This window comes from Cyprinus carpio, chromosome B15, assembly GCF_018340385.1.
Source record: "Cyprinus carpio isolate SPL01 chromosome B15, ASM1834038v1, whole genome shotgun sequence".
In the NCBI taxonomy this organism is placed as follows: Eukaryota; Metazoa; Chordata; class Actinopteri; order Cypriniformes; family Cyprinidae; genus Cyprinus; species Cyprinus carpio.
The window spans coordinates 18957948-19030036 of NC_056611.1; the positions used below are offsets into that span (position 1 = coordinate 18957948).

At 37.8% G+C, this 72089-nt stretch overlaps 1 protein-coding gene and 1 long non-coding RNA gene across 5 annotated transcripts; one reads left to right on the forward strand and one right to left on the reverse strand.

Annotated features, from left to right (window-relative positions):
* Positions 1-16787: 16787 nt before the first annotated feature.
* LOC109069332 (LIM/homeobox protein Lhx1-like) lies at positions 16788-25075 on the reverse strand. Of its 3 annotated transcripts, none has more exons than XM_019085968.2 (5): positions 24148-25075; positions 22542-22765; positions 21649-21893; positions 19639-19804; positions 16788-18574 (listed from the first exon to the last, which is right to left on the reverse strand). In XM_019085968.2, the coding sequence occupies exons 1-5, from the start codon at positions 24315-24317 to the stop codon at positions 18195-18197; spliced, it is 1185 nt and encodes a 394-aa protein (XP_018941513.1). In that variant the 5' UTR covers positions 24318-25075; the 3' UTR covers positions 16788-18194. The 3 variants fall into 3 exon arrangements, with proteins under 3 accessions (XP_018941513.1, XP_042595569.1, XP_018941512.1); XM_042739635.1 differs by having other exon boundaries at positions 21649-22013; XM_019085967.2 differs by having other exon boundaries at positions 21649-21926; positions 24148-25072.
* Positions 25076-25166: 91 nt separating this feature from the next.
* On the forward strand, positions 25167-35725 carry LOC122139826. 2 transcript variants are annotated; one of them, XR_006156579.1, is made up of 3 exons: positions 25167-25374; positions 29175-31637; positions 35082-35725. It is a non-coding gene; the product is annotated as an uncharacterized LOC122139826 (long non-coding RNA). The 2 variants fall into 2 exon arrangements; XR_006156580.1 differs by lacking the exon at positions 25167-25374 and having other exon boundaries at positions 28821-31637.
* Positions 35726-72089: the final 36364 nt, after the last annotated feature.

The window sequence follows — 72089 nt, forward strand, 5'->3', positions numbered from 1 at the left end:
TTAGCTGACTATGGCAATGGAAATGTATTTATTACGGTGTTGTTATTTTTAAAACGATTGCAATAAAAATAATCTACAGCCTAAATAATAAAGAGTTTAGTTGTTAAATGTTTGTTTATTAGTTATTGTGAGCTTATATTGATTACCCATGTGGTCCACGATCATTTTTGGAATTACCCCTGGTGAATTGTATATACTTGTGAATGTAAGATCAAAATTTTGATTAAGTTAACAGAAGTAGAGGGTTAAAAAGTAAACATATTCTCAAGTCTTAGTTTTAATATTTGCCGTTTGGGAGTTGCAGTGCCAAATAAAAATCATAATGTGAAATTGCCCGCGAGCTTTTTCATGTGGCTTGGCCGCGACCCCTTCCCGCCCATTTTGAAGGTGAGAGAGTTTCTCAAACATATCTTCACTATACAGTGGACAACAGCTAATGATTTTTGTAAGCCAACGGATCTGAAATTTCCCATCAGTCTGCGCGGGCTACACCCTTTAAAACCTAGTGTTGGCAGCCCGCTGTAATTTCAAGAAGAGATGCTATTCCATTCTCTCTCTCTTTCTCCATCTCGCCCTCTCGCTTTTCAACGGCTACTGTTTTTTCTTCCTGTCTCTCGGCTTCTACCTCTCTCTTTTTCCTGTAATTTTTCCTGTAATTTCTTTAAGTCTAGAATCTATTGAACGAGTAGTTTATTATAGTTTGTTATCAGAGAGAACATAGCGTTTTCCTCTTCTATCTTGTCTTTTCTGAAAATTTCAGTGGCAAGCCAATCTATCAGTTCATTTCACCGCTAAACTTGCATCACCGTCACTCCTGGCAGCTAAATACAAGCTCCAAATCCGCTGCTACACACATCTGTGCCATTGTAAAGCTGACGTGTGGCAGGCTCAGTAAACAGGATTGCCTGGGGCCAAGCACAATAAAGCTATGGTTTCTCACGGAGCCCGGCTCTCTGCTCTCTGCAGGGACCACAGCTCAGCCGCTACACATGAGCGCGGGGACCTGGAAGTACACCTGCACACATGTACGCACGCATGGCAGCTACTCGCAGTTAATGTGTCAGCTTGAAATCATGCCGCATATCTCTTTTGGTGATCTTTTTGCTAATTGCATTTGCCAACTGACTTGTATCAGGCTATGGGGCCTCTGAAGTGGCAGAAAAAAATCCAAGAAAACATTAGCACGACCACATGTTAACATTTGCATATATCTAGTTTTCTCTGAAAGCTTTCTATAAAGCATCCAGGTTAATGACAAAGAGTGACAATGAGTTTCTGCATGTTGGTTGGATGACATGATTTTGTTGGTCACACATGAAGCACGGAAGCAGTTTTATGCCAAACTACTTCATAAAGCTATCTTTTTAAAACTTTTATTCCTTTAATGAGGAAACATGACATTAGAACAGTCGCATTGCCCTGAAATATTTTTGAAAAATAGTCAAAAATAATTGTAATATAGAAATTTAAAACATGTTTAAATTAATGAATGTATATTTGATTAAAAGTATATATATATAGATATATATATATATATATATATTAATATATATATATATAGATATTATATATAGATGATCTCATTGATCTCATTGATCTCAAGCTGTTTTATAAAAGACTATTCAAATAACAGCATAAAGAAGACACATAATTGATCTAATTTTATCTCTACTTGTGTAATAACAACCAAACTTTGAGCACAAGACACCTTACCTATCCCAGGCAAACGTGCAAGTGTACAGAACGAAGACGCAGTAAAAGAGAGTGAGAGAATGGCTGGCGGCGCCACAGATGTCTGTAGTTGAGTAAGAAGCAGTGGTGGCAAAGCTGCCAGACAGTGGCTAAGTGATTAGGGAGCTCTGCGTTAACCCCGCGCCATATTTAGCGTCGGCGGGATGCCGGGCCGGGTGCACACCTCCAGGGCCCTGCCAGATGTTAGGAGCTGCTGTGGCACGCATGGAGAAGCATGGCAGCAGCAGTCAGCACAGCAAGCCTACGATCAGATAGGGATGAGAGCGTGTCCCCCCTGCAAACTCTTGTATTCTTTTTTATTCATCTCATTGTTTCTCTATTTCTTATCTTCATTTAGCACATACCCCCCCTCTCCTTCGGAGTTGCTACCAGCAGATGCTACGCTAACAAGTGCCCCCCCGTTCATTCGACATTAGTCATCTCTTCCTCCTGCATCCACCTTGCTGGGACGCTCCGCCAGGGGGTGACCAAGATAAAGTTTTGACTGGCAGGACCATTTGTTTTAATCAGGTGTTTGCAGACACTTGTCTGACCTCCATTAGTTGAAATTTTAATTGAAATTAACCCCCACTACTACCCCAATTAACCCACTCCCCCAGCACATGCACATGCCACACTCCTGGCATCTGTTCCCGGGGAACGGGGCGGGGGCAAAGGGGGGGGAAGTGATGTGTGGTTTGTGGGTGCAGTGCAGTGAGCGTAGTTGTTTGTTGAGTAATTATTATCGTACACACTCAAACACATGCATAGACCTTCCTGTGCCCCTCTGAACCCAGTTTAGAAGCTGAGGGACAGGAAGTGTCACAGAGGGAACATAACAACTCCATGATTTTTTGGTTAAAGCTCATTAAATACTAGCTTTATATATTATATATTATAAAACAATAACTGTTGTATTTTTTTACTTTTAATAAATTATGCTATTTTTATATATATATAGATTATATATATATATATTATAATATATATATATATATTATATATATTATATATATATTATATATAATAATACAATTTATTAAAAATTTTATATTATATAAAACATTTCTGGTGTGATGTTATACATGGAATAATCCATCCATCCATCCAACCATCCGTTAATATAATGAATTATTATTAATATGATACTATTATGGTGTATTATGTGTATTATGGTTAATATATTACTTATAATAAACTGTACATAACTATACATTAACTATATATAAATACACACACATGAATGTTTATGTTTGAGAAAAATATGTTATGTTTTAATTTGGATGCAATTAATTCTTGCCAAGCACTAACACACACACACACACACACACACACACAGTGAAAACATGAAAGATTATTGGAATATGATTTATAAGAACATACTATTTCAGTCTTTCTATTTAAAAATCCAATGTGTTACTTTACATTTATTTGTAATTATCTGTGAAATTTACAAATAATTTCTAAGTGTAAATTGTTTCTCCACCATTTTTTTTTTCAGTACATATATCAAAATTTCACTTGCACAATATAAAAACTAAAGAAATCAATGGTGCATATGTGAATGTGTGTGTTTGTGACACACACACAGTGTGTCCTTGGCTGCTGAGGTATGATTTATGACACACATGAGGACTTGCTGACTGAAATGTTCTCAAGACTGGTGGCACAGCAGGTAGATCTGCGTATACACACACACACACACACACACACACACACACACACACACACACACACACACACACACACACACACACACACACACACACACAGTAGCATATTTAGTTCAATCCCTAATACATGACTAGCCTTTCAACCAATAGGACATAAGCACCTCCCTCCACAAGATATCTTGAGTGAGGGTATGTCACCCCGTGAAGGACAAAATTGCAGTGCCCTGAGCCTGTGCACACAGCCACTACAAAGCCATCTTTCATGCAGACCCCCTTCCCATCTTGAATAGCACCTGAACATTCACCCCGGTCCAGCTTCAGCTCAAAGGTCCAGTTTGAGGGGTGATAGGTGCAGATCCTGGGAGGCTGTGCCCTTGAGCAAGGTGCTTACATCCAGATTTAAGCAACATTTCCTGTACACAAAGACATTATAGCAATTGTAAATTGCTTACATTATTAAGTGTGTTTATGTTCAGAATAGATCACCAGCACCAGATATTTAGCACCTTTTCTGTTTGTGTGAAGAAAATGATCTGAAAATAAAAAAAACACTCCTTGTAATATATTAACCTATCTGCAAATGCTTCTGTACTGAAACGAATCGGCAGCTTATGCTGAGCTGATACATCCAGCGGGAGCAAATTATAGTTGGGATTAGGATTGGAACGAATAACCCAGTGTTTTATCAGTGGGCCCATGTTGCAGTGCCGAGCTGCTTATATTTCAGGTAAACATAATCCAGATGCTGTGCAGCAGGGATAGATTCAATTAAGATACCGGACAACTTTGTTAATACAGCCATATCTTAATACCCCTGCTGCAAGTGGTAATGAATCTGGCTCAGAGAGCAGACTGAAACAGGACCCGGGACGGCAGCCACAGCTTGCTGAACAGTGAGGCTGCTCTGTCTCAGGTGTGCCTCGGTTGAGAGCGATACTAACCGGTTGCACTTGCTTACTGGCCAGCTGCTTATTTGCTGTGTAATGTGTCATCTGTGCTTGCTTTGTGTGTTTGTATTATAGCTGATGCTTTTCTTTGCCCTGCACCACGTGTGCATGTTTTCTTATGTTTTGGGCACCATTCCAGCTAGCTGTCTCTGAGGAAAATATGTATGTGCTAGCCTCCCATTTAGCCATGATCCTTTTTCAAATCTTTCGATAGTTGTTTTTGTAGTACTTTTAGTAATTTTTAGTCCTCCAGTAACAGTACTCAGTATCATCATCAAAAATATCATGTAAAGAGTTGCATTATATTTTTGAGCAATGTGATGTCTCACTGGTGAATATTATGATTGGTTCTTCTAAATAGATATGAACCTGTTTTTAGATTGGACTGAATCAAAGTTTTTGGGTAAAATTTAACTGAATCAGTTAAACTAAAATACGGTGTAAATCAACTGAATCAAGGTTATCATTTTCAGTCATGTGCTATTTGAAACATGGTAAAAAAAAAATAGATAACGCCTAATAATAGCTGACTTATGGCAATGGAAATGTATTTATTACTGTGTTATTTTTTATCAAAAGATTGCAAATAAAAATAACATCTACAGCTAAATAATAAAGATGTTTAGTTGTTTAAATGTTTGTTTATTAGTTATTGTTGAGCTTTTTATTATACCCATGTGGTCCGATCATTTTTTGGAATTAACTGTGAATTGTATATACTTGTGAATGTAAGATCAAAATTTTGATGTAGTTAACATGAAGTAGAGGTAAAAAGTAAACATATTTCTCACAGTCTTAGTTTTTAATATTTGCCGTTGTGTGATGTTGCAGTGCCAAATCAAATCAGAATGTGAATTTACACATTTAATAAAGCCCCTGTTTTAATAAAACCCCATTGCATGCTTCTTGCAATAAATAAATAAATAAATATATTTTTTTGTGACTGGGACTAGTTTAATTTAAATATAGAATGTGCATGCTTCTTGCAATAAATAAATAAATATATATATTTTTTAGTGACTGTTGAATCCTTTCCTTGCTATTTGTAAGAACTGATTAATCATTTTAAGATTATGTCTTTGTTGTATATCAATTTAATGTTGTCAGCAACTTTAAATATACTGTATATGCATGTCTACATGCTGGGAATGTTGCTGTCACTGCCACAAAATGACATTGCCATGCCGCTGCCTTTTCCCACAGTCACAGCGAGAAAGGAGCTCAATGGATGTGGCTGCAGGACTGGATGTACTTGGTTCCAATGTTAATATTTATTTACAAAAGTAGCCTGGTGTTAAAACAGGCCTCAGGGGCGTTTGGCTGGACTTAAGCCCCAGGAGGGCATGCTGACTCAAAGTCTTATTCAGATGATGTGCAGTAGATGCTTGTCCTTGAAGAAAAGGCATTAAAGCCCGCTGGAGTCAAAGAGTGAGAAAGTGAGAGGCACAAAAGTGAGTGAAAGAGAGCAACAGAGGGAGGAAAGAGAGTGACTAGAAAGAGGCAAAGCCTGGGATTCTTCATAGGGTGGATGATGTACAGCACACTGACTCACACAAAAGTGTTTCCACGCAATAGAGCAGACAATCCCCTCTTCAGGAAATGGAGATCAAAGCAGAATTAAGTAGTCAGAGATGTTCCATGCAAATTTGCACTGGCCTCCAGCTGTATATCTTGCCGTGTTGATTTGGGCATCAAGCAGCGGGGTGTCAAATGCTTGGGCAGTGGAGTTCCACAGTGTTGTTTAGTGGGGGAGAAAATGGGTATATTTTGTCTAACACTGGAGCACATTGTAGCTATTTTTTATTTTTTTAATCCAGGAGGAGCCCAGGTTTTTTTGATGTTAGAATCAGAGCTGCTACATAAAACAACATAAATTCCGAAATTTTCCCAAGGAAAAAGGAGCTGTCCAAATTCCTTTAGTTTTTTTTTCTCTCTCCAGTATTCCTTAATAATAAAGGTGTCCTTTGAGGATGTGAAATAAGCCCACAAAGAATATTGCCAACAGGATATGATGTGCTTTTAAGCTGTCTTTTTAAATGTATAATACTTAATAAATTACTAATAATATGTTTAAAATATTATAATTATTAAAATTAACTTATTTAAAAAAAACTGATATTATATTATATTATATTATATTATATTATATTATATTATATTATATTATATTATATATATTATATTATATTATATTATATTATATTATATTATATTATACAATTTACATAAGTTTCTTGCTATGCTACAAAAAAAAAAGGTATTTGTTTTATTTAAATGATCAATGTGATGTTTACATCTGTTGGTCAGACATCTTTTTGCTATGTGAATTTGTAGGTCATACGTAGCATGTGACCTTGTGATTCCTCAAAGTCTAGTGTGACTGCACTTTAATATGCTGTTTTGGATTCAGTAGAACCATTTCCTGTTACTAATGTGTGAACAACAACCCAGCGTTTGGCTAGAGAAAATGAGAATTTGGTAACATCATATTCTAATGAGTGGCTCAACGGCAGACAGCAAGATAGGCCACTGTTCCCACATTCGCATCTCTCTGGCTAGTGCCTAATTCATTTTGGCCGTACAGTGACAGAGCGGGACAGCGGTTAGGGAGGGGGAGGAGGGATGAAGCAGGGCAGGCTTGCAGCACAGATAGCGGCAGACAGCGACAGAGACTACAGCAAACTGTGACAGCGTGCAGATAGAGAGGCACAGTATGAGGAGAGAGATAGAGAGATACCTAGATGGATGGAGAAAGCAAGGAGACTGGCAACGAACAGAAATGGAGTGCAGATATGCACAGGCGCATCTGAAGGGAAGGGGGTGAAGAGTCCGCTGTAACAATAATTCATTATTTGTCTTGTTTTACAAATGGTGCTCCTCTAGACATTCAATTTATTGTGGTACGGAGGATTGTCGTCTATGTGTGAGGAGGTGTCAGCACCATGGAGTGCTCCGCCGTCTCCCTGTGTGACAGCACTCCAGATGCTGAGAGGGGGCCAACAGTGGGGGGCACTCACGCAGATGCAGGCGGACACATGTGTGAGCACACTCACGCATACACGCATGCGATTGAGGGAAGGATGAGGAACCAACCTGTGTCCAACCGGGGCCCCCTTCCTTCTCAAACTCCACCCCCCTCTAGTTAAGCCAGGAAAGGAATTCATTAAAATATAAGTCCTCCCCTCTGCACCCATAATCCGACAGATTAATGGCAGAGCATGAAATCTGCAGTTTACGTTGACAAAAGTTACAAGTTGGGGGAGGGGCGGCAGGGCCCTGCAGTGGATTACGGCGAGCGGGGTTTAATGCGGGACGGAATAATTTGATGTAGCTGCCAATTTGCTGCGCACGCACTCACCGGCACAAATCCGACTTTGCTGTGCACTTCTGAGGAAGTTTTATGGGTGAAGAGAGCTCCTCCAGCACGTGGACGGCAGACCTGATTCTCTGAATGTACACAATGGACTTTCATCAGAACTTTACACAAATGTGACTTGCGCTATCATTGAGTCGGAAGTCACAATGAACCATTTGAGGAGAAACACACTGGGCAATTATAACAGAAAAAGGTGAACTTTTGAGTGTTTTGTGTTTGTCATTTTTAAAGTATTTCAATCTCTTAATACAAAAATCAATAGTAAATGTTGTTTTGTGGTGTGACCGATCACTGTAGCCATTTCGGTGAACGTGCACATGAAACCAGAGTCTGTTTAATTTTACTACTAGTTCAAGGTTGCCAGGTTTGCAAAACAAAACCAGCCCAATTGCTATTCAAAACTAGCCCAATCTTGTTTTTTACACGATTTTCCTCTCCATAGTGGTTCCCTTCTGTTGAAATCATGGGGTCAGAAGTGCAAAAGTAGCCTAGTTCTGCAATAAAACCACGTACAGACTTGGCAACACTATACAAGTTATAGCAAAAATACACATGAATGAACATCTGAAGGCAAGTTAAATACACAATACAACCTGCTGTATAATGTATAATCTCTCATGAAATTGCATTATTAGTGTTTCAACTGGGAAAGATGTCAGTAAAACAGCTTGTCATCCAATGTTTACCTCAGTAAACGTGGTATGTTAAGTATACTACAAATACATATTCATATTTATGTACTTAATAAAATGCCCTGCAGTTGTAGTTTTAGTAAACTAAACTGGTATACTTAAAGTCTGCTAAACTGGAACAAATAATTTTGTACTTAATGCACTTTTATTGTGCTGAAGTAGTGCTGAAGTCCAAATAAATATATGCTTACTTAGTATGTTTTATTGTGCTGAAGTGGAGCTATTGCAAGTATACTTTAGGTACACTTTAAATATTTAGCATTTAAAGACCGATATTATTCAAAGAGCATACAATCCTCATTAAAAGTGACATTAAAACACATTTTAGACTTTAGAAGATATGTGCATTGTGCACAAATAGTTCAACAAATAAGTCTTGATTTATCTGTCAGTAAATATGTTAATAGATTTGAATTATACTCAGTATGAAATAAATGTATTTTAAATATTTTTTTTTTCTAGGGTTCAGTGTCTATAACTCATTCCTTTGCTAGACATTAGAACTTTAGAGAAGAGAATATAGGTGGAAACCTAAATATATAGTTACTTAAAGGCCATTTTATGTTTTTACCACAGGCACCATTTAATTTACATGATTTATATCAACAACAGTTTGGAGTTGAAACATAACAATTATATCCTTAGAAAGCAGAGACGAGACTTGCATTCACGGTATAGACCTCAGAATGTATTTTAGTGTCAAAATGATGGAACAGGTCACAAATTATCATATCCAAGGAAACCTTTTACAACAGCCCTGGTTGTATGATTCCATTTAGATGGTGTCATCCAATTAGAATAGTAAGGGTCCGTTTTAACTCTAGTCACCATTCACCTCCACACAATCAGAACTCTATCAATAGAATGGGGTTTGAGAAAGGGGGTGGTGCCTCGAAGAGGTTTAGCTCTTTAGCTACAATCATAGGACATTTCCAAATTATCACTCAAAATGACAGAGGGAATCGGCGCAGGTGACCCCAGAAACAATCAGCCTCATTCAAGCCCACCATCTCCCGCCTCCACCCACAATTAATCCCAGCAAACATGTTTGATTGAATCTTTTCAAGCAAATCCTTTGCTTGGGCTTTTGTTAGTTCACTTCTTGTCAACATCCATTAAAATATGCTTTTAATTCTTACGCCCGCCATCTCAAAGATATAACAAAACAGGAGAGGAAACAAAAAGGAGGGGAAAAAAAGTAGCGGCAAGCAATCCCACCGTCTTCAACTTTAATCAACTGTACGCTGGCATTCCCCCCTCCCCATAATAATATGCTGTTTGGGATTCAGTAGGCAGGCTCCACATCAATCATTCCACGGAATTTTTTTTTCCCGCGCTGCAATAAATATGCAAATGAGGAGAAGCCAGTCACTGGTAATTTCAAGCTCAGCTCGCTAGTGTTAAAAAAGGACATGAATTTATTAATTGCCATCGGCCAAAGGAATCCTATTTCTGTGGGCATTGATTACAAAGAGGCATGAGTGATTATCGGAAATGCTGTGGGCTCCATGCCGCACCACAAGGGGGGCGCTTTGGAGAAAAAAGAGCAGATTATCACATCCACTGCCACAATAGACATCCTGACATTACGCTCCTCGGCATGAGGCGAAAGGCCCGTGTGAATGCTACGGTTAGGGTAGAGATTTAATTGTAAACTAGTCTTGTGATAAATGACATAAAGATGTGGAAATGTGGGTATACATGTGCTGTGCCCATTGATTCTATGCCCATTGACTGGCTGTCATTCAAGCAGGGCTCAATGAATCCACAACAGGCTCAACTAATGTAAAATGATGCCATCTGGAAATGAAATATTTCCTATTGATGCCTACTATAGCAGAATATTGCTAAATGTGCTAAAAATGTGGAGTTTATATATGACATACAAGGTTAATGTGCTTCAATGATAGGGAAAATAGGTGGGAAATGAAATTGTGTGTAGAGTAGAGAGAAAAATAAAGCTCCCATAAAGAACCTTTAACCTTTCCATTGCAAGAAAAAAAATCTTCATAGTAGAAAAAAGGTATCTAGATTATTAAAATGTTCCTCATTCTTTAGATGATTAAAATGTTCTGCAGACTGAGAAAAAAGAATTTAAATTAAAAGAGAATTAAAAGAGGTTCTTTTAAGAATTGTTTACTGAAAAGTTTTTTGGGGAAACCAAAATGGTTCTTTGATTGCATTGCTGTGAAAGCCCCCTTTTTGAACCTTTTTAAGAGTATATTTAATGTGAGTCCAGCTGAACAGGCGGCCGCCTGTGTGTTTACAACATACTGCATTACATTACCGGTGTACGTCAATATTTTAAGTCACCGTGCAGCAGTAATCACTGAGTCACTTTTATGGACACACCAGCATGAACCTGTCAGAGAAAACCTACAGCTGACAAAATCTAAATTGATGTCGCAAGACAAAAGTTTAAAAACCACCACAACACAGGAAAAAAATAAAAAATAAAAATAGAGGGCCAGAAAGAGGCTTCTGTCCAAGACATTTCATCTCCCATAAATAATGGCTGTAAACTTTTCCGGCAGCACCAGCTAATTAATTCCTGTGCTATACACAAAAGGAAATGCTGGGTGACAAATGGGAGCAGGGCTTGAAAGCTGCCAGGTCTGCAAAACAGTTTCTTCTTCAATTTACAAGCAATTTTGCTGTAAATCATCAACCAGAACTGGCTGCTTTAGGACACTGCCCCTGCTGCCACAACATACTAAAACAGTGTTTCAGTAATGTGAACGTGAGATAGCGAGAGAGTGTGGTAAAATCTGCCAGAATCCAGATGTGAATCAATCATGATTTATCTCATAGACCCAGAGGTGAAAGAGACCATGTGCTGGCTGTGTTGTCATAGACATAACCTGTCCTGTGTAAAGGAGTTTTTTTTTTTAATTCATAATATACAAGAATTACATTAGGATGTTGTTTGTGGTGTGTTTTCTGTTTACAGTATTTTGTTGTACTGTGATATACTCATACTATAATGATAAATATACAATTATGCGCTATAATACACAATTCTGCGCTATAATATATATATTTTTGTCTCCTTTTTAACTGTAATTTTAATTTTGTTTTTATTTTATTGATACAGATAATTGAGAACAAATAGGAAATTATAAAGAGTAGTTTGGGGAAATGACTAAATAATTGTGACTGCACAATGTCTGCATTTATTTGATTACAAAAAAATACAATTAAAACAGATATTTTTGAAATATTATTGCAATTTAAAATAACAGTTTTCTATTTTATTGTAATTTAAAATGTAATTTATTCCTGTGATGGCAAAGCTGACTTTTCAGCAGTCATTACTCTAGTCTTCAATGTCATTTGATCTTTCAGAAATCTTTCTAAAATTCTGATTTCTTATAATCAGTGTTGTGATACTTAATATTTTTGAGGAAACTGCACTACATGCTACATTTTTTTTCAGGATTCTTTGATGAATTGAAAATTCACAAGAACAGCATTTATTTTGAATAGAATTTTTTTGTTCTTCATAGTAGAAGTTTATAGTTTACTGTCCCTTTTGATCAATTTAATGCATCTTTGCTGAATAAAAGTATTAATTTCTTTCAAATAAATGAATATACACCTTTCTACAACGAGGCTGGTGACAAACTGTTGATTCTCAGCTGCACTTTGATTAATGCTTTGTTTAGTGCAAAATAATGTGTTTTATTGCTCTGCACCAAAACATGTATAGAAATCATTAGACAGTAAGTCTCTTCACTCATTGCCATGAAAGCCCATTAATGTTATCACACAGAACATAGTTACAGTTCAAATGTGTTTGTCTGATGTGTTTGTCTTGATGTGGCCTCTAAGCTCCTAGCATTTCATTTCATTTTTCCTCTAGTTGAAACATTGACGAAGTGAAGACACCTACGAAGAACGTCTGATTGAGGACAATAATGCAACAGACGTAGCATTTAAACCCATAATGCAAAGTTGCTCTCGTGTCAAGGTCTGGAGCTAACACTTAAATGTTTTTCTCAAGGCAAAAACTAAGTGGCTGTGTGATGGCACCTCATCAAGCAGACAGGAAAACTTGTTTGTTTGTGACAAAGAGGTGAAAAGGCAGTAAAATGAAAGCCTGCTTGACATTATCCTTTTAAACGCAGCCCTTTCCTCTGCTCGACACACAAATCAAGAACATGTTGTTTCCCCCTACAGACCAATAGAAGCATCCAAGTGCTTCTCACAGAGCTCTCCTCAGCCACTTGGAGCTAATCAGAGCACAAATAATGGCACATAAGTCCATGTGATCACATGCTGGAGTGGCCATCTCTCGCCTAAAGTCTGTAATTGAAATAAACAAACATGGTTTGCAAAATAAGACTATTTCACTGTCAATTAAGGCTGATGATTATCATATACTGATACAGTTGAAAATAGTCTCAGTTTTATTCAATCTCATCTAGTGGGTGAGATTTTAAAAGGTTCTTAATGTTTATGAGCTGTGGTTTACATTTGTATTGTTCCCTGAACAGAGGTGTGGACAGTGCCATTGTGTGGTGACCTTGAGTAGTACACATGGCCAGAAGAGCTTAGGGCATGAATGGCAGACGAACCATTTTCCGTCACATCTCCCATTGCTTTGGGAGTTTTCCTTCTTAGTAGCTCAGCAAAAACCAGGAATCATTCCAGTAAAACTTAAAACATTCATCTTTCTGGCTTCTGCATCCTCAGTGTTCATAAATTACATTTCAGAGATCTCTCTTATCCAGTCGTCCTCATAATAAGGTCTATAAAGAAGAGGGGATTCCAAGCTGATTAATTGTTTCCAGCTTTTGTTTTTAATTAATTGCATGGCTACTCTGTCTACTGGAAGTTCAGTCAGAGCCAGGGTGAAACGTGCGGATGGCGTTTAAGTCTGTACGTTGTGGCACATCCTGTGCTTCCCATACAAATGAAGCACTTGGATTTACATCTAAATAATTTTGACCATGTGTCAATTAGTTTTTACATATAAAAGATCACATAAAGAATTGTTCCACAAAATGTCAATAAATATGTTCTAACCAGCACTATTAATGGCTGTAAGGTGCCCTTGAGGTACAATAGGGCTGTATAGATCTGAACAGATGTTGAAATTCATGCATGCACATTTCCTACCACACACAGGTAAAATACAACAACAAAGACGAGCACATTCAGCGTACACCACTCAATTTCCTCTGTAATCTGTCATCTTGCCTGTAGTTTTAATTCCTGTTAACTGCATGGTTGCATGCCACTGCTTCATTCATTTTAATGGAATTGAATAACAGCGCCGCATGGCTGCACTCGCACAAGGCCGCTTTAATTGGAATGAATGTTTAAAAATGTGAAAAATATTCATGCTGGTGGTTTTCCAGAGAAAAGGCCAAATTTGAAAAGGCCGAATTTGGGTGACTTCTGCCCATTTCAAAGACCACTTCAAGAAGTTCTAGAAACACATCTGAATATAGACCCGCTGCTAATTTTGCACTTGTGGATAAATCTGGAATTTGTTGTGTTATTGTTATCAACCATCAAACAATTAATCATTAACATTGATCAAACTAGTAATCTGCTTATCAACAATTAGCTAAACACTTTCTCACATTTTAAAAAAAGAACTATCACCTATGAAGAGTGATGCATTATACTGTTTAAAATTTGTAAAAGTCCATATAGAAAAATAGGACAATCCAGTGACTCATTATTGAGTATGGTTTGCAGATTCTGTCTCCATATCATCAGGATTTGAGTTTAAAATATATGAGACCCAATAGATTGTCACACTGAAATCAAAATTTGATTTATTTTGAAACTAGATTTAATGAGATCTTGATTGTGAGGCCTGACCAATTACACTGTGAAAGTGATGGTGCTGTTTGCTTTACTGTCCTCTTATTAATGTACACATTTTCCTCATGGAAATAGATTTAAAGTTAAATAGAAAATATAATTAATTATCTGAGCAGTATAACTTACAGGCCCAGCATAGTGCAGCCTAACAAATATGATTTGCCACACTTTAACACACTAAAATTATAAAAATCTTTGTAATCTCATTAGTTTATCTTTTCTCACTCATTTTTTGTTGTGGAATAATAATGAAGAAGGGGGGAAAGATGTTTTATTTTTTTTTTCTTTATTATGATTATTTTTTTTTTTATTGCATCATTAATTTTCTGATAAGCAAAAGTAAACACTTTAAACGGAATGGTTTACACATTATATCAATGTTTATGTTTGATTCTAGAATAAGTGACATGTACATCAATTATAATTTCTTTGTTTTACTCTAGCAAACTCATGAATCCATTTAAAGTTCAAATATTAAATTGTTACTAATAGCACGTTTTTAACCTGACCAGATATTTGGAAATCTGACATTTGAATTCCTTATTTCCTTACAGATATTCACATGTCCTCTAGACGTATTTGTCTATCTGATGCAAAGCACAGTGTTTAAATCAATCACTTAGTTCAAAAGAACTAACCGAAAGGTATATTGGCTTAATATTATAAAATATGTTTATGTTTTACTACAATTAGTGTTCATTTCAGGTGGAAACTGCAGTGAATTGCATATATAGGTATATTTTTGGAGTTTTGCGAGAAAAAAAACATAGGTACACGTATGTCTTCCAACTGAGCTTATGTTGAAGAAATCCCTGTGTGTTAGGTATAAAAAACCTGGCTATAGATGGATAGTCACACTACACTGATTCTGTTGTTTCTTCGTACGTCTTTGCTAGACTGAAAATTAGCTAAAATGCTCATTGTATATCACTAGATTTGTGCTATGTGCATTATAATGATTGATAGTAAGAACTGAATGAGTGAAATAGATTTTTTTTTTAACATAACCTTTTTACATGACCATATTTAATATGCAATGTATATGTTGATAAGCTTTGGAATCAATAACAACAGCACAGAGAGAAATCCCTCAGTTAATAAACTACGCATGACATATTATGCAAAATAAACCCGTCATCTCCAACTGACAATCACCATCATATCAAAATTATGACATTAGTGCGATGCATGTCAGTATTCATATCCTGCTCTCAAGATTAAAAAAAAAAAAAAAAAAAAAAAACACTCCAAACATTTATATTTAATGTGTCGACAAGGTCAGGCCAAACCAATAGTCGATGTTCAATCAATATGAGATTTGAATTTAAAGAGCTTTGGCCTCCCGGGTGACAGAGCATGGAGTCAGCGGTGTGGTTAAGCCCCGGGCTCAGGAGGGCCTGCAGGCCTGTTTAACTCTCAGGACCATGATTAATTCATAGTGGATTATGTGCTGGGTGCAGCAGGGGCACCGCTGGGCTCCTTCACACTAAAACCACACACTGCAATGAGATAAAGGCTTTTCCCCCAGATATCAGGCTCAATTTGATGCCCGTCTTCCTTGCCTCCGTACCTGTGAAGGATTCCCCCCACATACGCTCCCCACTGAGAGTCAAATCACTGAATCTCATCTGACTCTTTTGTTTTTCCCCGACTATGAATTGAGATATGAAATGAGATGAGTTCAGCGATGAGTTTGTCGCTTTTGAACTTGTTTCTCCGTATATCTATTGTCGCAGATGTAGGTGTTGCTCTGCAAGTCTAAAACCACCTTTTAAGATTTTTCACGTTTTATATATGACTCGGAGGTGCTTCTAATGTATAGTGAAGTCATCAGGCCTTCAGTAGAACTTGTTAGCATAGCAAAAAAAATAAAATAAAATAAAATAAATAAATAAATAATGTATTCATTTATGATGCTGTCATACAAAATATAAATAATGAATACCCTTGTATGACACAAAAGTACTGTCCACTTCTGTCATATAGTATAGAAGAACTGTCATATAGTCACTGTCAAATAGGTGCTATAAAAATTTATATTACTCCTCTTAAGTACAAAGGCAACAAAACATATTTTGAGGAAACAGCACAATTTTGACAAATAAAAACATTTGATTATTGATAAGTAAATGATGCTTTGTGAATATTATTAAATGCTGTTTCATGAAAGGACATCACAAGACTGTTGCACATATAGCAGGTAAGACAACCTTGTAGGGGTTACGTGGTGTCCTCCACCATGTCAAGTTCATCCTGAGAGATGCTAATGTCTCACAGTGCTATTCTCAGCTAGGCTGCCAAACTCAGGAATATTCTTCAGAATCCATATTTCTCAGAAACCAGCATCTAAATACTAAAGCAAGCATCTCGAGACAGGTGAAGTCCCCTTGCTTGCTTGTATTTGATGCCCAGCTATTCCAAGGAAAAGCACCTATCATCTGAATTTCATATTTTCTAATTTTATTAAAAACTCACAAATTTGTTCAACATGTTGTATTTATACAGTGAATGGTCTAATATGCACTGGAGGTCACGTAAGCTTAGGTTTATTAGAACAATAAAAGACATACCATGAGAATTTGATATTTAAAGAAAGTAGCAGCTGCTTGCTGCACATTTGACCATCAATTTCAATAGTTTGGATTTTCCTTTAAAGACACAAAAATAAAACTTGTAGGTCTAAGTATGTTATATTAACAATTTATGAATGTTTTTTTCAGCAGACTAAAAAAAATGAAGAAGTCAATACTTCTCATTGTTTTTTAAACACTTACACTTTGTTTAAACACGTTCTGCAGATAATGGTGCAAAGCACTTTTACAGTATTTGTGCTATGTTTTTATTTGGCAACTGTCTACTTGTTTCTTTTTTTCCAGGTTTTTTTTTTTTTTGTAAACAACATTTTGTACAAACTAGCACAGTGAACCACAACCCCAGCAAACTTGTTTTCATCATACAATATAAATAAAATCAATAATCAATACAAAAGTTTGGTTGGTTGCTTGGAACATTTTTTCTGGATCAAGAGGTTCTAAATCATGGTTGATACTTTTAACTCCTGAATTAAATATATTACGTAAACAGTTGACTGTTCTTTGTCCCTTTCAGACCCTTTTTAAAATAATTTTAGAAGGTAGACTTCATTTATCAACATTTCAAGTTCTCTTCCATTAAATAAAGGGTTCACCAGCCATACACATGTTAACACCTTGCCTTTTGAAGGCTAACTTCTTCAGATTTGGTGGAATTCTTGAAAAAAAAAAGAAAAAGAAAAAAAACAGGATATGTCCAGAACAAGAGGGAAAAAAGCTTTTTCTCCCTGGCCTTCAGAAACATATTTAGTGTTGAAAAGGTTGTTTAAGTGTCAGTATGGCAGAGCCTTGAAAGGCAAGGAGGTCTGAGGAGTTTTCAAATAAATAAATTAGTCTGACGGCTTAGATCTTTCCTGGAGTCAACATTGCAGGTTAGCGTTAGATCAGCCGCCTTGGGTGTTTCTCTGTAAAGCTGACAAGTCTTTGACGGTAGCTGATGCTGTTAATGTGTCGCAATCGCTGTTTTTAGAGCGGCAGTTTAACCGGTGGTACAAGCGTTGAGCTTCTGGAGGGACGCTGCTACGCAGGGCCTCATACCTCAGTTCATACAGCGCCCAGATCAACCGTATCAATTCTTTCTCTTCTTGAGTTCGGACTTGGGATGAAGAAAGGAAGAAGGAAACGGAACATCAATACAACGAGTTCAAGAAGGTAAATGTCAATGCCCATGCTGCCCTCTGCTGCTCTCTCTGTGAGCTGTCCCACCACATTTCTGACATGGAAAAATGGGGGGAAAAAAAGACAAAAACGAGAACCAGAATGTGCGGCCAGTGTCCCTGTTCCCACCCTCCCTCCTTCCTCTGTTTATCATAATTTCTCTCTGCCGAAATGTCCATTCACAGAAGCTACCAGACCGTGCCCTCGTTCATTTCTGACGGAGGGTGGGAGAGGTGGTTGCTGTATCCGCTGCCGTTGAGGGAGAGGGATGTAAAGGACGGACTGGGTCCAAAAACATCTGTGGACATACTGTGCAGGGGTCCAGGTATCCCTGGCTCTGGACTAGGTGAGTCTCCTGGATGGTGAGACATGATGTCTGAAAAGCGCTGTACTTCACTGGACGGATGGTGGCCTGGGATAGGATGGTCCATGCCCCCTAGCGGGGTACCGGTGGGTCCTGACGATGGAACAAAAGGAAGATCTACAGGAGTCTGGGCCTGCGAAGATGGGGGGCCTTGGGGAAAGAAGTCGTAATTCCCTCCTGGACCGTAGTACTCGCTTTGATAATCTGCAGATACACAAAGGATACAAGAATTGTGGTGTAGATATAGAAACAAAGAGCAGGAGAAAACTCCTTGTTTAAAAATTAATCGAATATCTAGTTTGTCGTGCTTTGGAACAAATCTCAATATGCTACATTAGTCACAGAACATGTTACACCGAAATCACAAATGTAGCTGGGTGGGGAGAACAAAGCTTTGCTAATTACAGCGAGGAAGGCTTTGAATAGCTGAAAACTTATAAAACAAAGCTGTTATTGATATGATGGTGTATATATAACAATAACTGCCTTGTTTCATGTATATGGACAAGAACCTAGCAAATTAGGAAAATATAAAATGGGGTTTGTACTTAATGTTTATTTTTTGACAGTTGGTTTTTATTATTGCCACTTGTTTACACTTTGTTTTAATATTGGGATTTTAGTTGGATTAACAAAATTCACAAAAAAGGAATTTTATACTAATTTAAGTAAGTATTGTATTGTAATATATATTTATATATATATATATATATATATATATATATATATATATATATATTATATATATATATATATATATATATATATATATATAAACTAGGTCAAATATAAAATGAAATAAAACTAAACTAGACAATAAAACATACATACAGTGTCGACACATGTATACATTGCCGGATTATGTACGGAATTGTGGGTTAAAACATAAAGTAAATCGACAAAACGGCTAAGCAGCTGTCAAAAGTTATTTAAGGTGCAACACAACAGATATCAATCGTTTGACGATATCAAAACATTTAAGCATCAAACACATGGATAACATGAAAATTTAGCCAGTAGCCTAGCTAGTTTAATTTCCTACTTCAGAACAGAAGCCCCTAATTACAAAACAAAAATTATATTTAGACACCATTTAACTATTTAAACACAAACAGACGAATAAAAAACCTCTTGACCGTGTATTTGTCGCGTAACTCAAACATTTTCACTACTGATGCGTAAAGAATGAAACCAGCGCGAGAAAGAAAAACATATTTCAGACAAATGTTTGAGATAGATAAGTCTACAATACGCCATTTTTATCTTACCTCCATAGTATGAAAACGGGCCGTTCGGAATTAATTCTCCAGGCTCGAGTCTGTCCACTAGCGTTCGCATTCTTCTCGGGCTCCGGAAGAACGCGTGTCTCCTCGCGCCGAGCGCGCTCAGCTGTTTCATGCGCCGCTCTTTGGACCGCCGGTTCTGAAACCATACCTAGTGCACAAGGACAAATAGCAACAGAAACCTATTAACTTGCTTATCTTTATTTTTGTGACTCTTTACAGAAGAGTGACAGAGGAGCACCTAACAGTAATTAATTACAATGGTAAAAACAATAATAGCGTGCATTGTAGACTATGTGGAGCTTCACGAAATAATTACATAAGTAGCCTAATAATTTATTGCGATTCTGTGCTTAGTTATATAAATGCACAGTAAATGAGAAAAAAAAAACTAAATTTAGAAATCATATTATCACCTAACAATAATAATAATAACAATGATAATACGTTTTATTAACCTCTTTGTGTCTGTGACTGATAGGCTACATTTTATGATCTGCACTGTTTAAATGGTGTCCGAATTATAACACCTGTTTCCACCCATTTAATTTGTCACAATAATTTCTGCCATTTCTACTTAATTTTACGAGTTTCAGAGGGTCAACTCGGTTTTATTTATTAGAAATTCAAAGTGGACAGAAATTAAGATACCTGCAGGCCTCTGGCACCATTTTGACATTTAAGGCAGCAATTGCATTTTTCTATTTTATTCTATTATTATGCATCGGGAAAAATATATATTTAAGAGTGGTGCAACCCACCTGCAGACCTAACAGTCTGACACTATGGCCTAATGTTTACATGTCAAGTTTACCATTTTTTATTGGTTCAGAGCAGTGTCTTCACAGTCTACTGAGGTAGGCCTGTGAAGTGACAGAATACCTTCGTATTGCGGTGACAAGATTACTCGTAATTATCGTCACTGTTAGAGAGTCGGATCTAACCTCACTTTAATGATCTTTTAACCCTCCATTTACTCCGACTGAGGGGGCAGCAGCGGGGACTTTTTAAATCTCTAATTAATACTTAATAGGAGGGTGGTTACCGATATATTAACAGGCTCTATGCAGTTATTATTTCGTAATCTATATATCCACCCTTGAATTCCTTTAGCTAATTATAGTTTACTCTGACGGTCTTAAATATCCAACCTCGCCACTCTATTAATCTTAACCCCTTCCCTGCACTTGATCTTACGTTCAGTCTCATTTTAAAGCTTTATCCCAACAGCACCAATCTTTTAGGAACCTTTTAACGATGGTGATGCTTTATCTGTATTCTTATCGGATCTCTCACGCCGAAAAATGACCAAGATGAGGCTCTTTAAAACGATGCTGACAAATCCCATATAGCGTGCGTAAATGAGGACTCACATTCGCCAATGTATTGCGCACATTGGATGGACTCTCATTGTTCCGTGGTTCACTCGACAAAAAAAAGCAAGGGTCGATTCTCAATTTCTCACTGAAAACCACCTAGTATGAGGTACTTTGACAGACACAGGGACAGATTTCTGCGTTTCCACTTGACTGAGAACCGTCACAGCATGTCTAAATGTGGTCGCAAAACGTGATGGCGCTGCATTGCCAAGACTCCCATCGTTCTCACCAGTCTGATGCCAGCTGGCGTGCCTCTCCATCTCTCGAGTCAAGTATAAAAAGGCTAACCATATAAATGTTACTTCCAAATATTTACAGGTGCCAGCAAAGAAGTGTCCTCATTTCTATTCAAATAGCTTTGCCTCAAGGATTGGAAAGAAGAGGCACAATGAAGGCGCGCGTGTGCTTTTTTTCTATTTCATCCAGGAAGATAAATTTGTACCACAGGATGTCTTAACAATCGCACACTATCTCGTCATAGGCCTATCTCATTGTGTTTGTCTTCAAAATTACTAGCAGCAAACATAGCAATTTTAAGTATAAATACAGTTTGTTAGTATTGGTGTAATTATGTATATTTACATGTATTTTTTTCTGTAATAATGTGATTGTTTACCTGAATAACTCGCATGTTGAGCCCCGTTTCCTGCGCCAGTTGCTCCCTGATGTGTCTGGTTGGTTTGGGGGTCGCCGCAAACGCCGCTTTCAGTGTCTCCAGTTGCTTTGCTTTAATGGTGGTACGCGGTCCTCTCCGTTTGCCTCCGAGGTTCTGGTCATCGTTTTCATTGTTACCCGCTTCTTTGTCCGATAAGTTCGCAATTTCCCCATCCTTGACATCGTCCTGCAGCTGGTCTTGCGAATCTGGTGATAAACTAGGATCACTGCAAGCTGTAACTGAATGTGGAAAGAAGGGCCGTCGGAAAAAGTGGGTCGAAATAAAAACCTCAGAATTAGACATGGGGACCAGAGAAGTGTTAGAGACTAAACAATGGAATGTAAAATAATTAAATAAACACAAAGAAAAAAAAGAAACAAACAGAAGATTTAATAAAACAAACGAAACGAATAAACAAAGAAAGAACAAAGAAACACCGGTATTTAGAGCTGAAAGAACTGTCACAATGCACTAGTCTACAGCAGTGAAAAAGATTATTAGAAAACAAACTGGCTAGAAATAGGCCACAAAATGAATGTAACAAAATCTGTATTACATTTCACATGGAAATTGGAATAAAAAAAATGAAATGCTTTTCAAAATATATTATGCATGACACCCTCCAAGGATTTCTTTTACTTTTGTTGTTAGACATTATATTGAATACAGGAATTCAAGACAGCCCAGTGTATTCGTCAAATATTTTTTTATTTTTTTTAAGATCAAAAGACACCTTATTAATCTAAAGTATTGAATATACTATATTAGCCTAAGTATTACTGATAAAGCGAGATAATAGAGCGTGCAGTGTGCATTTTCCCCAGTTCTCATATCATTTAATTAATTTTACTCACCTGAAAGGAGATTGGTGTCTTTTCCGTTCGTGCTGCTTAAATAGTCGTCTTTACAGACAAATTTATTTTCGTCTATGATGTACAATTCCTCCCCCGTGGATAGTTGCTTGTTACACATCATGCATGTGAAGCAGTTCAGATGAAACACTTTGCTCCGTGCCCTCCGGACCAAGTCATTCGGCGAGATCCCCTGAGCGCAACCCGCGCATTTTGTTCCAAAGCGCCTGCAAATGCACAGACCAAGAATAAAGGTCACTAAAACAGGGTAAAACAGTAGATCAATTATAAAAGAATCTGTTATCATCAGCTGAGGCTAAGGTGATGGAATAGCATCGTTTATATTTGAGTGTACATAAAATGAGTCTTCGTAAATCTTTAATATTATCACTGTTATTTGGGGAAAAATATGTCACAATTATTATTTGTTCGGTTGTTATTGTTTATGCAACGTTAACGCAAATTAAAATAAAATTAAGATATGTATTATTAGGTATTTTATTTCTGTTGTAGAAATAAATAAAATTGCAGGCCTAAATAAAATTATTTTATAATTTGGATGTATTTTAATGTGTATTAAATCATAATTTATAATCACCCTCATCAAAAGGACATGTACTACATTCTTCCAATACAAACACCACTGCAGTAAATATTCACCATATTGTGACCAATAATGTGTATTGTGGTTCTCTGTACAGATTGTTGATTCTGAGTCTGTGATTACATTGTCTGAGGGTTTCCAGCTCAAAGTCGTTTATTATTCAAATCCACTTATCACATCTTAACTCGAACCACTGCAAACACACGCGGGGCTGTGCAGACAGCCTGCCACTGGGCCGCGTTACACTTTCAACTACCCTGGCAAAGCATTGATCCCTGCGGCTTCCCTGGCTGCCATTCGCTGTAAACAAAGTGTGATTTCCTTCAAAACCCTTGCTGCGGACGAGTACACAGACTAATAGTGTATCTGCTCGACATTTTGCATAACAATTCAAATTAACAAGCATTTAATTAATGGGCGTCCTAATCAAAGAATCAAACAAGTCGGTCGTGTTGACAGTACTTAGGATCACACTTCATGTAAGTGTGAATGCAGGTCCTAAATTCTAATGAAATCATGCAAAATCGTATACGCGTATGCAATGTGCAAAGCTTTAACAGGATTTTGAATTTAAGTTTAATAAAGAAGAAAACACAGTAAATTTAAGTAGCACTGTAAATATTTTTGAGTGATTGAGAAATGGTTGATTTATTGTATTTGAGACATGTTGGTGTTTTAAGCTAAAAATGAATGAACCCCTTAAAAATGAATATAATTTTAAAATGATATGTTGGTTTTATATGTATAATCTAAATTACACAAAAAATGTACAAAATTATTTAACAACCAATTATGTCTCTTATGTTGATTTTTTTTTATTTTTTTTATTTTTTTATTGTTCTTGTAGACAATTATAGTACCAGTATCTCTGGTATAATCTCTGAGTATAATAAACTATTATATTTCCATGAATCACAGTAATAGATCCACACCAGGAAAAACAACAACAACAACAAAACATATTATGTGTGTATTTAATGAGTCGAACTCTTGCAGGGTACTTACCTAAAGAAGTCGTTTTTGCAATACAGTTTTCCTTCTCGAGAGAAGCATTTTTCTGTTAGGTTACATTTGCACTCGCAGCATTGTACGCACTTGATGTGCCATGCTCTGTCCAGAACATTAAGGAGAAACCTGTCCAATATAGGCCTCTCGCAGCCCGCACAGTGGACCATTGTCTTTGGATGTGCTCCCACAGTTACTGCCGTGGTGTCCACAACCTGAGAGTCTGCTCCTGTTTTCTCTCTTTCCAAAGAGAGAATGGAAAGGGATGCAATGATGAAGGATGCTCCAAGTCAGTCTTTGCAAACAGGTTCGAAAGAAAAAGATCAAGAAGTTTTAATTATATTCACCACTTCTGTGTATTTGGATGGACCTGTAGCGTCCAAAATCAGGATAATAAAAGAGGATCTTCTCATGAGGTAGTGCTTCAATTGTCAGTCATTATTTTTCATCCTCTTCCTTGACAAATTTTGAGATGCATAAATGAAGCCAGCATAGAGAAACCTTTCAAAACACCAACTGCTCGTTGGCTACAAAGACAAGGACATCATTGCGGAAAAAAAGCACGTCGCCTTTGTCAACAACAAGGTGAAGCATTGGTGATAATGTGCATTAAAGTCTTTCATAAACAAGCATCTAATACAACCGGTCTTGGACGGAACTAGCACACGAGACATGCGAGCCCAGAGACACTGGAGTGCACTTTACCATGTCCACGTATCCACTGTTTTTACGTCCCTCTGAAAAATGCAATGGCCAAACGCTTTGAAAAGTGCGTCTCCCTCTGTAACGTGTGCTGTTTCCTCGGTAAGACAGAAGAGGTGAAAGATGCTAGTGTGAACAGAATGCGCGTGACTTCTCGTTGCAGGACTGATGACGATCCCCGAACAGCCTCCGGTGTTCTGCATGTTCCTGAAAGCACGCGAGCCAGCCTTATTCACAGCCTCCTGACGTCACTCCGGGCCGAGGCCAATCAGCGGCTTTCCGTTCAAGTAACCATTAGCTATCCCCTCACCGCTTTACCGGCACACTCTGCGCTATTTATAGGGAACAGAAGACACCAATTGTCAAAAATCCCAGAAACTGTCATACCTTAGTTAATGTGGAGAGTCAGAAAACAGACCTTGCTATTCGAAAGTCTTCTTAAATTATATTTTTCATTTCTTCTCGTCATTTTCCAATATTCGTCCATTCTGGTGGAACCGAGGAACGAGAGAAGCATTTGATAAGGTACATATCTGATAATTTATGCACTGTTTATGTATATGTAGATCATGTGTCAGTACTTTGAGATGCGCCATGCTGTGAAAACTGTTGTGCTGTGCATGTGTTTATTTCATAATAAGAAATCTGGCGTAAAGATGCTTATTCTGGAATATGCATTGGTACTTTTTTCTTTATTATTTTATATATCGAATAGCAGCATAAGCATGATATAATTTTTATTTTTATTTTTAAAATTGTATCTGACATGTAACTATCAAGCCAACTTACAGAATGTTTCCTGAAACCTTCAAGAAGAATGCCATACAAGAATGACATTTTGTTTTATAAGATCATACGTTTGTATGTCTGTGGCGAGAACTTCAATAGCCAATTTCTTCTTCGCTGACATTAAATCTAATTTATAACCATTTTATTTCCTAGTAGGCTACAGTTAGAGACAATAATGCGTTTTTACGCAGATTTAAAAACGAACATTTAAAGCTATATTCCTTATATTAATTTTAAGGAATTTATGCATACAATTTGTGTAACCTTTTATAACTACGTCACTCAGTCAACGAAAAGACACTTAAGAACTACATCCTCCTTTGGTCCTTTGTTAAACGAGAGAAAGTGAAAGACAAGAGGGCTCTAAACTTTGCAGGATGTTAGATCAGCTCAGCAGCCTCTAATGGCCCAAACACCTTAGGGTGTTTTGTTAGATCTGTTAAGTCCGTTCTTCTGATTTTAAGCAATATACATCGTGTTCTTCAAGTATATATAGTTAATAGTTACATTTAATTGCAAATAAAATTAGGGTAGGGCTACTGAATTTAGAGCAATTTCAAATTGTATGGGTTTGTTTCCCTGTATGTACAATTTCGACAACTCTTTCAATCTCTCTAACAATTAATCTTATTTTTTTATGTTTTAAAATAATAAAAATGTTCAGTGTGTAATATGTAATTATTGCATTTTTTTGTACAATAATTATTTACTAATATGAAATGTTTCATTTTTGCTGTATGCCCATTAACTGCGAACATGTATCATTGTAATAATTCGATATCATTAAAGGACACGTACCGGATCCTAATCTCATTTCAAACCTCTTGAACCTTTGACTTCATGTGTGACACTGACACCATTCACCACCATAAACTGACTCGGTCATTCCAACTTATGCACACACACACACACGCCCCCCTCAACCTCACAATCTCAGCTATTTACATTCTGTCATTCTGTATATTGTGCAAACGTTCCAGTCTGGAATCTGGAATCAATACCACGCAGCGTTGTGCATGTGAGCCACTTCTTGTGTAAAACGGCATAGTGGGGCTGGTCCACGCCATGGCAGCAAAGGGCCTTCCTTACACAACACACAGAAACAGCTGCCGATGAGCGTCTAGGGAGCGCTCCCCTTTGACTGTGGGTCCCTTGGATGACATGTGCTGTTTCACGAAGAATAACAGATAAAAGATGAACACACTCCATCTTTTGCAGTCGCCTATGCGGCCACCACCCCTCCCCTGTCTCTCCTCTGAACTTCTCCCCGTTTCTAGGGCATGCAAATACACGGGATGTTTCGACTGCAGTAACAGTGAGAGTAAAACAGAGAGAGAGAAATGTAAGAATAAAACAAAAAAACTTTTTTTTATCATATTATTAAAAGGCAAAAGTTATTTTTATTACTGCATAATAATAGTAATAGTAGTAATAATAATTTTCTCACACTGATTATCATTATGACATTAACAGCTAAAAATCATTTGCAAATACTTTTACTTTTAACTCTATAAATATATTTTTGTAACTTTTTAATAACCTAAAAGTGACCATCGTTCGTTTACAATGTATGATTTTTTTTTTAAATTCAGGTTATTTGAACAAAATCATAGAACTTCTGAAACAACATGAACTACGAAGTTTCATTAATATTTAGATAAAAGCTCATAATCACAAATGTATCCATTTCGTTTGCAGACTGATATTTGACATGCTGACTCATCCGTGATGGGAATAATGCTTTCAATTAGTGGCATCGTCAGGTGGACTACTGACCGAATGGAAAAAAAAAGGCGAGTCTGGAGACGGGGCAGTGCTAGAGGGAGCTATCGATCGAAAAATTCTCACCGCTGGGAGACCAAATGCCTGTCAAACTACACTCCCTGCATTACGCATGCTCTTAGCGCGGAATAGTTTTTGAATAAGCTAAACATAAAAAGCGAGCGACTGTATCAACCCGTTCATGTTGTCTTAGTGGTTTATAGATAACAGTAAAAATTATCTGAAATATATCATGACACAAACTTTGTTGCAGATCAAATCTCAGCCAAGTGCATGATCGAATGATTCATTTGCAGTTAGGCAAAACGTTTTGACAAACATTTCTGTTGTTCACGTCATGATCAATGCATTTAGGGAAATAAGTTAACAGCCTATGAAGTAGTGCAGGTGATAGGCTATGTAATTAAATATATCTAAAAAAGAAAAATAAAGTAGCCTACTAATTTTATTTTTTTAACGGGCTTTAGCCTTAATAATCCAATCTTTAGGAATTCATCTAAAATTTGACTAATGTTATGTTGACTAATCAATTTTTAATTTTCGTTTGTTTAGGCTAGATAGGCTAGATGCTTCATTTCTAAAAGTCGTTAAATAGGCTAATTCGTTTTAAAATTGGACTGCAAACAGAAAACGGAACAAAACGTAGCTATATGCAATTTGAGAATGTCATCTTGAAGCAAATGCCTTGTTTTAATATTAAGAGAGTGTATGTTTTAGGGTTGTTTTTTTTCTTTCCTTTTTTCTCGCATGTAGTCATTCTATATAGCTACGATACATTAACTGAGCTAGTGTGGGCAGAGCAGTGTGTGATCGCCGGCCGTACAGACACGCTGAGACTCCGGTAATAAAGTGAGAAATATTACCCCTTACTCGGGCTTTGATCAGCTGGTGCACCGGGACCGCCAGGAGCACGAGTAAAGGGGGCTCTGTGCCTCGGGCCCCTCTCCATATCGCTCTGCACCGCTGCCTGTTTGTTTACAGGTTTTATTCATGATATGTGGAATGACTTTTACTAACATGATATGTAGTAAAAAAAAAAAAAAAGAAAAAAAAAAGAAAAAAAAAGGTAGGGTAGTGCATAGGTTAGCGACAAAAGCAAGATATAGCCTAGAACAGATATGCAGATATTTGCATTATGATAGTATATACTGGAAAATAACGAGAGAAACATTTGATAAGGTACATATCTGATAATTTAAGTATTATGTATACGTAGATCATGTGTCAGTACTTTGAGATGCGTTGTGTTGTGGATGTGTTTATTTCATAATAATTATTTTACTTTTAATAATAATAATAGAAATATGATGGTATAAGCTATAGCCTATTATCTGGTTTCATTTTTTTTCTTTCTTCTTGTTTTCTTCTTCTTCTTCTCTTCTTTTCTTTTTTTCTTTTTTTTTCTTTTTTGCTATTTTTATTCCCAATCTATGAAATCGAAATGTTTATTTTTCATGCATGTTTCATGTTATTTTTTTCTTTGTAAAAGCATCCCTACTTTTTACCTCTCAGTATTGCATTATTTAAATAATGTTAAACATTTTAGAAAAAAAGACCAAACATTAAAAAAATATCTTAAGGCCTGACATGGCAAGCATACTGAATCATGTGGTGTAGGCGCGCGCGCGCACGCGTGTGCATGTGTGTGTGTGTGGGGGGGGGGGTGGTCTGAGGTGGGCGGGGACAATTTAAATATGACTGCAATGAAGCATGTGTTTTGCTTTTCTTTCAAGAGAATGTCTTTATTTTCGCAGTGTGGACAATAGGCGTGTGGCGCTCCAGGACCGCGTTGTATCAATCTTTTCGGCTCTGCGGTGCAGTGAGGTGATGTGCAGCGACCAGACCCGTCCCGTACCCACAGCATGTCCAAACAGATTAGGGGTCAGGGACGACTGAAGCAAGACCTCTGCAATTATATTCCTAACAGCAATTTCCAACCAAAAATATAACCTCTAAATCCCAGACTAACTCAACGAATCTAAAACTGTTGACTTGTGAGTAAATAAAGTGTTCAGGAATAATTATCAGTACAACCATGTCAAATGAAATGCTCCTGTGGGCATAAAAAGCGAACATAATCCAGCAGCTTCATTATTGACCAACAACTCAGCATAAACATTTTTTCTAGACTTTCCAACTCTGCGGAAGTCTGGCAAGAGAAATTCGATTGCGGTTATAGATCTCGTAGTCCCATCACTGGAACAGCTGTTATTTTTCCCCTAAACCCGATAGTCAAACACAGACACGGCGACCACTTAGGCCTCGCATCCCAGACCAAGGATTAACAGTCTTTTATATTCAAATTTAACTATACCAGACGACTAAATCAGAATAAGCATTCATTTATAAAATTGCTTCCACAAATTTGATTATTAATGAATCAGATAGGCTAGCCTCTATCTGACACATTAAGTCTTAACAATTTGTTTACAAGATGGATGAAAAATTTGCTACTTAGCGCGATGATGACTCACCACCATGATGCAATTTATCTATTTGTTTCCCTATGGTAAGCGATATGCTTATTAAAATCAACATTTAAAATGCATATAGGCCTAATTTGATATCTTATGCAAAAAAAAAAAAAAAAAAAAAAAAAAAAAGATGGCCTTGATGCAAGTAGCTAAACATCAACAAAAACCATAAGAAAATCTACCTCATTATCTCATTAGCGACAGCCAACCAAAGAGCAGTGACAAGAAATTATTATATAATTCCCCGCTGGGCCCGAAATGAAACGAGCAGTCTTTGAGAGTGGTCGCTCTAGTTTAGATTAATGGTTCCCAGCGCTTATTCTGCAGTGCGGGTGAAAGGGCCAGGATCACTAATGATTATAATATAATGTGTGGTGATAACCACTCCCTTTGAGATATTATCGTGCAGTGGGCAATGCTCATGGGACGAGCTGCGGAGCTGAAACTCGGCAGATAGCTACTAAACAGGAGCAGATTTCTGCACTGAAGCTCCAAGAGCATGCACGAGTACAGTCCTGTCTGCTGCTGATATCAACAGCCAGGGGCTGAATTAAAACGTTCTATTTTTATTTTTTTGTAAGCCAAGAATGACTTTTTTGCCCCTTAAAAAAAAAGGGAAAAAAAAGGCAAACACTATCCTGTGATTAGCTGCTCTTTAATACTGGCTACAAATTATGAGGTTGGGGGAACATATTTATTTATTTATCTTCGTGTGATGATTATTTAAGATGCGTTTCTTACATCTCATTAATGTAAAATAAACGAGGTTGGCTGATCTTTACAAGCTGTAAGATAATCTTAACAAACATCCTACATTATTTTTGGAGGGCCTTTTCACAAACCAGACCGCTTGTTTTGTAGAACCGGTGCAACAAAATCTCTGTCAGGCCCAAAGTGAACTACCACCCAAACTCTCCTCAATATAAATGCAAAACATCGTTCGAGGCGCTTAAAGTTATACTTAAACATTTCTCAACTGAATAAAAATGTTCACGGCTATGATAAGACAGGGTTTCAGAAATAGTAAAGCTCAACTTTATCAAGCCCATAGAAATCAAGGAAAGTGACCCAGGATAAACGCATTTAATGTGAGTCCACGTGATGTGGATCTTACTTCGCCTATAGGCTACAGTAGAAAACGTAACCGATGCAAACAGAAGAGCATTACAATGGCAGACATCAAAATCTGCAATAATCAACATACATTAATAGCATGTTAGGTGTCGCTTTGCATCTGATAAACTGTGAAAGCAAGAAGAAAAATCCGTTTAAACTACACATATTAGATTTAGATAATTGTCATCTGAAGCGCTCGTTTGTCTACGAACGTTTTTACGTGCAGGTTTTTACGTGCAGGTTTTTAGGAAACGTGCAGAAGAAATGAATAACTCCATTAGTGTGACTAGCAAAAAATATAACAAACCACTTGAAACGTAAAGAATAGGTTTATAGCCTTTAAATTAACAAAAGTGTAAATGGTGCTAATCGATGTAGCCTAATCCAAGCTCAGAAACCAGGAAAAAAAAAACCACACATTTACGAACAGACCGGACACATCCCTTCTCATGGCAATCAACTGCTATGGATCAATAATAAAGCTGCCTGACTAACTTCTCCGAGAGACTGCAGTGAACACAGGAAAAGGGGGGCGATCCTAAAGGACCACGGGAGACAAGGCCTCGGCAATCCCTCCTCATTCATCTTCATTGCCTTTGTGTGCACAAAAAGCAAGCACTGCATAAGGTAAAGCCACCATCAAAGCCATGGCTTTATTTTATATCCTATAGATCAGGAGGGAGACAAAGCTTTATTTTCGCCAGGAGAGATATATTTTACCTCCGCCGTACGGTTTTATGTTGGAGAGGTGTCAGACAGACGAAATGAATGGCTAATGCATAGGCAAAACGCACTCACCCCAGCATGCCTCACGTCAACAGACGCTGTCGGGATTTAGGGCCGGTGAAAGCCGAGCGCGCGACAGAGCACGAACATATAAATACGTGATGTTCTCGACTATTCCAGATACATGTGCCTACAGTGCCATTTTAAACCTATACGACCAGTGATAGTTATAGTAATAGTTAAGGAGATTTATAAAGGGATGCCTCGCCATACTCCGAATCTCCTCACTGCTAGTCATTACCACCACAGCAACGCTGGTTTTATGATGGTCTCATGATAATGCTATAATTAGTACGCCAAATACAAACAGAAAATCGTGCTATTGATACGCAGAAATGGACTTTGGCGTGCATATTATACGCACATGTTTGAAGTGCATATAATACACCGTTTGTGCGTGCATATGATACGCAATTTGTTGGCGTGCAAATGATATGCAGTTTTCGCGTACATTTGATATGCATCTACCCCACAACCCTAATCCTAGCCATTGCGTTCCATATGCACGCCAAAGTCCATTTCTGCGTATAAATAGTAAATCGAAACGTAAACTCCTGCTATGATATGCACTTTCATGAGACCGGGTAGTTTTAAATATAAGTATAAGGTAGTAATTTATTGTTAAGACTTGAATACAAACGATGAGCATGCTTTTGAGTTTCATTGAGGATGCTTTGTCTTATGAGATTGTGAATGCATTATATCACACTGCTAATAATCTCATTTTGCACTAGCCTCTTATCCTACTTAGGATCCCCTCCAAATTATGCAGTGTTTTCAATTTGTTATATGGGACACATTTTATTTTAATTGGGCAGTTTATTTCGGGGAGTGGATTATTTGCATTTGCTGTGGCTATCTCAATCACAAACAGTGAGCTTATAGTGTATCCACCATCATATCTGTGTCCATCTACTCATGTTTTGTCAGGTATCAGTTCAATACACATTTTGCTAACTTTTTAACAAATGCCGACCTCAAAAAACAGAGGAACTTTCTGGATTTCTAGTATGTTTTACTCATCTTGGCTTTGATACAGTATAAACCAAACTAGTACCACGCACTGATAAAGAAAATGATTGTTAGATTATGGCATTGGCCTCTCAAAACCAAGACTTTCAAAACCATTCCCATTTGGAAAGGGACAAAAGTTGAACTGAACTGCTCACACAGAGAAAAAAATACTGCATGCTGCACCGAAAAGAAAATATTTTCATTTTCAGCAGACAACAAAAGCCAAGAAACTGGCAAGAATGCCGAATATCAGACAAACTCATTTTTGCTGCGGGCCCTCCTGTTGTTCCAGGGCCATTAGTTGAATGAGGTGCTGCTCCACTGTACTCCAGCAGTTCCTCACTGTACGTTTGGTGAGATATCTCGGCTGCTTTACTCACAGACTACAGACTTTCATATTCCTCCTGCTGTGTCTGGAGAGCTGAAACAGAGGGTGGGCATGCAAATAGTTTTCTCTGTACGGTGAGCTCAGATGAGACCGTTACCTTGTTTGGAGCTGTTTTTCCTCTTGTGTGTTTGTGCCTGAGTGGGCCATCAGGTAGGCATGGGGGGGAGTCAGGGCTGTAGGAACGGGGAGTGATGGGTTGAAAAGGTGAAGAGGTCATGACCTCTGGGTGTTTTATGAGAGACTGATGCTGATTTGTCTTCAGCGGAGCATGCTGTTGGCATCTTCACACCCTTGAGTTGCTGGCTGGCAAGGCAGGACGGGATGGGGGGTTACTGGCTGTAAATTAGCACACTGGCATAGTGACAGGCAGTCAGGGCCATGGGAATGGCACCCACCTTGACCTGTTTGTGGGTCTGCTGGGTCCAGATGGCAGGGACCGCTGGAGCAGACCTTAGTTTGAAAATACCATCTAAAAGAGCACACACCCTTAAGGCATCCTAATCACACTGTTTGAACAGACTGCACTGTAACTCTCCCCACTGATGAAGCTGTATCTAAATTTCATCTATACGTAACTTGATAAAGAGGCTTCACATAAATTACAAATTACAGTATATATATATATTAGGGCTGTCAGATGATTAATCACGATTAATCACATCCAAAATAAAAGTTTTGTTTACATAATATATGTATGTGTACAGGGTATATTTATTATGTATATATAAATACACACACATAAATTATATATTTAGAAAATATTTACATGTATATACATTTATATATTTATATTCTTATATTTTATATTATATATAAAATATATTTTAATATATAAACATAACATATTCTTCTTAAATATATACATGCATGTGTGTGTATTTTATATATACATAATAAATACACACAGTATACACATATGTATTATGTAAACAAAAACTTTTATTTTGGATGTGATTAATCATTTGACAGCCCTAAATATATATATATATATATATATATATATATATATATATATATATATATATATATATTCTATATATATATATATATATATATATATATATAAAGACACACACCCAATGTTAATTATTTATGCAAAATGTAAATTATTTTACCAAAGTAAGAGAAATCATATAAATTGTTTTTATTGTTTCATGTAGTACTGTCCTGAACAATATATTTTTTTGTAAAAAATGTTTATATGTAGTCCTCAAGACAAAATGATGTCTGAATTCATAAAAAATACCCTGTTTAAAAGTTTACATAAGCTTTTTTTTGTTTGTTTGTTTGTTTTTTTGTGATGGTTGTTCACGAGTCCCTTGTTGGTCCTGAACTGTTAAAATGCTCACCGTTCTTCCGAAAAATCCTACATATTGTTTGAATTTCCAGCATCTTTTGCATATTTCTATCCTTTCCAGCAGTGACTGTATGATTTTGAAATCCATCTTTTCTGAGATCCACCTATATATGCACACACACACACACACACACACACACACACACACACACACACACACACACACACACACACACACACACACACACACACACTCACACACACACAGACACACACTGTGTATATAGATTATATATATTAAATGAATTACGTGAATGCCCTGTGTACATGTCAGTGCCCTAGCATACACCAGGTAAAAAATAAAATAAAAGAAAAAATAAATGCTAAATATCAGTCTGACAGGAAAAATCAAGAATAATTTATTACACATTTGAATATGAGAAACTATATCTGCCATGCTCAGCATTTCTCCATTTGCCTTCTAGAGATCTATGCAGGCATCAGACCCTCAAAGTATATGGTATCTTATTGACTGCTCTTTATAAGATCCCGGCTCTTTAATATGTATTCTCTGCTTTCTCCTCAGGCTGTGGGTGGGAATTAATACTCAAATGCTGCTGGAAGCCAGGCCCCCTTACAAATCATGTAATTCCTGTTACTGGAAGACACACATGTCCTAGATTTAATCAGTCCTGCAGGAATCCCCTATCAGAGCATCACAGGTTTACCGTTTCTCCCGCTTCCCGACTGGCCTCACGAAATGCAGATTAGGCCGAGCAGCAAATGTATGCATTAGACCGAACATAAATCTTACCTGCACACTCCATTTCTAGATAACTATATATCTGTTAAAGATAGATAGACAGACGGTTGCAGAGTTTTAAGGGTGTTTCAACAAAAGGGAGAGGCTCAGTGAATCAAGCTCTGTCCAACACACTGGGGCACAAATTAATTGTGGTTACCTGTTAGTGCAACATATGAATTGCATGAATAAAAATAAATCTGTGTTTGAATGAATTGTGCTTGTTTAATCAACTACAGCTCAATATATTTAATATGCTTTTGATCTTGAATATCTTTTGTTTATCATCTAATGTCCAAGGACTACATTTGAACTTAAGTGATAGAAAACATCTGTAAATATATTGGATTTCCTCTTTATAGTGTTCACTATAAAAGTAGTGATTCCTAGACTACCAGGAATCCTGTTGCAGTTGAGCAGATATTTATAAAATATTTATAAAAAAAAAAAATATGAAAATGTTAAGTTGTTTAGTAAATTATTCATTACTATATTGATCATTACATGTCTTACTGCTTTTTAAATTAATTTATTAATTAAATATTTATTTTTATTTATTTATTATTTTGTATTACAGTAGTGTTTCCTAGACCAGCTGGGACCCTGTTGCAGTTGGCCAGATTTTTAGGGGAAAAATAAATAAATAAAAAATGACAAAAAAAAAAAAAAGGAAGACGAGAGAATTCCTATATTCATAATATGTCGTTTTAAAATTAATTTATAATTTTTAATTGTTTTGTAGCATAATAGTGCTTCAGATTTAGTGGCTAGATTTTAATAAATTAATAATAAAATCAAATAAAAAAATTAACTGGATGAGAATTAATGACAATGTTCAATTAAAAACAATGACTGTTATGTCATTAATTATGCTTATTATACATGACTTTATGTTTTTTATTAATTTAATTAAAATAATTGTATTGTTTGTATTATTTTATTTCATTATTATTTATCAAATCGAATCAACTTTTAGATTTGTAAATAAACGTTTTAATTTGACTTTTAATCTGATTTCAAGAACTTGTAGCTGTTCTATGTTAGCAAGTACTTCAATGTCCTACTCTTGTCCATGCACAGGAACAGATTGAGGATTGGGTGTGGCATTCTGTGCTGTCAGAGATTCCAGACCTGGGAAAGAACATCAAGATACACACTGAAACATTGATTAATTGATTGATTGCCAACCGAATGCCCTGGAACTATACCTTTAGCACAAGATAATGTAATTGAGCTAGCTTCACTGCGATGAGAGAGCCAGACAAATACCACTCTCCTGTAGCATCACACAGACAAAAGCCTGCTTGATAGGATATTTCTTTTCATTGGTCATGTTCACAATGGGATGAAGTGGTCTTCCCGAGTCCCACAGGTGTGCTGTATGGTCCTGTCTGTTTGTCAGCCTAGAGAGAAGTCCCATGCTATTCACCTGAGCCCAATCCTCTGTGTAAAAGCTGATTGTGGCCGTGTTATCGACTTCTTCTTGTAATTCTCTGCTGAAAAAAAGGGAAGTGGAAAGTTTTATCTCTGTGCGGCAGCAGTGAGGAGGGGTGAGAGTTCACTCTCTGTAAGCTTGAGACACTGAAAATATTAACGTCGGGACAGCTTTGCACACACAGAAAAGCGCCCATAGACCTTCACTGCTCAGAGTAAGAGATGGAGAGCAGAATTAACACTACACAAAAAACATGTGAGCACCAATCTGATATTGTACAGTGTTTCCAAGATTTTCCCCATTTAAACAGCTTATATACTTCTCCTTGGCTCTTCCATGGATCAGCGACAGAAATGGATTGACTGTAAATAAACAGTGTGAGCGGATTGACTTGCATGGTTTTAATGATTACCAGAGAGCTGGTGAAATATTACGGTAGAATTGAACAATGTAAAGAGAGAAAAGTATATGTGGATTTATGGTGCTGTGCACAGATGCTGTTACAGAGCAAAAACTGACAAAATGGTGCATCCACATGCATTTAAGTTTCAATTGTAAAATTATTTGACTATGCAAATTTCAATAAATATAATTTTTTTAATAAATAATTGATTTAAGTGTGTTTTTCCACTGTGTGTTTACTCACAGGTTTCTTGATTCACTAATAAATTGTACTAAGTTTTTGTTTACACACACACACACACACACAAACTAAAAAAAAATACATTTTATTTTTTGTACATTAAAATTGGCATCAAAGGCTCATTCACTCTAAGGACGATAATGATAATAATAAATATATACTTAAAAAAAAAATTCTAAATGTACGAAAAATAACACCACAACTATAACATCACAGAAGAACAATATCACTGGAAACACTTTCAGATTTTTTTCCCCAGATGATAATGCAAAAAATTTTGACAGTCAGAATCCCACCTGCTTTCTTGAACATTTAAAGTGACAATTGACAACTGCCGTGTGTACTGATCATGCATTGTTATTGTTATGCGAAGCCGCTCCGGCAGATGACGTAGTACGTCGGAGTTGTGTGATTAGTGATGAATGCAGAGAGAGAACAAAACCAAACGCTGGTCACGAATTAGAAGCACAAACCGAGGATTTGCAAAGAAAAATATCGGAGGATTTCGATAAAAACCAAGAGGAGATTGGTTTTCCTTTGCTAAAGTAAGGAAACTTCGCTTCCTTTGCTCAATAAACAAACACGCGAGACTAGCATATCTCAGAGGCGCGCATGCTGAAAAAAGTGTTTATTACGATTGAAATATGCATATTTTTTCATACAAAACACATGCATTCACTACAGGAGGCCTTAAAACACAGTCTAATTTAAATTTTTGGGTGAACTAACCCTTTAAGGCTTTATATAATTAAAATCTTTAAAAATGTTAAATTATTTCTATGAATTCCAATGCAAAATGAGTTATATCAATCCACATCAGACACTGGTTCTGTGCATGAACACCAGAGAATTCAATGGGAAAGGTCATGAGGACATAGTGAACACCGATACGCTGTTTTATTTGCATGTGTGTAAGTTAAGTATTATAGTGGAACATTTTGCTCTCTTGTCCTTTGATTCTTGCTTTACCACTTTGTTTTTTTTGCACGTTTTCCAAGACACACCCCCTGATCCCCCAACCCTTGATGCCCTTCCACCCTTTGTGCTCCTCTCCAAATACAGCACATCCCCAAAATAAGAAACAGCAAATCTGCTCCCTCTTAGCAGCAGACGTGTTTACCATCCCATAATACTGCTCCCAGATTTGTTCAGCCCTTTGGATTGCCTTTTCTGCTCATATTTCCCCTCCGCTCTTATCACCGAACAAAGCGGCTTCTTCCCCCCATCGTAAAGCTCAGAAACCCCCGATTGTTACAATGGTAAGTATCGGAGGCGTTCTCCATTTCCACTGTAAAACCTGGAGACTAATGCAACGCAACCACACCGCGCTGGGGGAGATTGCTGTCAACACTCTCCAAAAACTGCAAACTCAGATTAGAGTCTGCTCTCGATGTCGATTTCAAAAGGCTTGCGTGCTTATTCAAGCCCAACGTGAAATAATCTGCATCTATTCAGATATAGAGAGGGTGTATGGAAGTTATTGATGTCAACTTTGCATGCTTATTGCTACCTTGGTTCTGCTGCTGGTATAATTGAACAGAAAAGAGGCATGAAAAATGGCTTCCCTTGAGTCTTAATACCCAGGTAAAGAATTCAGTGTTTGGTTTTGGAAAATATGTAATTTTCTAAAGTAAATGGTATAGCTGGTTAAAAGAACCCAGTCTGGAATACCCACGGCACATTTATTTTGCCATAAAAGAAGTTTTTTTTGTTGTAGAAGAGGTGGGATATTTTCATAATACAAAGCTACATTACTGCTACTCTATATTATGTTCATTTGGCTATTGCTGCCTGTTTACACCGCATTAAAATCATAATTTATTTCACACACTATTTTCTCTTGTTGAATCAATAACTGTCTAAAAACAACCTCTTTTTATACAAAAAAAAGTTCTTATACTAACAGAAGTTACTGATTCTTATATATACCAGTGGGTCCTCTGCAGTGAATGGGTGCCGTCAGAATGAGAGTTCAAACAGCTGATAAAAACATCACAATAATACACAAGTATTGTGAAAATGTCATCTTGTCTGAATCAGGAGAGAAATGTGAACAGATCAAGCACCGTTTATAAAACAAAACAGTTCTAAACAAATTTGTCAGTTGATTTTTATGTGAGAGGACAACAGGGGATGGATTCTTTGCCAGAAGTGAAGGTTTAAAGTTAAAATGCCTTAATGATGGATTTGTTTCTTACAAACACACAGCTTTTTATTTCACAAGACATTAATTGATGTATTATTGTGCTGTTTTTATCAGCTGTTTGCAATCTTATTCTGACGGCACCCATTCACTGCAGAGGATCCATTGGTGAGAAAGTGATGTAATACTAAATTTCTGTAAATCTACTCCAACTCACTTACATCCTGGATGGCCTGAGGGTTTATTTTCCAAATCTTTTCACTTTTGGGTGAACTATTCTTTTAATATCAGTATTTTACATAACACCACTAATGCAGTCTGCTTAGAAGTGTCAGATGGCTAAGCTTGAAATCCTGGCCATGGACCTGCCAAATTGCCCCACAGAGCTTGTATATGTGTGTGTTCAACAGAGTTTGTGTGTGTGTGTGTGTGTGTGTGATGAGACACACACACACACACACACACACACACACACACACACACACACACACACACACACACACACACACACACACACACACTGCATGGGAAGCTCGTGGGCTCGAGGCTACACACTGTTTGTTTTGGACTCAATAGCATCTCATTTACACGTGTTAATTGCAGCTAATTGGTTCTAATTGGATGAACAGGAAACGCTCTGGGACCTTTCATACCTTTAATTTGAGGTAAATATCATTAATTAACATATGTTAATTGGAGCCAATTAACATTGATTAAGAGATGCCAGCCACAAGAAAAAGTACAACTATCAAAATACGATCGAGTCAGATACGTGCTTCACGACGAGACGGCGCGCAGACAAAACGGCATCTGGACCAGTGCTGTTTGGGTGGCTCTGGGTGACGAATGGGGATGCTCAGACTGGCACGGATGCGTGTTGTCTAGTGCCGCCCCTGCCCTATGGCACACCTGCGCAGGAAGTGCTCCCATGGACAGAGGGCATCTGTAGGCCCATGAGGGGCCAGCGTGTGCTGCACCGCCGGAGCGCAAGAGATTATAGGAGCTGCTGCTGAGTCCGGCAGATAGGGAGGGGACAGAGACAGAAAGAGAGAGAGAGAAAGAGAGGGGGGGGGGGGGGTGGAGCTGCGAGCCACTATATGTATGGACAATGAGAGTTGGAATGAATATAAGATGTTGAGAGAGAAGAAATAAGGAGAAAGTGTATCCTGAGTGATAGCAAATTTATTTTTTGGAAGGCCTAGAACAAAGGCTGAACTATGAGAGAGTAATGTGCATTGATACTCAAGCAAGTATCAGACATTCAGACATTTGCAAATAGCAAACCCTGCAAATAGTCAGGTCCAGTCACCTTTATTTATATAGTGATTTATACACTACAGTGTCACGATTTGGTGCAGCCAAGGAAAGATGAGGCATGGATCTATTTGCAAGTGTTATATTTATTAAAGGGACAGTTCAACCAAAATGAAAATTCTGTCATCTTTTAATCATCCTGAAGTTGTACCAAACCTGTATGAGTTTCCTTTAGTTGTTGAACACCAAAGAAGACATTGTGAAGGATTTTGGTAGCCAAACAGTTGATGGTATTCATTGACTTCTAGTATGAAGAAAAATACTATGGAAGTCAATGGCTACTATTAACTGTTTGGTTACCAACATTCTTCAAAATGTCTTCTTTTGTGTTTATCTTCTTCAGTTTACTCACTCTTCTTCCAACCCAGTATGAGTTTCTTTCAGCTGTTGAACACAAAAGAAGATATTTTGAAGAATTTGTTGGTAGCCAAATAATTCATGGTAGCCATACTATCAACTGTTTGGTTACCAACACTCTTCAGAATATCTTATTTTGTGTTCAACAGCTGAAGGAAAAAAGTGTAGAGTTACTAAATTTTGACACAATTTTTATTTTTGGGCTTAACTATTATTTTTTTCTAAAGTGAAAAAAACCAACAACATGGGTGCACAGGAGAACAGCTTTACAAACTTTATATGGATGGGAATGGACAAATAACACTGAAACAGAGGGCTATACAGACTAAATGACAAACTAAACAAGGAACAGGTGAACACCATGAATAACCAAGGGATCAAATTAACAGGAAGAATACCCCAGAAGAGAAAAAAATTCAAATTAAAAGTCCATGAAAATCTTCAAAATAATAGTCCTAAATTCAGTGGAATGCATAACACAAAATACCTGTGACATACAGATTGTTACAGAGCTGCTTCAGAATTATAAACATGAAAGTAACAGAATCAACATCAAATATCATACTAATTCAACAAGCCGGTCACTATTCAGCTCAAGTCAGTTTAGTGTTGAGTCAGTTCAGTTCAAATATCCAAACAATGCCTGAAGTAGCTTATTCTGGTGCTTTCAGACTGAACGTTTGAGTTAATATGGACATATGGACAGGCAGACTGTTGGAGGGTTTTAATACGTCAGTGATTTGGCTGGCAAGGACAGGTGATTCCCAGTCGGGCGAGAGATTGAGCGAGAAGAGGTGCTTGTCCTGCTGGGCCGGTAACCTGTGTCAGAGACCTGGAGTCCTGAGCTGACATTGACACAAACACATGAAAACAGGTGCCTGGCAGGTGTCTGGGCACACACTGGCATCAGCAACACTCTCCATTCCTTTCTCCTTCAGTGTCTAAAGTGTAGGACACATGACAAGCAAAAACAAGCGATGCACAGTGTCATCTTCTGAATAACTTTGCCTTTTGACAAGCACAATTGCCTCAAGAAGACAGAGAGATGCACAGACAGACAGCGATGCGGTGTACGTGCTCACACAGCGGCGCGGGCGCTTGCAGCCTCGAGCGCTGAGGCATGGTGGCAGAGGCCGACGGTGCCCAGTAGGGAAAGGTGTGAATGTGTGTCAGATGGTACAGCGGGCAGGCTGGCATCGAACAGGGTAGTAAGGCTGGCACAGCTATAGAGGTCCACTCAGGCAAGGAAAGCTGGGGCTTAGCCCGGCCCACACGCTGCACCACCCAGGTAACACCAAGACAGCCAGCCAGCTACCCACCTGCCCCCTCAGCCTCCCTGCATGCCCTGGGGCAGCATCTTACATACCAGCCTGCCTGAATCACTGAGCCTGCTAATCATCTTAGCTCCAGACACACACATAGCCTTCTGTGTGGAACTAGCCGTGCCTGTAATGGGAAATAATACGCTAATACACCCGTGACCCATATATATACATTTTTGTACATTATACACATTTTATATATAAATATTAAGCACATGCAAATAAATTTAAAAAAAACTTTTGAGAGATTTATTTATTTCAACAAAAAAAATTATTTTTCTTAGGGCTGTTAAAGTTTAAATTTAAAATGAAAAATGTTAATTATTTTTGAAAATAATATTTTAAGTTTAACATCTAACATTAATAGCGTGCTCTAAGAAAAAGTTCGGCCAATCACAATGCACTGGGTCAGCTGGCCAATCAGAGCAGACAGCGCTTGTCGGAAGGAGGGGATTTGTTGAAAATGACGCGTTTGAGATAGGCGGGGCATAGAGGACCTACAATAATATACAGTTTTTGAAAAATTATGTGTTTTTTGAACATTAAAGCATGTCATCATATTCTGTTACATCAAATACACAAAACAATGATCTTTAAAATAGCATCATATGACCCCTTTAAAGACAACTGCTGAGGTCTAATAAATCCATCAAAAGCCACCCGCCTGTCAACTCAGCCCTGCTTTTACTTTAAAGGCTGGGCAGGAAGGCAGAAGTCCCAAAACCAAGGCTCAGGGAGACAATGGGAGTGGGAGGGACGTGAGGGGGTGCAAACCCTCCTGTAGTCACACATCATTAATATTTAACAGAACTTTTGGAGTGAGTAGAGAATGCTAGGGTGGGTGAGCTTAGGGATTGTGTCTGCTTGCGTTTGGCATCGGGTCTGCATTTAGCGCACCCTTGTTCGGAGTGTGCGGCGGGGTTTGTTTGCAAGATTGGGGTTGGGTGGGCAGCATCAAAGGATCACCAAGGGACAGCAATTCCCATGGCAACAGTTCGTCAGGTAGGGGGCTAGGGGTTCAGCTGCCCCTGCAGATCCCTCGAGATGGAGAGAGAGAGAAACAGAGAGAGCGAGGAGAGCGGGAAGCATTTTGTCTCAGCACACTTGACAAAACAAAGACAACTCACTCCTCTGGTTTCATGCCACATTTTTTATTCATAAACAAGCTGCTGGCTGTAAAGACATGATAAAGCGGCGCGGGGCCTCTGCTGAGATGGCCACCCATTTGAATGTAAAGCCTCAGCTGCACAAAATCCTCCCGGGCCCCATTATTCTCTGGTTTTCGCCGCTATTTTCATCAGCCGCTAAGCTGGCCATGGATCGAGACTGGAGATATGTCATCAAAATGGTCTCATTCAGCTACCGATGGCCATTAACATAAAAATTAAAGAATTATAAAACAAGCTTGAATGAATGAGGGATGAATAAAATGAATAAAAATCTCCACCCGCCTTGACTCAACTAATTTTCCCCTCCTTTCTCATCCCACAAAGGATTGCTGCATTCTTCCATTATTGGATTAATTGCCATTATTTGCTGTAAAGGTGTTTACTGCTAACATGGGCAGACAGTAGGAGAGGCAATGGATTGTGTGTGGCACTTGACACTAATATTTTTAGATTTCGAGGTTAAGATTTCTGAGTGGAATTGAAAAAATAATCACATAATTTAAATAATAATTAATTAATTAAATAATTGTTTACTGAAATTGGTCTTCCATTGGTTGGCTAAATGAATAGTCCTAAATTAACCAGTTTTGCTGGTTGGGAACAAAAAGAAATGTTCTGATAGCACAAAAGAGTCACAGGTTTACACTTTTTTAGGGAAATTAGTCTCCAAAATATTTACTTACAGCTGTCTGTGCATATTAAGATGGGGCAGGAACAAGAAAAAAAAAATGACACTGAAAAAAATAACTTCACGTCATAAATATTTACTTACAGCTGTCTGGCAGCTCCCCATCCCAATGATTACAGATTACAGATATTAACACAGGGGTTTTCAAATTTGAGATTTTTTTTTTTCAATATATATATATATATATATATATATATATATATATATATATAAATTATTTAATTATTTTTGCTAAAGTTGTTGTTCCAAAAACAAAATGAAATCCTCATACAGTTTTAGTTTAGTTTCATATTGTCAGTGCACACTGCATGATACATATCTGTCTCTGAAGAGTTCTTCTCCTCCTCCTGTTTTTCTCCTCCCTTCCCAGCATCACATTTGTGATTTATTTAGTCTGTTGTTTGTGTCAGACTGTTGTCTTGTTTTGCCTCTATTTGCAAGGTGTTTATTTTGTCAATGACTTGAGTGTTTGCCCAGCTGGCGCCAGCGTGCCAAGGTTGTGCCAGCACAGTGCCTGGGGTACAGGCTTTAGGGTTTGGGTGGGGGGTGAGGGGATGAGGCGGAACCGGAGGGCGGAGGCAGGGGGTGTTCGGGGTGATGTGGCAGTATGCCCGATCCTCCGCATCCCCCGTCCAGCCGAGTGTGGGCTTGCAGACCTGTGAGAGACTATCAATGCCAGTCCAAACGCCGGCAAAGAAGAGAGGCTTAGCTGTAATCCGTATTGACTGCCTTGTGCTTTGTCTGCCAATTTATATCATGGATTTCTCCCACTCAATGATGTGCTTCTGTCAAGTTCTCCCACATTAATCCATAACATTATTATTTTCAGTACAGCCCTAATTATTCCAGCTCTGACCTAAATGGTAACGGAATGAATGAAAATAATTCAAACAAACAAACAAATAAACATTTATAGCCAAACATAACGTGGTAACAATGGGTTAAATTCTATAGACGTAATTGTTAAATCCTTGGTTTTGTCTTCGCAAAACAAGTGTGAAATGAAACATCAGACACACAGGGCTGTAGTATGCAGGGAAAAGGATGAGATCCTATTAAACTTAGGATGGCATTGGCAGAGGAATGTGTAGCACCCTGCTGCTAAATCTGTAGATTACCGTGAACTTCCCTCTGGCAGTGCACTGGGAGTCTACCTGAGCCAGAACCTGAGGGGAGACAAGCAGGGACTAATTTGAGGATGTGACGCAGCTCCAGGAAGACTTTATCAGCCCAGTTTGTCAGGACAGGACAGGACAGGACAGGGGGCTTAGCCCCGGCCCAGCATGAGTGCACTTGCTCAGTGTAGTAATACCTCTTAAAGGCCCCTGTGTCATGACTTTAGGCAGTTCTGCAAGCCCAAAGAAAATGGTGAACAGACATTGTGGACTCAGTGCTCTTGTAACGCATGTAGATTACCCAAAAAAATTATTATTTTTTTATTATTAGCTCACCCTTGTTTTGATGCAAGCCTGTATGACTTTTAAAAGAAGACAGGATTCTGTAAACATAGGATATTGATACTGTTTTTGTCCATACAATTAAGTACAGTGGGGTACAAGACAACACTGGACCCTGATTACTTTCATTGTATGGACAAAAACAAACAAACAAAAAAATCTAAACAAATAAATAAATAAAACCCACAATAAAGAAAATCCTACAGGTTTGAAACAATGTGCAGAATAGAGATATAGACAGACAGATGTACAGATAGACAGAAATTACATTATTATTATTATTATTATTATTATTATTATTATTATTATTATTATTATTATTATTATTATAAACAATTAACCCTGTTAAACTTAAAAATAAACAATAACCCCAATGATGCCCCATAACAATAAAGTGGACAGGAGTGAAATGTATTAATAGACAAACCTGCAGTGGGCTACACAGCACTGCAAATTACATTTAAAACAAATATACAGAGATAGTCTTCTGATAGAATTTTTATACCTGTGATTAAGTCTCACACCTGCACTGAAGTCATGATGCAGCTTGGCGCAATTGTCAAGCATGCAAGCAAGCAAGCACTCCCCCTCTCTCTCTCTGTCTCTCACTCACTCACTCCCCCATCCACATCAATTTGTTGTGCTGTGTGTTGTTTTTCCCCCCTTTGCCCGCATCCCCTCTCCTGGGCCAACGCTCACATCAACGGTGAGTTGATAACGCCACTGGAGGAACCCTGTTTGGAATTTAGATTAATGTGTGACTAGCAGCCAGATGGAACGATAAGAATAAAGGAAAATAAGCTAGGAGAGCACTTGAACGGGAACAAAACAACAGAAAAAAGCACAGAGCCACATAACAGTTTCTCCCTCTCTTTCAGCGTACGGACACTGTGGACCGAGCGAGACAGGTTTGAGGTCATAAGTGAGCACTGAATGAAGGACTGGTGGTGTGTATTTGTGTGTTTGTGTGTGTAGGTGATCACACCCCTCACAGCTTATCAGATAACAGCACACCTTTAATGGGCCAGTGTGTAAGAGAGAGACGGCAAACAACCACTTTTGTCTTATCTGCCATTGTTAGCGAAGAAAGCTAACTGACAGCCCAGCGGTTCTAGCCCAGTTCATCTCTCCGCTTCAAAACCAGGCCCCCCGATCCGTAATAACCTCCTCCGCCCGAGCACAGGCCAAATCCCTTTTCAGCATCACCAGAGGCGGATAGCCGCCTCTGGCTCTCCCACTGCCATTATCACTGAGCAGCACGCCTCCCAGGTGAGTGGCAGCAGAGGGACTAGCGGGAGGAAGACAAGACAGGAAGGAGGGGAGAAAGAGAAACTGAGAAAAAAGCAAAATGATTGGAAACTGTGCCAACATGTAACAAACATACAAAGGAAGTAGAGCAATCAATTAATAAGATAGTGAGAGGATAACAAAGGTGCAACATGATGATGTGTTACAGATATACTGAGACAGAGATGCACTTTTAGCAGGTCAGTATGGACTCTGTCATCCTTTTCCCACCAAAAATAAGGCTTAAACTGAAGCTTCACCAGTGGATCTGCAAACCTATATTAGAACGGGCCCACGTTTTCAATGACATCATAGACAAAAAATGATGCAACAGACTATATTACTACATAACATAGTGCATCACCACATATGATAAGGTTTTATAAAGTGCATCTTAATATGTTGTGCAGTGTTGGTTCTCAATTAAATTTGTTTTAGATTTTCATTTTTTTTTCTTTTAGATATTTTAACTTTAAAATAAATAAAACTACTGGTTAAGAATAGGATTTTCTATGGTGTAATATTAGTTTAGTGTCTATTTTAATCACTGTATTCATCTCAAGCTATCTTTGATGTAACATTTGTTATTTAAATATATAACAAAAAGTAAATAGTAATCAATCATTTTTAAAAATAAAATACCTTCATTTAACATTGACACTCCTATTGAACTGAATTTGAATCAACTGATTCAAACTGTATAATGACACTATGGTGATTGGTGAAGACAACCTTAATTTCCCAAACTTACAAATTGATCACAATCTCAAAAAGCTGCAATTTTTAAGAAATTTTAAATAACTGGAAGAAATATGAGTAATATAAGAAGTACAGAAACGTATATCCTAAACCTACACTGTATAAAAAAAAAAAAAAAAAGATTTGTCATATATATATATATATATATATATATATATATATATATATATATATATATATATATATATATATATATAATCAGTCTCTCTATTCAAAATCAGTATACCCAAGTCCGATCCCTTTCTAAAAGTTGTATGTTTTTGTACTATCTAATAGGATTTCACCATCCTATATGAATTATTATGAAGGTCCAGTCCCTTTTTATTCTTTGGTGGATATGATGGGGCATTGGTTCCAGCACCATTTTAGTGGAAAAGGGGGATTTCTGAGTTATGGGACGCTACAGACCGGGTCTCCTCCCTCCACCTGTGTCCCAGCCCTCCCCTTTCTCTCTCCCCTAGGGCAAGAGGGTGCTGTTAGGGGTATGTGCGGGATGGGGCGGAGGGAATGGGGGGGTTGTTGTCAGGAAGGCTGATCAGTGGGAGTCAAGGTGCAGCAGAGCAGATAGCTGAGGTCTATGCATACTAAACGGCCTGGCAAGGGGGGCCTGCTGCTCCCGGCTCGCCCTTATCACACCTCTCGGCTCACTTTATCAGATTAGAGCCCCCGGCAGTCGAGACGAGAAGAGAGAGAGAGAGAGAGAGAGAGAGAGAGAGAGAGAGAGAGAGGGAGAGAAAGTGGGTTTGGAGGGTGATGGGGGGGTTGGAGGAAAGTCAAAGAAAAGAAACAAGGAGAAGAAGAGACAGGGAACGGGAAAGAGAGACACACTCTGTTCCTTGTCAAGCGTGAGTACAGTTGAGATGTGTAACATGACCAGCAACACACTTCACTGCTCTGATTGTCTAGCAATCAGACATTCACCTCATGCTGTTACTGAATTACTGTTACCAGTCCAAATGAAGGAGGAGTCGCCCGTACCACCGCATTTCCATTTGTCTTAAATTGGAATCTGTCGGCTAATCATTTACATTATTTCATCGTCAGGCATCTAAACATATGGGTATGCGTTTGCTAATCACAGCTTCAAAATAATCTACACAGATTAGTCTCATAACCTAATTAGGCATCATATCAGTTCTACACTTGTGCCAAGTTCCTTCCGTGTTTAGCTCGTTTATTGCAAGATGCTGCATCCCATTTTTGCTTATAAGCTAATACTAAATCCTCGCTTTAGAGCCGCTGACTGGTACCGCCGTATGTTATGTACGTACGCCTACAGATTCATCACGGATCATTTGATGTACTTAAAGAGATTTACATCCTTGGCTCTTCACCGACCCATTTTCATATGTGTTTGTTTTGGTGTCAAACAGAGACTGTTGTGTAATCATTCTGCTTATGGGGTTGCGAAGAGAACAGCACAGTGACTGTAGATTGTTTCTCATTTATACTTGTCTCGTTTTGTGAAACGTGTGAATGATGCCATGGAGCTTGTTAGACTACGTGTGTCTTTGTGATTTTGGCTATGTTTGCTAACAGAAGTGTTTACTCACCAGTGTCCTAGATCGGTCATGCCCTGAGGTGTGTGCCCTCTGCCACTCCATCTGCCCTTTGAGAGCAGCGCAGTGTTTCATGTCAACCTGACACCCAGAGGCCACAGCGAGTCCGCATTGACACTGAATTATATAGCATGAGTTAAAAGTACAGGTAAGTCTTCTACACAAATCCAGTGCAACTTTTCTTTAGTTTCTTGAATATGAAAAAAAAATCAATCATTTATCATGCTGTTTGATAACAAACATTGTCACATATTTCTATCTATCTATCTATCTATCTATCTATCTATCTATCTATCTATCTATCTATCTATCTATCTATCTGTCTGTCTGTCTACCCACCCATCCACCCGTCTGTCCGTCTATCTATCTATCTATCTATCTATCTATCTATCTATCTATCTATCTATCTATCTATCTATCTATCTATCTATCTATCTATCTATCTATCTATCTATCTATCTATCTATCTATCTATCTATCTATCTATCTATCTACCCCTCACCCATAGATAAATGCTTAAACCAGCCTAAATTGGTTTGCTGGTTTAATAAGGTCTTCCAGGCTGGTCAAACTGGTCTTCAGATATTCCTAGCCTCACCAGCTGCCCAAAACCCCTCTAACACCAGTCAACTGGCCAGTACTTAGGTTGGTTTAAGGTTTTTTGTTTTTTTTTTTTTTTTTTTTTTTTTTTTTTTTTTAGGATTGTGATGTGGACATTTTATATCTTTTTTTGAGATTCACAGAATGACTTGTAAGTTTAATAAAAAACAATAAAAAAAACAAAAAACTAAAAAATGTAAATCTCTATGCCGGTACTATATATATTGTGTATATATATATATATATATATATATATATATATATATATATATATATACATATATATATATATACATACACACACACACACACAAACACACACATTTATAAACAGCATAGGTTTAGATCTCAATAGTGTAAGAAATAATTAAATTCTCAAATTTGGATGAAGTACTGCTTGGATGTTAACAGATTTTACCTTTTGGGCACATAGTACATTGTTTTCCTAAACCTTGACATTTCTAATCATGAATGAGGGAGTGAAGCACTGAATGAGTCTCAGACAGGGCATCTGCTGGATGCAGATGTTCTACAGACGAAGTCACCTCTCCCGTTCTGCATTCTAGATGATCACACTCAGTCTGTTTCACCTGCAGGAGCTGAATTCACCACGGAACAACACAGAGCGGCGCTGTGGGCAGTCACGGCAATGGAGCAGGAACGAAAAAGAGAAAGAGTGTATGTTGCAAGCTCCAGGCTGCAGAAGGAGAGCAGACCCGAGGGAGCAGCCCTGCGCCTGCAGCCCCATGATGATGATTGATGCAGGCAGGACACACACGCCCCAGCCGCTCAGCAAAATTAAAAGCCTATTTTGTAAAGTTGTAAAGGAGCAGAATGGCACAGGGCTAAGGCTGCTCCCTACCCCTCCTCCCTCCTCTCACCGCCGGGGTCCCGTTTAGTGTCTTTAGTATCATCTACTCCTCAGGGAGCAGGCAGAGGGACTGTTACATGCCTTTCACTCAAGCACATGAATGCGCACAAACAGACACACGCACTCAACCTCCTGCATACGCCCTCAAGACTGGAGCGTGTCTGCTTGATGAATGTTTCCGTGTGTGTGTGTGTGTGTGTGTGTGTGTGCATGTGTCTCCGGCTGCTTCACAGATCATAGAGATACAGCATCACATAAAAATAAGCAAGCTACTAACATTTTATCAGCACAATTCAGACTGGCTGACTTTGTCATGTTTGAATTATTTCCTAAAATAAAGTATGTTGCTTTTTTTTTTTTGTTAAAATACAGGCAGAGGCAGCTATACGTGAGCAACTATAGATAGATAGATAGACAGACAGATAGATAGATGTGGTATAAAAAGTTTGCATTATCAATTAAGGAAAAAACACTTAAGCAAAACATGGTCAGGTCAAAAAGTGTTTGAATAATTTTTGGTCCCAAATTTTTTATCAATTTTACTGGTAGTCCACTGTATGAAGAATTTTTGGGTATAATATGCCACAGTTTACTTTATTTTGCAATCTTCACTTATATATATGAACTATAGTGTCCTGCACCCACTAGTAAAAAAATATCAAAAATTACATACGGTGTCTCTACTTAATACAACAATCAAATAATAATAATATTATAGAACATATTTCAGGTTCAAATATGACAATAGTAATGTTTATTATAATTAAATAACTTCTAGCTCAATATATAGGGTAAGATTGGAGTAGTGCTAACTGTTTATCCAAGCAATGGAAGATGGGGATGCTTTAAGCATCACGGACAATCTGGTTTATCAGTATCCTTAGAGGTAAGTGTCTATCTACAGTGCATTGACAGATGAGCCCTGCTTTTAGTTCACTTGTTAATAGGCCATGAGAAAAGAGCTCTTGAAGACACTTATTTGTTTGTATATCATTTGCAAATCATTTATCCACAATGTGAATTTAATTGACCAGGCAACCCCAGAGGCTCCCTCAAAAGTCCACCACCCCTGCACATTCACATCTATCCCCACTTCCTCACCCAGACCTGGCAGTCTGGGTCCCGCCCCCAATCCGCCCCCTTAGCTGGCAAAACCAGGGTGGGCTGTAGGAGTGACAGGCAGCCTGAGAGGGCCCAGCCGGGCAAGAGAGGCACACACTGGAGAGGTCAGGTCCATGTCAAGTGGGGTGTGGAGGCCAGCTGAGGAGCCCTGCCTGCACATTGTGCTAATTTGTGCAGCCAGTGTAGACAGGGTGGGCAGGCCAGGAGGAGGAGGAGGTGCAGGAGGGCAACGTGGGCCAGCATATGGGGCCCGGCTGAGGAGGAGACCGCAGAGGGCCGTTCAGATTCACTCTAGCACACTTTCACCACTTCGTACATAGATACCCACAGACACACACACATACACAAGCACACAGCCACGGTCACATCACCCCCTGCTCGAGTGGGGCCATGACAGCCACCCATCCCCTCCATCTGCAAGGCAGTCCATCTGCAAGGCCGTCCATGCCAGTGCTTCTCAAAAGTAAAAAGCACCATACTAACCATTTCCAACCTTTCCACACACCCCTCGATGGACTTGGCAGTAAGCTGTGACTAACTACCAGCAGTCTGTGGTAAGAGCTTTTTGCCTTGAGAGAATGTGTAAACATTAGAACGAGACTTGCCAGTGTAAACATCCTACTGATTGATGTACAGATCTACTGTGCTCAGTACTCTACAATTTAGATAAACACTCTCCACCAGCTTTATGCTGCCAGACAGATGAGATGTGTGTTTTTAAAACCATTTTGATGCATAACTCACAGTGGAAAAACTTAACAATAAGGTTACATTTTATTGACATTAGTTAATGCATTAGGTATCATGAGCAATCAATTATTTTACAGCATTTATTCAGTAATTTCAAAAATCCCTGACAAAAGATATATGAGCAGCACAACCATTTTGAACAATGATAATATTAAGAAATGTTTCTTGAGCAGCAAAATCAGCATATTAGAATGATTTCTGAAGGATCGTGACACTGAAGACTAAATAATGGGTGCTGAAAATTCAGCTTTGCCATCACAGAAATAAATTCCATTTTAAAATATATTCAAATAGAAAGCGGTTATTTTAAATTATAACAAAATTTCTCAAAATGACTGATCTACCATTTTTTTTGATTATATAACAAAATGCAGCTTTGATGAGCATAAGAGACTTCTTTCAAAAACATTTAAAAATCTTACTGACCCTGAACCCTTGAACAGTAGTGTAGTTGGATGTTAATTAATACAATGTTTTTTCTTTGTTGACTCATGTTTGCTTACAATATATTAACTTAAATATAAAAAATATATATTAATGTAAGTATAAAATAATGTTAACCTCGAAGTATTGTTAGCTTATGATACCTAAAGCTTTAATCAGTTGGTTAACACTTTAGAATAGGGAACACATATTCAATACTAACTATGAATTTTCCCTCAATAAACTCTTAATTTGCTGCTTATTAATAGTTATTAAGGTAGCTGTTAAGTTAAAGTATGGGGTAGGATTAAGGGATCTAAAATACGGTCATACAGAATAAGGCATTAATATGTGGTTTATAAATACTAATAAATAGCCAATATGCTATAATATGGTCCTTAAAATAAAGTGTTACCATAAGTTGAACCTGTAAAATATGACAATACATTTTTTTTTTTGTTATCATTTATTTATTTGTATCATATAAGTTTAACAACTTAACCAAATCCCACCAACTAAACCCAATTGGCAAGTTTAAAAATCCAAATAAACTACTGAAGGTCACATTAGTATGAATAAAGTGTCCATATCCATATGGGAGTGTGTGTTGACAGCCTGTAGCACCATTTGTTTGCGTTGTGGTTGTGCTCTTCCAGTGTTGCGCTCTGAGTGCCGGCCGTGTGCGGTGATCAGGTACACCTGCTGAGCAAGGACAGGCTCTCTCTGCGGGAAGCACCGCTCAGCGCTACCTCATGGAAAAATAGCTAATGTCCCCATGCATCCCAGTGCAAGTGAGAGATGGTTTCCTCCATAGCTGATCAGTCTAGTTCACCACACAATCAGGTATCAACAGTGCACCCTAAGCATTCAGCCTCGTTTACAGTGGGGTCATGACCCTGGCTGAGTGACGGGAGAGTCAAATTGGAGCCAACCTAAACGGCACCCCCTCCTTCAATCCCCATCCTTTTCCTCCCACACAGACGGGGCAGGGGGCAACACCGCTGTCACAATCAATTGAAACTGAAGGGACAAATAAAGCAGCCCTCCCCAACTGGTCTGTAATAGCAGTCACTGCAATATCTACATCACCGACCCAATGAGCTGCCATGTAAAAATATTAGGCAGGGAGCCAGCAGAGGGGGGAAGAATCAGGCAGTACACAAATTATACAAAAGAGATTCGGGTTGTCTGGCTGGATGAGAAATATACAAAGAATATTTGGGGAAGGTGGAGGTACTAGCACCTACTTTGAGACATTTAGGAGGGTGTCTGTCAGTCTTTTTTTTTTTGTCTTGGCTGCACCCTCTGGGTCCCAACTGGGCCTTGTGTCACAAACAGATGGGCGCCACACAAAGGACCCCCTTCACCTCACCAAGCTGGTCCCGGCATGCCTGATTAAACCCTAATACCAAAGTTAGAATTGATACAGTGACTCGGTGGTGATTCAATTAGGGCAGTGGGCATGAGTGAAGCCGTACAAAAGAGATGGGGTAGTTACAAAGTCATTTTAGTTTGATTATTATGGCATCCTGCACGTGGAAGCAGAAAATTACGGACTCATGTGTTGGAGGCTTGATATCCTCTGGGGCCGCATCAGAGCTTGCATTCGAGCTGGATGTCACAGTTGACAAAATCACATAGCCTCCATAGATTTGAGCATTGCCAAGTAACTCCTTAATGGCGGAAGAGCTCACAATGCACAATGAAAGCTGTAAAGCTCTATTGGGGGCTTAATCTTCAAAACTGTTAAAACTGAGATGGTTAATGATATTTATTTGTGTGACGAGTTAACAAAATGCAAAACTGAACTTAACATAAAAATGACTCTATTAAAATATGCTGGCAATTTTCTCACCCTCAGGACATCCAAGATGTAGATGAGTTTGTTTCTTTATCATTTAATCTTTTCCAGTGAATGGGTGCCGTCAGAATGACAGTCCCAACAGCTGATAAAAACATCACAATAACCCGTCAATTAATGTCTTGTGAAGTGAAAAGAAACAAATCCATCAAGGCATTTTAACTTTAAGTTGTCCCTTCTAGCCAAAATAAAAGTCTATAATCTATAATAATACTTTCTCCAGTGAAAAAGTCCCTGTAGTCCTCTCACATCAAAATCCACCTACATATTTGTTTAGAACTGTTTAGAACTGTTTTCTCTAATAAACGCTTGAGCTTGATCTGTGCATATTTCTCACCTGTTCCAGATAAGACAACATTTTGACTGGAGAAAGAAATATTATAGACGGAGGACTCATATTTTTGCCAGAAGTAACTTTTTGAACTTAAAAATGGTTTAATGATGGATTTGCTTATTACAAACATGCAGCTTTTCACTTTAAGACATGAATTAATGGACTGGAGTTGTGTGGATTACTTGTGAATTATTGTGATGTTTTTATCAGCTTTTTGTCTTTTTCAATCTGACGGCACCCATTCACTGCAGAGGATCCATTAGTAACTTATCCATTTCTCCAAATCTGTTGCAATGAATAAACTCATCTACATTTAGATGGCTTGAGGATGAGTAATTTTTTTTTATATATATATATATTTTGGGGTGAGCTATTCCTTAAATTCTAAAACACAACACAATGCAATGCGAAAATCAAAATATGGATAACACCTTTAAAAAATCAATACAGACAATTCCTTAATATTAATATAGTACTTTGTGCCCTATTTTTACAGGCATTTTTTGACTGTATAATCTTTTATTTAAGCATTTATATGATGCCCTAATATGTTATTTTGATCAAACACGAATGAACTGAAAAATACTGAAATAGCATAAAGAATGATAAAAGCAAAAATCAAGTGCAATAAAAGAATATTTTCTGCATTTGTAGGGACACACACAGAGCCAGACCACTTGCAGGCAAATAAGTATTGCTAACATTTCTCCTCTGATATTAGTCTATGTGATTTAAGATTCCTGTGATGATGATAATCAATTCGGCAATTGCAATTGGCAATGATGTATGCACTAACCAGAAGTGCATTAGTCAGGACGACACCACACTGTGGGTATCGACAGCAGGGAGCCAATACGACAAGCGTGAGGACAGATAGACGTATTGCTATACACAGAACAACATGGAGATACAGAGATCTCAGATGCCCAGCACAGACAGTCAGCACTTTATCTACAAGTCCCTTTAAATGACAAGAGCCGAACTGAATCCTGCACTCCTGCAGTTTTTATACTGCATAAACAAGAGATGGCCCTCTCTGTATAGGGCAAGTTTAGCATCCAGCTGGTTCACTGCAGTCAAAAGTTTGGATGTACTAAACTGCATTTGTTTCTCATGAACTAAAGGCTTATGCTTAAATGCCTGAAATTAGTTCTGCAGACAATAAAAATTGTCACTACAATCAATTTGTTTTTATTTTTATTGCTAATAATAAAATAAAATAAAATAAAATAAAATAAAATAAAATAAAATAAAATGTCAGGAAACACATAGTGTGTGGCATGTTATGTACACAACCCCCCCAGTATCCCTGCTCTTGATCTACATTTAGGGAGTGTGTGTGTGTGTGTGTGTGTGTGTGTGTGTGTGTGTGTGTGTGTGTGTGTGTGTGTGTGTGTGTGTGTGTGTGTGAGCATGTTTATGTAGTTTATGAGGACACAAATTTGTATAATGACATGGTTATGACATAGGTATTACAATGAGGAGGTGCTTTATGAGGACATTTTCAGTGTCCCTGTAATTCAAAAGGCTTATAAATCATTCAGAATTAGTTTTTTTTGAAAATCCAAAAATGCAAATTTTTTCCTGTGAGGGGTAGGTTTAGGTGTAGGGTTGGGGTAGGGCAATAGAAAATACAGTTTGTACAGAATTAAAAACCATTACACCTATGGAGAGTCCCTGTAAACCACATAGACCAATGTGTGTGTGTGTGTGTGTGTGTGTGTGTGTGTGTGTGTGTGTGTGTGTGTGTGTGTGTGTGTGTGTGTGTGTGTGTGTGTGTGTGTGTGTCCATGTGGAAGAACTGGGAAGCCTCTTATCTCTCAATGTTCCCCTTTCATTTCTCAGTCACTACCTTTCTATCTTTGTCTGGTCTTGCTGATATGCTAATCTGTGTGTAAGTATATCCTGTCAAATAATTATAGCATATTAATACTATCCTCCTCTCTGTATAATTTGCCCATATGCATAATCATATTTAGTTTTTTCCTTGGAATGTGAGAACTAGAGAAGATAGTCTTACCTTGGGAAATTTATTCTGCACTGATTGAATATCAAACTCTTTCGAATGTGATGAAGTCTTGTGAACTATAACCATTGGACTCATTGGTCAGACCACTAAAATAGAAATAAAACAATGATCTTATACAAACTATGTACAAAAACAGTTTCCCCCTTGTTGTAAAACAAATTAACTTGAGACATCTCTTTCTCTATTCAAATTTAGTGTTTGAAGAAAAAAAAAGAAAAAAGAGAATAAAAATCACTGAAAAAACCCTTTAAATTCAGTTCTATAAAGTCAATACTTTATAAATTATTCTATGATATAGCAGGAATATTATGGCAATATACTATAACAGTGAAGGTAAACCTATGAAAATGAATGAGCAATTGAAGACAAATTTTCTCATACAGCTTTTGGGGTGGGTGTTACAACTAACATAAAAGGTTTAAAGAAAAATAAAAGACTGCAAAGACTTCAAAGAGGAAGAAAGGAGCCATTTTGAGGCCTAATTTAAAAGTGAATATGGATGTAATGCAAAAAAGAAACGTTTTTACATACTTGATGAACCTAAAACCATCAAGCACCCTAGTAAAACCAAGCCCGATTCTATTGTAGAATGAGTTTATAGATGTGAACATTATGCATAAAGAGAAAGAGCAGACCTGACTCAGGTCATGTTAGGATGAGCCACTCAAGGAAATGACAAGTGTGGAAGATAATAGTGCGAGTGGCTCACCAAATAAGCATTCATCTTTGTTGCTTTTGTAAGGCAGGGCAAGCCAAGGTCAGCAGCTGAGTGAAGCATCTTTGTGAGTAGGCGGACTCACAAAACACCGGACTGGACAAGAGGCCACGTGTCGCTGGAAGGATTAACAATGGTCATTTCACAGAGGAACAGCCCTTTCTCTCCTCTATTTGTCTCGAACCCCCACAACACCCTGTAGCTACTTAGGGCCTGCCCTCTCCTTGACATTTGACCCCTGACTGCTCACAGGTGCTGGCCTCACGTACGTACAACACACACATATTCAGGTCTGACACGAGAAAGAATGAGGTGTGAAAACCTTCCGTCGTGGCCCCAAACACCCTCAAGTCTCTACCCATGACCTACCTCTTTCACCTTCTCAAAGGCTAGGAGAAAAATGAGAGCAGCTCATGTTAGGAAACACTTTCAATTTGTCTCTGGGTAATATGCGAGGTATTGCATTAAAGACAAATAGCATCCCCCTCTGTTTCCTTTATCACTGTCAAGGCAATTAATAGGCCAAGGACCCTTTTACTGGGTTAGCAGACAGAGGGCAAGACGAGAATCTCTCATACAGGAGCCAAGCCGTCCTACAGTATCCCATCAGCACTGGAGAATGCAAAGAGGTTAACACTTTCAGTTTGAAGCTAATAATGTATCCATCAGCTAGTGTTTTCATGTACAGATGGTCGGTTATGGATTCATACTGCAGCAAATGATAGTAATAAACAGGTCAAGACAGCATCTGTGAACTTTTTCACATATTTGAAGAATGTGAAATTCTATGGAATTAACTCACATTTATGCATTTGCAAGCGCACGTTTTATGTTTAAGTGTATAAGTTTATGCCAGGGGTGTTGCTAGACCCTTTTTACTGGGACGTGAGCCCCGGTGAAATATTGCTGTGCCCCAGTAAAATATTACTTATAAATCTATGTCTGACCACAGAGATTACTATTTTTTTTTTCTTATAATATTTCAGCAATCATGCTGTGTGTGTTTTCTATCTGCTGTTTAGAATCAGATCTACTGACACTTCTGATCTAATCTGATCAGTTCAGTTTGAATGGTTAGGACAATTAACTCACACACTCTTTTGACACACTTTTCAATGATTTCTCACACCGAAATAGTATCGGGATACTTTATAAGACAGAAAACAAAAAGATATTTAACTTAAATCTACTGTAGAAAATGAAACCTGCAAATGTTTTTAATCATTTGTAAGCAATGAATCATGCAGCTCGACTTTGTATTGTGAAGATAATTTATATAAATGTATCCATCCATGTATCCAAAAAAATATATATAGAGTGACAGTTTTCTGATGGCCCTGGTTTATGCATTCCCTGGAAAGTGAACCCATGACTTTGGCATTGAAAACACCTTACTTTACCATATGAGCTACTGGGACAGCATTTAAACGTGATAAAAGGTTAAAAAGATCATACTACATTCTTTAGTAGCTAAAAGCATCATCAAATTTGCCAAATGGTTACTAAATGATGGGCGGCAGAATTAAAAACTTTGCAATTCTGTTAAAAGCTGTGGAGCTTTCTGCTGATTTCTGCATGCTCTGATTCCTTTATTAGTTGTACCTTTTTCAAATCAATACTCAAACTCATATTTATCCCTTTAATGCTATCTTACACTTTGTTTTGAGTCTTTTTTCTTATCATATGAAGCAAACCGCAGGAAATCTTTAAGCTTTAACTGCAGTGTCATAGTGGACGCAGTGAAAAGATGTTAAAAAAGGCATCATGTCACTTAAAAAATGTTTTAAGCTTTAACTGCAGTGTCATAGTGGACGTTGTGAGAGTTTGTCAAGGACACCACCAAACTAGTATTAATTTCTCTGTATCAGTGTTCATTTGTCTTTATTATTGTTTATTTTTATGTAGTGTCAAACTTGTCTCCGTGATGTTGTTCTTTTTTTCGTTAATGTATTTTATGTGTTTATGTGTGAAAAAATTTATATACTTTTTTTTTTTTTTACACAAATTTGATTTCGAGGAAGTGGACGTTTGCGTGTAAGTGTGTGTAACAAAACGATAAGAGAGACAGGATCTGATACAGGATGATAGAACACTTTGCTGATGTCGGCGTGGATTTTTGCATTTCACAGGGGAGGAATTGGATGTTATCTGTGTCAGGGGAACATTTTTCCCCCGGAGGCTGCCCTGGGGCCATAGCCTTTCCCTGCTCACCCACAGACACGGAGCTAATCTCTCTGTGCATTACTCAACAACATACAGCCACCATTCGTAAAAACAAATGAATGGCATACAAGCAGCCTAAATTTCATTGTACACATAACACACAAACACACACCATAAACAACAGAAAATGTAAAATATATTATGATTATTATTATTTTATATCATTGAATATATTTGTGAAAACCAAATGAATGGTATAAATAAATAAAAATATATAAAATATGTATTTAATGTTTTTGTTTTGTTATCTTATTTTTATCTACCAATCAGCTTTCTCTGATTTTATTCTCAGGGTCACGATTGGTTGATATGAAAGCTAATTTATTAATGTGTTAACCACATGTAAATGTATCTATATAACATTCAAACGTCTATACAACAACTCTAAATTCATTTAATGTTGAGAACATCAGCGGCTGATCAAAGCGGTTAGGACAGGGCAAAGGGCAGATGAGGTGTGCGTCTATGTTTGTGCATAAGGTAGGGTGAGAGAGAGACAGTCCCGCGTCTCCTTGGCTGTGCTCCTTTCAGCCAGCCCAAGCCTGATCTCTGACGGCTGCCCGGCTACTTTACATGTCTCATTTGAATATATTGATTGGGCCATCTGTAAGCCATTTATCTCTTTCAAAGAACCGTTAGAACAAGCCACCCCTCCTTCCTTCCCGCCCACCCCTGTGTCTCTTCTCACATTTACACACGTACAACACGAAAGCTTGCACACACACGCACCCACAAATACACAGACAAACAAACACACATGCGCTTCCCCCACCTTTAGATACACACAAATGAACACATATGTGCATCTAAACAAAGCCATCACTCCGACATGTTAATGTACAGATGACGATAATAGAGACACAAAAATTTATTTGTGCAAAAAATAAACCGATACATGATAACTGACAGCAGCTTTATCTAATCAAAACTGTCATTCATGCCACATTCGGCAACATCACTTTAAGGCAAGTCAGTTCATTCGGTGGCCATCTTGGTAATTCCTCACAGGCCGCTATTTTCTATAGTTTCTAGCATACAAGTGTTAGTAGTATACAAGTAAAACTAAAAACATAATTTTGAAAAATTGAAAAGGTAAATATATATATATATATGTTTTATATATTTATATGTGTGTGTGTGTGTGTGTGTGTGTGTGTGTGTGTGTGTGTGTGTGTGCATGTGTGTGTATATATATATATATATATATATATATATATATATATATATATATATGATAGTAATATAATATTGAAGTGTTTGCAAAAACAGATAACTCTCAATTAAACTGCAGTTAGGTTATTTTGGTTAGGTAAAAATAACAAAAAAATACAGCTAACTAACAGAATAAAAAATATGATAACAATAATAAAAAACACATGATGTTTGAACATTTTAAAACTGAGTTATCTGTTTGTGCAACTAAACTCTTCATATATATATGTGTGTGTGTGTGTGTGTGTGTGTGTGTGTGTGTGTGTGTGTGTGTGTGTGTGTGAGAGAAAAGTCTTTTTGAAAGTCTTAAACTTAAGCCACTGTTCCAAAAAGCTAAAAAGCTAAACTAAATTAAAGGGGTCATATGACGTTGCTAAAAAGAACATTATGTTGTGTATTTGGTGTAATGCAATGTGTTTATGCAGTTTAAGGTTCAAAAAACACATTATTTTCCACATAATATACATTACTGATGCTCCTCTACTCCCCGTCTTCTGAAACGCGTCGATTTTTACAAAGCTCATTGTTCTGAAAAGCGAGGTGTGCTCTGATTGGCCAGCTATCCAGTGCATTGTGATTGGCTGAATGCCTCAAGAATGTGACGGAAATGTTATGCCCCTTAACATACTGTAATACCATCTCCCAGCACGACCAGACAAAACCAATGATACTAATTATAATTTAGGAATTTGTTTTTTTTGGTTGGGGTGTGGTTATTGTTTATGATTATAATGACTTATACTGTGTTTTTACGCGTTGTGTTGCGTATCGCGCCACGTAAAAATAAAACCATGTCTGCGTTTGTGATCAGAAAATAACAAACAACAAGCGCTACTACACTGCCTAAAACTTGCGTTTGAATCCTCAGTGGCAAATTCTTTAAATATAAAAAAATTACTTACAGGCTGTGAATCAGAAGCGCCAGACTGTCCTTGCAAAGTTGGAACTGCCCCACTTTATAGAACAGCCTTTGAGCACAGCCCCATTGTAGGCTACTCTGCAGGTTCAGGAAACCGTCCTCCGTAAAATGCATCACACAGTGTCACACACTGCGGGCTTGAGTGAGGAACGGCCGACGGACTTGAGAATGGCGTGGCTGGCGGAGCCACGGTGAAAGCCGATCCGGCGATCCACAGCACGAAGTTGATGTATTTCCTCAGCGACCAGCACGGATCAGCTCTAGGCATAAAGAAGCAGATATCATCCTCTTTTGGAAGGCCAAACAAAGTAGTTTCGCTTTTGCAACGAAATACACAGCATCTCCACAAGATGGCAGTGGCGGCAACAACAATACTACAGCGAGAATAAAAATTACACTTTCTTTCTTTGCGTGAACATTTGTGTGGTGTTATATCTTCCCACACAGTGACATAGACATGTAGGGGCGTGTTTTAGAAGGAAGTGGACAAATCTTAACTTATAGGCGTATAGACTTAGAGGTGTATAAAAATATCTCTTTGGATTTGAGACTTTAGTCTTTGCAACTTTAAAGATCTTCTTTATGCACCAAGTGCTTGTAACAGTCCAAAGAGAAAGAAATAATCTCACATCATATGACCCCTTTAAGTTAAAATTGACAAAATAAAATAAATAAAACGAAAGCTAATTGAAATTACTAAACACAATTATTAAAACAAGAATTACAATGAAAACTGAACATACTGTATAAAAATAAAACAATTCAAAATATTAATAAATATTATAGTGTATAGTATATACAGTACATAATACCAAAATTATCATTAAACTGCATAGCATAGCTCTTTGTTTTAATATTGAAAACACTTAAATCTCTTTTGTTTGGCAAAATTACTTTCAATAACATTTCAGATCAGCAATAAAATTTGACAACAGTGATATCATAAGCTTTGCTTTTTCTTCTTTTTAGCTCAACTCACAGTACAAATCTTTTTCATATTAATGCCAATAGTAGTTTGTATTTTGAATACACACACACACACACACTTTCATAATATTGGATATAGTAGTTTGTATTTTGAATACACACACACACACACACACACACATATATATATATATATATATATATATAAAACTAAAGGTACAAGTCTTTATATAGAAAGAGATTAAAGAAAGGTAATTAATGCATTGGTCAGGTGAAGGCAGCTTTGCTAATCTTCTCATATCACAACCCTAGCGTGTTGTTGAAGCGAAGGCAAGGCTGAACCATCCCATTGTAGCGAGACGCAGGGACCCATCTGCAGACCGCTGATGTTATTTAGAGATACGCAAGCTCTGTGAATAAAGCAATTGTACCACTTTCCCTGTCAGAGCTGTGTGAAAACCTCTTGTTACAGTGGACCAGACACCAGACGTCCTATTCTGGCTTCGTCTGGCATCTCTGTGTTTTTACATCATCCCCGTGTGCAGTGGAATCAGCTGATACAGCACTAACCCGATTGGCCGGATGCCATTTCCATGGCCGGTTTCACACACACATTGCGAGGATCTAGTCTCCTCAGGTGATGTTGGTGATGGCAACAATAATGGTGGTTTCTCATAGTGTCATTTGAATTTTTATGAGTCAAGCAGAGCTGACGGTGACCTTTCTGTGGTGCGTAAGTGCAGGCCCAGCAGATGGTGGAAAATTGGACGGACTGTCTGGGCCATACGGAGCATATGCAGTGAGTTTGTGGATCCTCTGCGTAGCACGGCGGAGCCCGGGACGTGGATGGCCGCCCGGTGAGACTGGCACAGCTTGCTGACATTGGCACGGTGCAAAGGTACAGCACACCACCCTCCGTGCGCCTCTCTCACTTCTTATCCCTCGTCAAACACAACCTCACTGGACCGAACAAAGCGAAGAGGTACTTAACCCTGTGCTAATCACATTTAGAGAGACAATGAGAGCTTGTTTATGGCTGGGACATTAATCTAGGTTAACCTGAGGACTGAAAATTGCAGTGGTTATACCCAGACATGTGTGATGTAAATTATAAAAATCAAACCAATATATGATAGCTTTTGAGTTGCAATAAGGTGCATTATAGGTGATATATATATATAATTTTATTTTTTTTTTTACATATTTTTACAATTTACACGGTAAAACTTTAGTACAGGGACCAATTCTCACTATTAACTAGTTGTTTATTAGCATGCTTATTATTAACATATTTGCTGTTTATTAGTATTAATAAGGCACATATTCTGCATGATCATATTCTACTTCCCTAATCCTACCTAGTTTAACAACTACCTTACTAAATATATGACAGACAAAATTAAAAAATTTATCATATTTAATCATATTATTATTATCCATAACAATGTAAATATGTACATAATTTGAAAATATTTCTAGATATTAAAAGATTTTCTGACTTAACTTTTTCATATTTTATTCTTTAATTTAATATTTTATTTATTTATTTATTTAGTCGTTCTTGTTGTATGTATACAGTATGTGTAATATTAGAGTGTACTGGAGTGTACCTTGGCAGTAAAGCTCCTTCTTATTCAGATACTAAAAATAATTATACATCTTAATCTTGAGATATAGATACAATTTTAGATTAGAAACATAAAGAAATACTTTTTTTAATGATAGAGCAGGTTTTAAAAAAAATTCTCAAGGAATCTCATTTCAAAATTCCTAATTTCATAATTATGAAAGTCGAAGTTGAAAGAAAGGGATTTTCTTTGCTAACAGAAGTAGCAGTGTCTCTTTCTGTTGTAACAGCAACCTTTTGAGCGACACCTGCTTTGACTATTGTGTTCATACGACCAACTTTAGATCTGCGAGCATCTTATTGTACTGTGTCCTTCTTCCCCATCACTCCGCATCAGCAGTGCTCTGTCTTACACCCAGATAGCATTCCTTTTTTTCTTTCTTTCCGCCTCTCCCCCCTTCAGATGTCAGCATCTGTACACAATTCCTGCACTGCAAATCCTTCAACTGGATGGATGAACGTCCACAGCCCATTCATCATCGCTCTTATCCCCTGCCCTCACCGCTGTTTTTACATCATCCTGTAGTCAACTTGACAAGTGATGTCCCAGTCTCTTTTTCTTTCTTTTTTCCCTCCCTTCGCCTTCTCCCCACCCTCTGTCCATATCTCTGTCCGTTCTTTTCTGTTCTCCACCCTGTACCACTGGGACCAGTGCGGCACCATCCTCTCTAGCTTTAAAAGCCCTATAAAAAGCTAACACGCTGAAGAAAGGGTAATGATGAAATTTAACTGCTTGCCTTGGCGCACCTGGGGTCCGGTGTGGCTCGGGGCCTTAAATCGCTTCCCCCTTCGCCGCCATCAGAGGGCCAAGTGCACTGAACCAGAACTGCCCCACCGAGGTCAATGCCACTGCAGAGAGGGAGAGTTATTTCATTTTAAAGATGTGATATAGATTTTGTGGGATCTCATTTGAGCCTGAATAAAAGAGCTGGCCAGAAGAAGTTTGAAATATGGCGGAGGAGAGACCCTCCCAGAGAAGGACAGTAACTGTAGTGCTGTTTAACCTGCAGTGGGCCAGATGAGTGCTGGAATCAGCACTGCATGCTGGTCTTTAGATTTGGCCTGTTTATTTCAGCGCTGCGGTAGTTTGTTTGAAACTGGAGCCCAAGCTATTCGTATTTTAAAGTAAAACTATAGGCGATATATTACTAGCTACACTATAGTACAAGAGTAGAAAATAACACTGAAGAGATAGTTCATCCAAATAACAAGTTTCAGACCCATACGGCTTTCGTTAATCAGTGGAAAACAAATGACAATTTTTTTTTTTTAATATATATATTTTGTCATTATTTTTGTTCATCCAATGACAATCCAAGCAACCAAAATTTTCCAGTTCAAAAAGGTAATAAAGAGAATGTAAATGTAATGCGTACTAATTGACCAGTTTAATCAAAGTCTTCTGAAGAGAAACAATCAGTTTATATGATGAACGGATTTAATTTAGGCTTTTATTTACTTATAAACATTGATTGATGTTTTGTTAACTTTTTGTCCGGCAAAAATATCAAAAATCTTTAAAACAACAAAAAAATTTACTTGAGAAACAATGCTGCATAAATTTATTAATTAAAACAAGTAGGCCTATATTTAGTTTTATTACATCGCAACAAGTGAAAAAAGGACAATGCACGAGTATAAAAGATACATTTTCTAAGATAAAAGATACAGATCATATACACTGTTACTTTTCCAACTCAGTAAGAAGTTTCTTTTTTGTAGTGTATTTAAAACGTAGTTAGCCACTTTTTTCAAGTGGTACGTTTCTGCCAATAAATAAATAAATTCAAACTTGGCTTTTAATGAATACTAAATAGAAGCAATAAAAAGACAAATTTCTTTAAATGAGTCAGATATTGTAATAAAAATCAGCACTGTAGTGCATCACACTGCTACTTGCCACTTTTAAAACTATTTACTAACTACCACCATGCTACTACAAATGTAGTTTAAGTTACTAGTGTCCACTCTCATATACTTTTGGGGGGGGGGGGGGGTCTACAGATAGCAGCACTGGTAAAGAAGGAAGGAAAACGTACACTGTTTATGCAGCTCCTATATAAGAATATACAGATAAGGCCTAATAATTTAAACAGTTATACATTGGCTGTATCTGTCTATCTGTTTGCCCAGCGCTGTCAGGGTCTCAGGGCATGACTATTTTCAGTTCAGTGACTGACTGGCCCATGCCCAGAGCTCACTCAACGTCCCTGGGTTGAGATTCTGGCACTCTAGTGTCCAGGGCTCTGCCTTCCACCTGTCCCTGGCTATGGGACAGGCCCTTCTCTCTCTTTTAGCTCAGAGCCTCCTGGCCTGCCGGCGTGGAAAATCATCCTTTGATGGGCCGGCAGGGCTGGCAAAAGAAGCAGCCATACTGCATACTACATGTATAGAGAAAGAGAGAAAGAGAGAGAGAGATAGAGAGAGAGGAGCTGTGTTCCTCCTCACTGGTCTGAGTCCAGGCTGTATTGTTTCCTTCTTATGGAATGTAGTAATTCTGGTAAACAGCTATTGTCATCCCCCATTAAATTTTACTGTTAATAAGTTATTTTAGGGTGTTTAAGATGTTCTTGCAAGGTAGTAATGCATTACTATTTTAGTAGTATAATCTGAAGCTAGTTTGCATGCAATATAACATAAATTCAAGTCTGAAGGCGAACCATGTGCTTTATTTTTTATTTATTTTCCAGACAAAAGATACAAATGAGTCTAGTTCCGTTCCTGGATTTTATTTGAAGAATGCAGTGATCTAGTTAATAATAAAAAAATATATACTACGCTGTTCATATGCTATATATAATTATTTTATAAATAAATGCACACAAATGTGTTTAATTATAGAAATTATATGAATGTTTAATTTATTTCAGCTAATAAATTTTGCAAAATGTTTTAGTTTTAATTAATGATAATTACCAGTATATATAGTTGCCCTTATGTTTTGTCACAGAAGGATTTCTTAAATTGCTTAAAATGAAATAACTTGTAAATGAAAACTGTGTACTAAATATTTGTATTATGTGGTAACTGTTACCTAAAGCAATAAGGCTACAGGATCACTACACAACACACCATTTAAAAACACAATAAACGAGACCACCCATCAGAGCTCCGCGTGTGGGGTTGCCCACGACAAGCCTATTTACTGCTCTTGGAAATGACTTATTACTAAAAGGATTATCATGACACACATACAAACACAAACATGGTAATCCTCATTAAAACTTGGAAAGCCCCACCAATGCAATCCAACTGATGCCCCTGTAGGATGAGCTATGAGTACAGCAGCCAAAACACAACAGTCCCCATCAGCCAGTAGACATCAGACCCCTCTCTTCCGCTCATCTACAGAGGCGATGACTGTAACGGGATGGTAAGGAATTAAGAGAGAAAGCAGGAGACTGAAGGAGGGCAGAAGAGAGACAGAAATAAAGCAGGTGCTGGTGGTCCAGACAAGAGAAGCGCACGACAGAGAGGAAGAAAGGGAGAAAGAGAAACAGAGAAACGCAGCCAACGTGGTCGCGGCAGAAGGGCCCCCTGCTTTTGATATGCCAATTCGAATGTAATAACAGATAAATAGACAGGGCTCTCTGGGATACAATGGCAAACAGCTTGGGCCTGCCAAGGGAAAGAGAGCTAATGCTCTCCCTCATGCACAGCCCCTGCGGCAGGCCTGGCTCTCTCAGCCCCACTGTCACACTGAATGATAAAAGCAGACAGATTGCTCAGAACGGCAGACACTTTGATACCCAGCAGCCCCTGAGGCGCAGCCGGAGTGCCTCTTTAGCCATTCACAAGTTAATGTGCCAATTTGTTTTCCAGCGTGCCTCAAGGAGAATTTATGGCAATGGACTGAGAGCAACGGGTAAATACTAATAAAATGCTCTTTTTGCAGCAATTTGTTTAATTGGCCACAGTGGGGATGGGCTCGTTGAGCTGGAGTGAGATGACCCTGAGAAGATGGCTCTGCAGATGTTTGCCGCGTCTCCCTTAACGGTGATCTAAGCACCACCGTCTCCCCCGCTAATCGGCCACCCGCGGAACCCCTTATCACCACTATACCCGCAGAATCCTGCGAAACGAATAAACCAAAATGTAAATAAATAATAAAAAGAAACTATTAAGGATAATTTTTGACCTTCAGAAGAGCATAACTGAGACTGGTGTTCGGTGTCCTCCGATTAGCAAGGGAGCAGGAGATTGGGTGTGCAAGCTTCTCTTAAAGCTAGCCAGATACTAATTACAGGCCTCTTTGTTCTGCACATTATCTCTACAGTTGCACTGTAAATTAGGCATGCAGATTGTAAAAATCAACTAATACTGGATAAATCTACTACACATAGCTTGAGGGAATGTGCCATTTGCATAAAAGAATTAAGTAGCAGTCCTCCACACAATCTTGTTCCCCAGCTTTGAATAAGCAGCTATGATCATAATTTATTTTTTTCTCGTATTTCAAAAACAAACTAACAATATATATATATATATATTAGTGATGTCAAACGATTAATCGCATCCAAAATAAAAGTTTTTGTTTACATAATATAGGCTATGTCTTTTTACTGTGTATATCTATTATGTATATATAAGTACACACATATACAGTATATATTTTGAAAAAAAAAAATGTGTATATTATATATATATATAATATATATATATATATATATATATATATATATATATATATATATATAATATATATATATATAAATAAATATATTTAATATATAAACATAAAAAATGTTTTCTGAAATATATACATGCATGTGTGTGTATTTATATATACATAATAAATATACACAGCGCGCACACACACATATATTATGTAAACAAAAACTTTTATTTTGGATGTGATTACGATTAATATATATAATATAACATATATAGACTAATATATAGTGGTTTCATTAGGCAGCACAACTGTTTTCAACACTGATAATAATAAGAAATATTTCATGAGCACCAAATCGGCATATATTACCATGATTTGTCATGACAGGACTAAATTACATATTAAAAGATTTTCAAATAGAATTTAATTTAAAATTTTACAATTATTTCACAATATTACTGTTTAACTGTCTTTTTTAATCAAATGAACACAGCCTTGATCAGCATAACATACCTCTTTCAAATACATAAAAAAATCAATACCACTATACCGACCCCCAAATTTTTAACAGTAGTAAATATAAAAATGTAATAAATGTAAAAAAATAAATAAATAAAATGTTATATGCAAGTACTTTTTTAGCGTATATAAATCTGAGTCTGTGACAAATAAAAATATTGAAAAATAGTAACACTAAAAAATGTTTGCTCACACTTTATTTTAAGGTCTAATTTTCACCATTAACAAACCATTAACTATGACTTTTACCTTAAAAAAACCTAATTTACTGCTTATTAATTGTTAGTAAGGTAGTTTTTAAGTTTAGGTATTAGGTAGGATTAGGGATGCAGAATATGGTCATGCAGAATACGTGCTAACAAGTATTAATAAACAGACAATATGTTAATAATATAGGCATGCCAATAAACAAATAATTAATAGTGAGAATTGATCCCAAAGTGTTTCCAAAAGTTTTTCATAAAAAATTAAGATATAACTAGAAGTGAAGATATCAATTCCATTTATATTTTCTTTATGTACTGTAGTTTGCAGGTAGGCTGTCTAAACTTCTTCTCTGAATGCTTATAGATGAAGGTGAGATCTAATGTCCCGAGTCTCCCAACTCCCTAAAACTTCTGCACAGCATATGTATTTTCCAAATGTTCAATTTAGTTTCCCTCAAACAATCAGAACCACTGAGTACAAAATGAAGCTGAAGCAGACAGGAACAGCACTGCCAAACTGTGGTCTAAAAAGTGCAGAGGCCTGTGGTGCTGTGGAGAGAGGTGTGTGGGCTCTGATGTCAGCGCGGGCCCCGAGCCTGTGTGTGAGAGGTGTTAATGGGCCCACGCAGGGCCACAGCTGAGCACTGTGCTCAGTCTCGGCTGGTGCGCTCAAGGTCGAGGATTATGCCACGTCCTGTGACCAAACAGATGCTTCTGACAAAACACATCACACCAATAGAGACTCCTCCCCTCCCGCTGTGGGGCCTCATTCAGAGCCAAGATGGAGGAGAGCAGCCACTCTTTTTAGAGTCTCCCACCTACATCCACACGCACACACACATACGCACCCCAATCAATACAGCACACTGATAAGGGTGGGAGAGCAGCCCACCTCAGGCAAGCAACATGAGCCTCAGGGCAGCCGTGGGCTATTCTTCACAAGCACAAACTGATGAAACACACTCTCAGCCCCTGTGCAGTAGCACAAAATACTGAACCTCTGAATAGGGCTTGGGCGTCGTGACGTCATTACTTGGCGTGGCCGCCATGCTGATGGCCTCCTTTACTGCTACTCGGACTACTGCGCAGTGTTTACGCATACTCCCTCTCAGCCGTGTGTCTTAATTTGATTAAATAAAAATCTATTTCAACCATGGTAAACCGTTGCTGTATTGTGGGGTGTAATAGCGCAACACATAATCGCCCTTTGAAAAAAAATGGATTAACTTTCCACTGCTTTCCTGCTTGGAGGCGCGACCACGGAGACCAAGTGAGGTATAATATCTGAATATTAATTTATATAGCTTAAGTAAACACTGAAAATAAGGGAAATTTCCTGGGTTACTCATCCAAAATACGGGAAAATTTCTACATTCATCTTTCTGTTGCTATCCCTCTGCTGACAGCAAAAATTCGTACTACAAAACTGCTGCATTAACTAAGCGAGATTGTTAAGCTATGTCTAATGTGACTTTGCTTACATTGGTGTGAAATCGTGCTCTCACAACAACCACGCTGTTAACTTAAAGCCAATATCACGCTAAGGTTGCTTTCAAGTAACGTTAAGCAAAACGATGGTTTGAAAATACCTGTTTTGCTGGAAGGGCAACTGTGTAGCAATAGGACAACAGCACAGAGACTGACAGGTCCGATGGAAGGGCTAACGGGATATTTTACAGGAAAATACTACAACGGGAAGACAGCGG

Coding starts and splice junctions, on each gene's coding strand:
- LOC109069332 (XM_042739635.1), bottom strand. CDS start 24,317: ATGGTCCACTGTGCGGGCTGCGAGAGGCCTATATTGGACAGGTTTCTC. Junction 19,805..21,648: donor TCAACATGCGAGTTATTCAG/GTAAACAATCAC, acceptor CTTGTGCACTAG/GTATGGTTTCAGAACCGGCG. Junction 18,575..19,638: donor CCCGTTTTCATACTATGGAG/GTAAGATAAAAA, acceptor GTGTATCTGCAG/ATTATCAAAGCGAGTACTAC.